General features: G+C 47.3%; 1 protein-coding gene across 2 annotated transcripts; it reads right to left on the bottom strand.

The window, feature by feature from the left end:
* Nucleotides 1-2,381: 2,381 nt before the first annotated feature.
* CCT8 (chaperonin containing TCP1 subunit 8) lies at nucleotides 2,382-28,500 on the bottom strand. Of its 2 annotated transcripts, XM_040423171.1 has the most exons (16): nucleotides 28,333-28,500; nucleotides 26,668-26,758; nucleotides 26,501-26,580; nucleotides 21,738-21,887; nucleotides 21,407-21,587; nucleotides 21,268-21,329; nucleotides 20,683-20,820; nucleotides 17,623-17,801; nucleotides 17,470-17,536; nucleotides 10,074-10,161; nucleotides 9,829-9,944; nucleotides 9,207-9,278; nucleotides 8,947-9,111; nucleotides 8,701-8,820; nucleotides 4,801-4,915; nucleotides 2,386-2,588 (listed from the first exon to the last, which is right to left on the bottom strand). In XM_040423171.1, exons 1-15 carry the CDS (start codon nucleotides 28,390-28,392, stop codon nucleotides 4,823-4,825), a joined length of 1,662 nt encoding a protein of 553 aa, XP_040279105.1. In that variant the 5' UTR covers nucleotides 28,393-28,500; the 3' UTR covers nucleotides 2,386-2,588; nucleotides 4,801-4,822. The 2 variants fall into 2 exon arrangements, with proteins under 2 accessions (XP_040279106.1, XP_040279105.1); XM_040423172.1 differs by lacking the exon at nucleotides 4,801-4,915 and having other exon boundaries at nucleotides 2,382-2,588; nucleotides 28,333-28,499.
* Nucleotides 28,501-72,089: the final 43,589 nt, after the last annotated feature.

A 72,089-nucleotide genomic window follows, 5' to 3' on the forward strand; every position in this document is an offset into this window, starting at 1 on the left:
TCCGGACAATTCCCCATCGGATTTGCGCTCCCTGCGAGGGGGAGAGTCAACCGGGCATGCCTCAAGGCGAGGGGGAGAAGCGGAGTCATCCGAGGAGGAATGCTGCCGCTCACGCTGCCTTTTAGAAGTCAGACGCCCTCTGTGAGAGTCGCTGAGAGGGGATGGAGTGGTGGATGCCACTGGAGTAGTAGCCGCCATGCGCTCCATGAAGGACATGGCTGCCTTGGCAACTAAGGCCAGATCAGCTGCCGCATTAGACATGGCGGAGGCCCAGGCGGGTACCGCTGGATCCGCAGGGGCAGAGGGAGGACCGGGCTGAGCAAGAGAAGGAGGCTGATCCTGTCCGGGAGCAGGGCATGAGTCACAGGAACCAGTGACAGAAAAAGGCCTAAGGCATATTTTACATGACTCCAGTGGAGCCTGAGAGGAAGCCTTGGAAGGCTTAGGGGCCCCAGGTTTAGGCATGATGGTATTCCAAAAAAGATTTCCTACCAGGTTGCTGCAATTCCTACCACCCAGGCAACAGCAGAAGTCTCCGGTCACCGAGAACTGAGGAGCTGCACGGCCGCAATCCAGCAGAGTCTCCGGCGTAGGGAGAGACAGAGCTGGACGCCGAGGCTCCGCCCCCTTGGACGCGTCATTGCGGCGCGAAATAAGCGCGCGAAATAAGCGCGCGCGCGCGCGCGCACTTCAAATACACCCCTTCGCCAGAAACGGCGCAGCGGGGGTTAATATCGGGAGGAGCAGGCCGGCGGGAGCTGCAGAGAGCGCAGCGGCCATAAGATAAAATACACTCCTTCAGTGCCAAGATTGCCGCCGGTGCGGCCATAGTCTGAGCTGCAGGCAGGTATCAGTGGAATCACCAGCCCTCCCCAGAAGGGCCCCCTCCCAACGGGAAAAAATGCCCCCAGCCGGTCCTTCTCTAGCTCACCTCAGGTCACAGAGCGCCAGACAGACGACATGAAGGGGTGGGGGGAGGGGGGGGAAAGGAGGGAGATTGAAGCAGGCAATACTTATCTGCACAGCATGCTCCCTCGATGTCCAGACCAGCAGGGATTCACCTCTTCAGACGTCTGACTCCAATCAAGGAGAGCAGTGCTCTGGTGGAGGGTAGGCAGCAGGTGTCCCAGCAGCTGGTGGGATGCCAGAGCTAACATGTCGAGCCTGGATCCACTTTTCTTCTGTGGGGGAATGGGAGGTAGCCAGGAACCTTCAGAAGACCGTGGCAGACCCTCCACAGGGGCCAGGAAAGCGCAATGCTGACCTGCGTCCCCATCTGAAACCAGAAAAAAATAACAAACAGGAGAAGAATAAATGTCAACCTCCTTGAACGGACACTAAGCAAAGACTGGAGTTCTCCTGGAGGTGCCTGGGGGTATAGCCTGAGGAGGAGGAGCTTCTTTTTTTGCATAGTGTCCCTCCTAGTAATATCTCTAAGCTATACCATGGTCTGTGTCCCCCAATGGAATGAACGAGAAACACCTTTAACTGTTGTGACCACAGACCTTAATTCATATGGGCCCTGAACAAGCACAGGGCAAGGAGGCTCCATACATGATGCCAGAAGATGGCTCCCAGTACTTGGACATAAATGTGCATAAAGGATCTACATTAGGCTAGTTTCACACTAGCGGCAAGGAACTCCGGCAGGCTGTTCAGGTGGGTGAACAGCCTGTCGGATCCGCGCTGCCGTTAGTGCACGCGTGCCCCGGACTATCGCTCCGGCCCCATTGATTATAATAGAGGCGGGCTGGAGTTCCAGGGCCAGCACGTCAAACATGCCGAGAGGCGGCCGGAATAAAACCACGACGTCGTAGTTTTATTACGGCCGCCTCTCGGCATGCTTGCCGTGCTCCCGCCGGAACTCTGGCCCGCCCCATTATAATCAATGGGGCTGGAGCGGTAGTCCGGGGGCACGCGTGCACCAATGGCGGCACGGATCCGACAGGCTGTTCACCCGCCGGAACAGCCTGCCGGAGTTCCTTGCCGCTAGTGTGAAACTAGCCTTAAACTGGTAAAGAGGAACCCTTGTGGCGGGAGCAGACTAAGGTTGCTTTCACACTGGCGTTAGGATTGTCCGGCAGGGGAATATCCTACTGAATCCGTACTAACGCTTGCACTCATGTGCTGCTGGAAGTCTGGCCTGGCCCACTATAATGGGGATGGGCGGGAGATGTGGCCCAACAAATACCGCAGCATACGCCTCTGACAGCAAACAGGATTTCTACAGATGCCGTTGTACAGCTCCATACAATATGGAGCCATAAAATGAACGAGGCCTAATGATTCAGGTGGCCGGACACTCCTTCAGGCTGGAACTACACATAACATGGACTGGAAAATGAGAAGTTTTTTTGGGAACACAAAAGTTCTACGAAACGTCTATTACGAACATGGGATTTTATTTTACAGTATCTTTAACTTAAGTGAACAAAAATCTGAAGCGGCGACTGAGGCCGTACATGACCTAGGACAGTCCATAGTGGAAAAGTACAGATAAATAGCGCAAGTGCTCAGTCTTGGTCTTCATCCCAGTCCTTTTTGGCTGTCGGTGCCTTGGGGCCACCCGCTGGTTTTGCCATAATTATCTGAGGAGGGGATAAGAGAGGACGTTAATTCCAGACCGTTTTCAGCATGCGACACTTCATAGAACTTACCTTCACAGATACCGCAGCACCTGCTATATGTATGATATGTAACCCCAGGAGAACCTACCTGTGTTATAAGGAAGCCAACAACAAGGCTGATGGTAGCTGTTTCTGGCTTCCAGGGTCCCGGCGGCCTTCACCACCCACGCCATAACTATACTATGGTGCAGGCTTTAGCAGGTTGGCCCGCCTGCCGTGTATATAGATAAAGGAGTATTACAGTTCCAACAAATTGTCCCCTATCAACTGGATAGGCAAACAACTGTTAGACTGGTGCTGGTCTGACTGCTGGGGCCCCGACAGATCACAAGAACGGAGACCCTGTGCCCCCTCCCTCAATGTATCGCTATAGGACTGCCAAAGACAGAGTGCAATGCTTCGCTATCTCTGGCAGACTCATACGTTAGTGAGCATGTCTGACCACCACTCCATTGCAACGGTGGACATGGGAGCCTGTTCTTGTGATCCATGGGGGTCCCAGCTGTCTGACCCCCTCCAAATGTAACCAGAATACCTCTTTAAGCAGAGATCAATCTTTAAAGGGGTTGTCTCACCTTGGAACTTGGGGGAATATTGCTAGGATATGGCTCCTATCCTTATAATGGAGGCCACAAAGTGACGGAGGGCGCACAGCTGGCTCGGCTATTTCTGTCAGCCCCATAGAAGTTAATGGAGCGGTGGCTGCGCTTGTGCGGCGCGCTTCCCATTCATTTCAATGGGACTTCCGAAAATAGCCGAGAGTGCCACTTGGCCATTTCCGAAACTCCCACAGAAATGAATGGAGGGCAGCAGCGCATGCGCCCTCCGTCACTTTTGTGAGTTTCGTTCTAAGGATAGCTGCTGGTCCCAGAGGTGGGACCCGCTCCTATCGGACATTGAAGCCATATCCTGGCGATAGGCCCCCAATGTTCAAGAGGGGAGAACCCCCTTTAAAGGGGTTTTGTCGCTGAATGACACAGTACGAAGTACTTTGTGAAATATAAAAGTCACTGTCCAGGTTGAGGGATGATGAGCTGTATTATGCTATGGCGGAAAAAAGCGTAACATACAGAAGAGTCTCTTTCATGCAGTGTACGAGACATAAGTGTCCAGCTTTCGTTGCACTACAACTCCCAGCATAAGGCACATGGAGTGGATAGATAGGAGTGAACTTAAAGAGGACCTTTCATGGGTCCAGACATTATGAAATAAGTAGGGGGTTGTGTTGGGCATAGTGCAGGGATGTAAGATCCCTTCTAGCTTATCTGTCTGGCGCTCCGTTCCCCCGCTGTGCCCCCCTTTTACTTTTCCCGCCTGGTATGTAAATGAATATCATCTGTACAGGGGGGAGGAGACTGCCCCGTTTCTCAATGGGCGTCTCCTTCTCCCTGGCTGTAGCGCGGTCCAATCACAGCCAGGGAGAAGGAGACGCCCATTGAGAAACGGGGCCGTCTCCTCCCCCCTGTACCAATGATATTCATTTACATACCAGGCGGGAAAAGTAAAAAGGGGGTTACAGCGGGGGAACAGAGCGCCAGACAGATAAGCTAGAAGGGATCTTACATTCCTGCACTATGCCCAACACAAACCCCTACTTATTTCATAATGTCTGGACCCATGAAAGGTCCTCTTTAAAGAGGTTGAAAAACAACTGTTTTCTTCCAGAAACAGCGCCACCTTATCCATAGGGTCATGTGTGGCACTGCGGTTTATCCACATTCAAGTGAAAAGGACTGAGCTGCAATACCAGACACAACCTGTGGACAATAGTGGCGCTGATTCTGGAAGAAACCAGCCTTATTTTTTTCCATACAACCTCTTTAGAAAGACTTTCAGGTTTGTAGATCTTGATGACCTCTCCTCAGATCTGTGGGGGTGTGACACCTGGCACCACCACCACTCAGCAGTTTTCGACAGCCGCTGGTGCCAGAAACAAAACAGTTCATGGAGCCAGAAGCAGTGGCCCTGCCGGCGTACTGCGATCAAATGAACGGGAGCAGAGCTGCAGTACGCTGGCACAGTCATCTATATCTAAAGACCGGAAAACCCCTTTAACATCCTAAAGTTCTTACTGGTTTGGTTATTTAACATCAAGACATTAGAAGGCACACCAGGCGGTTAGTAATGTGACGTCATGCAGTGTGTAGTCCGTGCAATGCACACAATAAGGCACCTGCTCTTTAACAAGAGACATATCAATTCTCGGGCTCATCCTGCCAGTCATCTTTATCCCAGTGTCCTTGCTGCTTTGGGGCTCTTGGTCCACCGGCTGCTTTGGCCATAATAATCTATAAGGTTTTACACAGTTCAGTGTGAAAAACATGAAACGGCGCTACTCTTTAGTGTGAACCCTCTTCTACGAAGCAAGTCATGAGCGGTAGAGATCTCGGCAACTTGGCACACGAGAAGGTGATAGGACACAGATTCCCATCTTATAAAGTGAAGGAATATCACAAGGAAGTCATCACTTTATGATCATTGTATGTCTGTGAGAATGAAGGGGCCGCAGCATTGATTCAGGACAGCGGTCTATTCACTGTTGGGCCCCACTCGCCCCCTGCGGTGCAGCCACATTGAAGAGAATGGGGTGGACTGCAGTTTCCAGTACGGCTGGTGGATTGGGGTGCTGCATCTCTCAATCAATGCTGTGGCCCCTTTATTCTCAGGATCATTCGGGTTCTGGAAGTCGGAATAGATCATAATGTTGTGCTTTTTCATAAGTGTAAAAAACATTTATCTAAATATCATAATTATGGTGGATTTGATTATATATACCTATAAGAGGCCATATTGCTATATGTATGTATTTTTAAGATGGCCGAGAGAGGGTCATGGGAAGGTCGCTATTAATAAGATTTCTTCTCATGGATGTACCAGTCTGAAAAGAGGCCTTCTTGTCTCCTTATCGATTTATGGCTGAGATAAGGATATTCTCCAGACGCAGCTGGTGCTAATTACCTCTACAGTTTGGCATTTATTAATGAAGCAGAAAATCTGTGATATCTATACACGCTTATAATCAACCTTAAGTTTTGTATAAGAAAGTCAATTAGACATATGTATCGTTTTATATTGTTACATATTCCTAAGGACATTTATGTATCTGTCATATATATTCCTATTATATGATGAACCGTTTAAAGGTACTTTCACACTATTGTTTTTCTTTTCCGGCACTGAGTTCCGTCCTAGGGGCTCAATACTGGAAAATAACTGATCAGTTTTATCCCCGTGTATTCTGAATGGAGAGAAATCCATTCAGGAGGCCTCAGGATGTCTTCAGTTCAGTCACTGAAAGGTGTTTTGGACGGAGGAAAATACTGCAGCATGCTGCGGGTATTATTTCTGTCCAAAATTCCGGATCAGTTGCCGGATCCGGCATTAATTTACATTGCAATGCCAGATCCGTCCTTCCGTTCTGCGCATGCGCAGACCTTTAAAAATGTTTAAATTTTTTTTTTTTAAAACTGATCCGTTTGTCCGTATGACAAACAGACGGATCCGTTCTTGCAATGCATTTGTGAGACGGATCCGCATCCAGATCAGTCTACAAATGCTGTCAGTTTGCATGCAGATTGCCGGATCACTCTGCCGCAAGTCTGAAAGTAGCCTACGTATGGACTTTGTTAATGAGTATCTGTAAAGAGGTGGTATTTTAACTAACCATCAATCACCCGTTGGTGTAGCAGGGGAGGCACAGATATCTCTGTGAGAAAACAAGGCTCATCATTTTGTTATCAGTCCCATAAATTAACAATGTGGGAAACATTCAAATGGTGCCTAAAAGTCTGTGCTTGATTGGTAGAAGTGTCAGAATTAAAGGGGTTCTCCGGGCTTTGCCAGCACTGCCTCCTCTTCACTGCTTACCTTCTTGCCTTTGCAGCGGTGAGCAGGTGTAATTACACCTAACTGTATTATTCATTTTAATGGTGGGACGGATCGTTCCCATACACTTGTATAGGAGTGATCCATCCCATTGAAATGAATGGGACAGCTTGGGTGTAATTACACCTGCTCACCGCTGCAAAGGCAAGAAGGTAAGCAGTGAAGAAGAGGCAGTGCTGGCACGGCGCGCCGCTCCTCTTCAAACAGCTGATCGGCGGGGGTGCTGGGTGTCGGACCCCCGCCGATCTGATATTGATGACCTATCCCCGGAGAACCCCTTTAATTCTGACACTTCTACCAATCAAAGAGACTTTTAGGCACCATTTGAATGTTTCCCACATTGTTAATTTATGGGACCCATGACAAAATCCCTCTAGCTTTGATTTAGGTTCCAGAGATCATGTGTATAAAATGTGAGATAAAGTCATACTTGGATACTTAACCCTTAATAGAATGATACTAATAGCTTAGGTAATAGTGTCACCTAGGGGAAAATGAGTAACATTACACCAACAGCAGAAGTAATACAATGACATCACAGTTCTTATCATATGTGACAAAAAAAAACAAAAAACAGAAGATCCTAATGACCAGATCGTACCTTTGAGCTGACTACCCTTAGTCTCTGCACATCCTCTGCATTCTCGGTAATGTAGAACTTTATTTTGTGTAGTATTAATATAAATGAATCAGCCTGATATTCAGCAAACTCCCCGCTGTTGGCGGATGTATAGTTGTTAAAAGTGCTACATCAATATTGTCACTATTCAGTAACGATGCACATTACTGAATAAAAGACCTAAATATTGATTTCAGAGGTAACTCTCTGATTGGAAGAATTTCATTCCGTAGTCAATACCAGGCTTGATAATTTATATTGCTACCCCATTATCAGAGATTTGTCATAGTTTGTGCAGAGCAAGGATTCGTATCTTTTATTAATGTTATTGAGTTTTTATATCTCAAAAGAGTGGTCGGGGCGTTATACTTCATCTCATGTCCGAGAGGTACTATGTATACCCTGGTAATTGTGTTGGTGCCATCTAGTGGCGAATTTTGGGTACTGCATATCACTGTGTATCAGATTATTGAGTTTCACATTGATTACATTTTAAATTATTGCATAATAAATCATTTATATTTTTGCATAGACACTTGTACTTTGTTTTACTGATTGCACAATATAATTAAATAACCGATCAAACTCTTTTTGAGGTGTTATATATGTCCACTTCAAGGATCAATAATGTTTTGAAATCTTTTCTTTCATCCTTTCTTTTATATAAAGCCTTTTGATTTATATGCCAGATAGTAAAATGATGGCATAACCTGGCAACCACTTTAATTACACAATAAAAAAAAAAAAAAACTACTATAGATCGATAATGGTTCTAGCATTGCTAATTTCTTATGTTAGCCTGCTGGCCAAAATAAGAATTGCAGCTCCAATACCCTGGGTCTCTTCAGAGAGACCCAGCGTATTTAAACCAATTACCGGCATCCTCATTGGCTGCAGAGGATACCGGTAAGAAGCCCATGTTTTTTAACTTTTGGATGCTGTGATCACACTTGTTCACGGCATCTAAAAAGGCTTTAATAACCGCTATCGGCATTATTGCCGGTCGCGATCATGAAACAGCAGAGACCTGCGCGGCCATAGCGCCCGTACAAGTGGTCGCCATGTTTACCCATTACTCCAGCGCCATACATATACGGTGCTGGTAGTGAAAGGGTTAAAGGGGTCATGCAGCAAAATATACTGATGACCTATACTAAAGGATAGATTATCAATATCTGATCAGTCGACATCCGACACCCCTGCCGATCAGCAGTTTGAAGTGGAGGTGGTGCTCCACGTGAGGCCCGCTTCCTCTTCATTACGCTGCACGTTGTCGCGGAAGAGCCGTGTAATGACTAATACTCGCTCCTTTACATGAATGGAGTGAGTACTTTTAATTACACTATGCCACAGCTCCACAGGAGAGACACCACGTAATGAAGAGGAAGCAGCGCACACATGGAACGCTGTCTCCTATTCAAACAGCTGATCGACGGGGGTGTCGGATCTTGGCCGATCTTATATTGATGACCTATCCTGACGATAGGTCATCAATATACATTTAACCTCAAAGAATCCTATTGACCAGAACTTTTCTAGAGCTCATTACGCAATCCTTAGACTACTTACCTGATCTACTCGCAGGACAGTGATGGCAGCATTTGTGGCCAGCTTGATCCCCCAGTGTTTCACAAGGTAGGTATCCAAGACTTTACTCTCCAGCATGTCTTTCACTGCGGCGCTTTCAGCCTGGAGGTAATGATGCTAATCAGTAAAAGCCTCGTTTTACAAATATATGACCTGGCCCATCGTTGTTGTGGTGCACACAACTAGCACGAGACAGATCCAATCATTACCGGACGCCTGCACGCTTACCTCTATGTCAAAGCCCACATTCTTGTTTCCCTCTTGATGCATTGCATACAACTTAGAGATCACTTCATTCGCCTTTACTCCGGAATTTTCTGCAAGAGCTCTTGGAATAGCCTCGAAAGCTTCGGCAAACTTCTTGATCGCGTACTGGTCAAGCCCTGGACAAGTCTGGAACCGAAGAACGATAGTCAGTCAACGTGTATTCAGATGCAAAGACTGCAAGTCACGTCCAACAGAACTGCTTAATAGGAGCAGAAGCTTACCTCTCCATAGGAAGTAATTTGCTTTGCCAATTCAATTTCAGTGGCTCCGCCACCGGGGACAAGACGCTTATCCTTTAAGAGAGGAGAACACACTTAAGTGATGAGGAAATGTCGGGACTTCACAGATCTGGCCGTCCCTAGTTATTACAGCGCTGCTCCCAGTCACGTAACGAATCCTAATCATTGCACATTGGACTGAGCTGTGTAGTTCTGGTGGCTGGTTCCGGCACTGGAGCTCCTGCAAACAGCCGTTCAGTAGTGGTGCCAGGAGACGGACCCCGCTATGGACAGGTCACTGTTCTTTATAAATCAGAAATACAGGCGAGAAACTCTGTAATGGATCTTCTCAAAGAAAAATGGGTCCCCTCCAAACTAATATTATCTGCTGTCTGTCTTGAGACAAGACGGCTGTCAGCTCACTAAGGGAGCCAATTAATGCTGCCTAGAAAAAATCTATGGAGAGGGAGAGGAAACGTGCATGTCCACAACTCCACTCAACTAAATGGGACAGCCCGCCGTTCTCGCGATCAGAGGTGGGACACATCTCACGGAACAGAAATGGGATAACCCCTTTAAGACCTCAGCGTGCTTCTTTCTCCTAGTCTACGTGGCTTCTACCTACCCTTGTAAGACATTTGAAGGTGTTGACGGCATCGTCCACAGCACGCTCCACATCATCCATTAGATTGTCTGTGGATCCTCGTATGACTATGGTTGCAATGGCCCCATCATCATTCTCTACAAAAAATAAAATAGAAAAAATAGAAATTGACAATCCAATTACTACCTAAAATACAGATCAGTCTGGTTTTCAGGACTACAACTTTAAATAGGTGGAAACACAGGAACTCATGATGCAATACATACCGTGTTTAAAAACAACCACTTGTGTGTCCCCAACCTCAGACAGGTACACGCTGTTACAATGTCCCATTTCTTCTGGTGTGGGTGGGGTCTACGGGAGGGAAGAACATAGTAAGTCTCCTACACTTTCCCATAGAGACACCCATTAAAACCATGTACTGCACAGGACATGCACCGAGCTCTGCTAGAGACTGAGCTCTCATCTCGCTATAACTTAGGTCCAGCTCTGGCAGTCAGTGCTGAGGGCTCGGGGCAGTGATCAGAGACCGCCACAAGCCGTCTCTGATCACCGAAAATGCTGGCAGTTGAAAATAATTGGATTTTTTGTACTCACCGTAAAATCCTTTTCTCGTAGTAGGCATTGGGGGACACAGCACCATGGGTATATGTCCAACTACCACTAGGAGGCGACACTAGACATAAAAAAGTGTTGGCTCCTCCCCGTTGGGCTATACCCTCTCCACAGACACTAGGCAGCTCAGTTTGTACCAAAAGCAGTAGGAGAGAGAAGAAAGGCAAGGAACCAACAACTCCCGTACCGGGAAAGATCAAGAGACCAGCCCGGAGAAGCTGAAGTAAAACAACATAGGGAGGGATCTGTGTCCCCCAATGCCTACTACGAGAAAAGGATTTTACGGTGAGTACAAAAAATCCAATTTTCTCGTGCATGGCATTGGGGGACACAGCACCATGGGACGTCCCAAAGCAGTCCCCGAGGGTGGGAAGAACAACCATGCCACCTGTGGGCATACAGGTGCGGGAGAACCATGTGACCCAACAGGAGAAAAGCACGGAATAGGCAGGAAGCCTCATAACAAGGGAGAAACTCCAAGGAGGCCACAGTGACGACTGCCAGCACCCCAGGACAAATGCCTGGGAGAAGGTCCCAAATGCAAGAAGGCGGCAAAGGAACACCCAGCTCAGCAGAAGGCTGGAGGGAAAGTAGGACAGCATCGCGTATCGGATCTACCCAACATCCCAATTGTCTCAGTCGAAAGCACAAACACCCTGAGGTCAACCCCTGAAGGGCCAGGGGAGCAAGGGAAATTGGAATCACTGAAGGCCAAACGAGAGAGTGAAGCTATAGCAAGGCTCACATGTGAGTGGAGCAGGTCTCCTCTCACCGCAAAGCAGGTGAAAAAGTTAAGCGCCCTATTGAAAGGAAAAGATCCTAAAAGGCGCTAAGGGAAACCGCCAACCCCTGGAAGGGGAGGGGGTTGTAGGTAAAAACCAGGAAAAGAGAAAAGACAAGACCTGCATCCCCAACCAGGAGACGAGGAACGAGCCTCTGAAAACAAAATATCGCTGAGAAGCGCAAGACCGGAGAAACTCTAGCGAAACTAATTATCAGGGAAGAAGGGAACCAGATGCAAGCCCAGGAAATCTCAGCAGGGGCACACTGGGGAGAGGGAAGCCATAGCAAGGCTCACAAATGAAGGGAGCAGGACTCCCCCCACCGCGAAGCAGGTGATGAAGATAAACGTCCTATTGGAAAGAGAAAACTCCCAAAGGCGCTAAGGAAAACCGCCAACCCTTGGAAAGGGAGGGGGTAGGAAGTAAAGGCCAGGTAAAAAGAAAAAAATAAGAGAAGACCTGCATCCCAAAAGCAGGAGACGAGGAACGAGCCCCTGAAAATAAAATAATCGCTGAGAAGCGCAAGACCGGAGAAACTCCGGCCAAATGAAGTATCAGGGAGATGCAGGGCAAGGAAATCTCAGCAGGGATACACTGGACTGAGAGACATGGGAGGAGAAGGAGAGTATTCCCAAAAGTCTAAGGAGGAAGGCTCTACAAACAGGAGGGGTCCCTCCCGAAGGATACCATAAGGTGGAAATGCAAACCGTAGCACTAAACCACTCAACACCAGGTACTTGAAGTGGGAGGATGGGAAGACAGACATGAATCCCATGAGGTCCAAAAGGCTATTGGAACCCGCAAGGGGAACAATCAACCCAGGTCCCTTCCCAAACAACGATAATCCTACAGAATCTGTATGGTCAAATGAACGGTGACAGGGACTCCAGAAAGGAGAACCCGCAATGGGCTCACAAGGAACCAGGAACTGAACCACCAGAGGACAACAAAAACCAGAATATCCAAGAAAAAATGAAAAGAACCACCCTATGGGAAGGAATTGTCCATGGACAACTAGCCATTCAAAGAATAGTGGCTAGCAATCAGCATACATTGTCCCGGGGAGGGCAAATACAGCGGCTTGGGTTGTACCACTAAAACAGACGCCCATATGCATAAGGAATGGTGAAGTCGCTATAAAAGAAGCGGGAGTGACTACACGAAATGTAGAAACCAGCTGCGACCGACATACAGAAGGCTCCCAGGGGGAGAGAGTACCGGATGGGCGCAGACAATAGCAAGGTCCCGATGGACTGCCCTCTGATAGATAGTACAACTAAGCATAGAAATAAGGGAACACCCGGACCCAGAAGGAACTACGGAACCCTGTCCTATGTCAGAGCAATCAGCAGAAAATTCACCTACCAGGCAGGTGTGTGACGCTCAGTGGTTCTGTCCCTGACTCATCAGGGAGGACGTCCAGCGAGGAAAAGTCGCTGACCCCAGGAGGATTCCGTGTGGCGGAGGACATCAAGTGATGGCCGAAAAACTACCGCAGCGGCCGGAGCTCAGCAAGCTACGTATCCCAACAAGGAGAAGATCCAGTGGAGATCACTGTACTCCACCAGGAATGGTCCGCCCTGTAATAGGAAACGCGGATACTCCTTTATAATATGTGGAACGCGGAGTGCAGCCGAAAGTAGAATTTGATAAGGATGGCAATAGCAACCCTAGCACAAAAACCAACAACCACCAGGCCATGGTGTAGGGAGCGTGGTTGTATGTGGACCACCCACTAGATCAGAACAGATCAGTCATGTACTGGGTACACCAGAAGTAGAAATAGACCGACAAGGAGGAGGTTGGGCAGGCCCACCCCTGCCAGATATGGCTACCATATTCGAGCTGAACCAGGATGCCGTAAAGGGAAGTAACCAACATCCGCAGCACAGATTAGTGCCCGGGGAAGGAAGCACCCAGTAATACAGAAGCCGTATGGGCCACAGATTGCACCATAGGGCCCAGCACGTGGGTTGAACGGTGACAGGGACACTAAAAATACACGCCGAAAACCGAGGTAAAGTGGCTGCATGTTGCACACTAAGGAGAGTGGAAACATAGCCACAGCATCCAGGAATGCAACCGCATTTGGAGGGTACAGGTCCTCAACCTGTAAGGTAGAAATGAGGCTGTGTAGTGTAGAGATACGACCAGACCGGTGCAATGGGTAAAGCATCTGGAGATGGCCGAGGTACTAGGTCTAAGATTAGAGCGATAAGTCCACATGGAGCACCCTAGGACCAGAGAAGTGCAACGGCTGCCACGTTAGCTATGGCACCTATATTTCGCTCGGGAAGGGAAAAATAGGGCCACACGGTACCACAAGGAACGACAGGTGCACACCACAACAAGGTAAGTGCAATGGCAACTGAAGAATGCCCTCTATTTCACCTAAATAGAGGGAAATAGGGCCGCATGGCACACCATAGAGCCCGACAGGTGTAACGGCTGCAGCATCAGAGACGGTGCAGAAACTCACCTAAAAAGGGAGTAAGATGGCTGTTTGGTGCACTCTAGATGAGGTTGCAGTGGCAACGGCACTACAAAGTGGCCTCAATATCTCGTCCAGTAAGGGAGAAATAGTGCCGCAAGGTACACCATAAGGCCAAACAGAAGCAACGGCTACAGCTCCTGGAGATAGAGAGGTTAAATAAAAAAAGAAGGGCACAAGGTGGTAGCCTGGTGCCCACTAGAACCAAACAGAGGCAATTGCACAGCAATTCAGAGTAGCCTCTATATCTCGCCGGAAAGGGAGAAATAGTGCCGCACGGAACAATAGAGCCCGCCAGGGATACTGGATACAGCATCAGGAGATGGTGTAGGGACTCTACCCATGAAGGGAGCAAGGTGGCTGGAAACAGACAGGTGCAATTGCTACAGCAATTGAAGGCGGCCTGTGTATCTCGCCCGGTAGGGGGAAATAGTGCCGCAAGGGACACCTAACCAGTCAGCAGGAACTCTACCTATGAAAGTAACAAGGCAGCTGGAAACAGACAGATGTAATCGCCACGGCATAAAGGCCGGCCTGTATTCTCTGGTACAGGCACTACAAAAGAACCCTTAGAGGCCGAGAAGGGGAGCCAACCCTACAAGTGGCGTTTGCCTGAACTATCAGCTTGCCTAGAACATAGCCCCTGGATAGGGGCCAGGAAGGTCTGTCGTGCACAGCCTACGAGGGCGTACATACCAGAGACACCGCGTAGGTGTCCCAGCTGCTAAGCACGGTGACGGCTGCCTTACCTGTGCGGTAATTACCTGTGCAGGCAGGAGGGCGCCATCTGAAAGTCCACTAGAGGGGCACCAAACCTGGTAGGGTAGGAACCACCATGCACGTTTGACTTGACCACGCAGAGGATTCTGCATGGTGGAAGACCGCCTGATGCTCTGTTCCGAGGGAATCGGTGCAGAGGTGTCCCCAGAGGCAACTGACAGAGAAGGCTTCGTCACCAGCCTCCGGCCTGTCCTGGGGGACCCGAGGATGCCGGGGAGGGGTGGAAGCTAGTTGAGACCACCCAAGGGTGGACCATGGGCTACTCTTTGCGGGACCCTGTATCTTAGCGTGCGCGTGGCACAGGGGGGGAAGGAGACCGCAATTTGTAGGTAGCGCTCCAGCGAATCCGCCAGGGACTGAAGAATCGCCATGGAGGGAGCCCATTCGCGCGGGAGGGGGCCCTACCACGTGGAAACCTCCGTAGACAACGGACGCACGAAAATCGTGGCGATCCGATACGGAGGCCGGGAGAGGAGGGCCCCATAGAGCAGCAGGGCTGACCTATCTAACCCCGGAAACAACATTTCCCAAGAGGTGCTGCAGCAGCTATATAGTAGGCAGGAAACCTCATTCAGGTGGCAGGGCTGCAGGAGAATGCAGCAATAGAGAGGGGAGAGAGGGAAGGGGCCTGTGGAGCAATCAGCCAGAGGCTGCCTACCGGACCCCAGGAGTTGTGCAGCGCACCGAGCGCAGAAGATGGCGACCGCAGAAAGAAGGAGCCGACAGCCGGAGAAAGAACCGCCTCTCAGAGAGAGAGCAGAGAACCTGGGGCCGGCTTGGCAGGCAGAAGAGGCCCCTCCCAGGCTCCCCCCACGGAGGGGAGGAGACGTGAGAAAGCCCGGGAAGAGAAAAAGTGGGCGGGGAGTTGCGGCCTAGTAGGCCCGAAAAGCCGGGGACTAAAGTAATGGAGCGCGGCCGGGAGCGAACGGCCGCGACCGCGATAGTGCCCCAGAATTGCCGCAACGAACGGGGGCCAGGTGGGGGAGAGAGCTGAGGAAGAGACCCCCAGGGAGAGAAAAAACGGAAGGCCAGGGGCTTCAGGGGCCAGGATACAGCTGAGAGAAAAAACCCACAAGCTATGTAGCAGAGACAAGGCAGCTTATCAGAGGCAAGTCATTGTCCCACACAGCAATAAAGCTGTATCATGTATCCGGGAAGGGAACATGAGGGGGGAATGCGTCCAGGCGTGGGAAGGAGGGTGGGATCCCTAATCTAACATACTCACCCTCAGACGTCTTCAGGCGCAGCAGTAACCACCCCCTCGGCGGACTCAACACGGGAACCGTGGGACTGCCGGAATTCCACTGCGGAAGCAGGTTTGGGGACTGGGTGGCTGCCAGGTACCTGAGTACGCGCCCGCAGGGGGGCAACTAAAGTGGAACACGATGGAGCCACCCCTGCCGCAGGCCGAAACCTGCAGAGAAAGAAAAAATGATTAAAGAAAAAATAAAATAAAAAAGTAGCAGGATGACCTGCACAAAAAAGCAGGTCAGGTCTGCCTCCTATGGACACTAGAACAAAACTGAGCTGCCTAGTGTCTGTGGAGAGGGTATAGCCCAACGGGGAGGAGCCAACACTTTTTTATGTCTAGTGTCGCCTCCTAGTGGTAGTTGGACATATACCCATGGTGCTGTGTCCCCCAATGCCATGCACGAGAAAGACCAATTTTTAAAAATTTTCATAGATTTACAGTTTTTAAATAAAGATACGCATATTTTATCGGTAAAATTTTACCACTTAAGTAGAATATGCGACGAGAAAACAATGTCAGAATTACTTTGATGTGCAAAACCTTTACAAAGTTATTCTCTGCTAAAGTGACACGTCAGATTTCCAAAATCTGGCTTGGTCATTAGGGCCCAAACAGGCTTGGTCACTAAGGGGTTGTCCGGGTTCAGAGCTGAACCTGGACATAACCCCATTTTCACACCACCGGCCCCTCTAAATAGTGGGCGGGCTGTAGCGTTGCCCTAGCCGTTTTACAGGCCCGCCCATTAGCGCAGGTGACGTCACTGGGCTCACTGCTGGGTGGAAGCCTCCGCCTAGGTTACCTAAGGAGAGCCCGGTACGTCACCGGATCTCCATAAAAAGCCTTTGCCCTGCGCAATTCAGTGCAGGGCAAAGGAGAGCATTATGTCAGGGGGGGGGGGGGGGGGGGGGGGGGGGGGGGGGGCGGAGAGGTGAAAATAAGGATATGTCCGGAACCAGCTCTGAACCGGGACAACCTCTTTAAGGGGGTGGTGTCCTCTCATACAATGTGGGCAGATCGCTAGGATATGCCCACAATGTCTGATAGGTGCAGGTCCTGCACCTATCTTTAGGATGGAGCCTGCAAAGTGAAGTAGGGCGCACTGCGCCTACCATTTGTACAGGAGTGTCGAAAATAGCTGAGCAGTGCGCTCGTCCCATTGAAATGAATGGGATGCGCCCCGGGCAAGCACGCCCACCGCTTCATTCACTTCTATAGGGCTGAAGGAAATAGCCAAGCTAATAGTTGGCTATTTTCGACAGTCCTAAAGAAATGAATGTAGGGAGGCCTTGCATGCGCCCTCCTTCAACTTTGTGGGCTTCGTTCTAAAGATAGGTGCGGGACCCAGTGATTAATGAAGACCGCACTGTATATGGCTGTGCGGCACCTTCAATACTCTGCGGCCATTAACACTGCAGCTTGGCTACCCAGTGCCATCTTCATCAGTTAAATCAGGCATCCTCAAACTGCGGCCCTCCAGCTGTTGTAAAACTACAACTCCCACAATGCCCTGCTGTAGGCTGTTTGGGCATGCTGGGAGTTGTAGTTTTGCAACAGCTAAAGGTCCGCAGCTGGCCGCTCCCCGAACAGCTCAGGACCACTCCCGTGTGGTCGTACCCTAATGTTTCTCTGAACTCGTGTCCGGCATCTCCTCACTCACACCCTACACTATTCATGATGCAGTGTATATGATTTTTGCAGGAGTGCTTCTTTAAGTCATTATACAGCGAGGGAGAAGATCTCACCATTCTCGGCAGAGCTGTCGCACAGAGGGTTTTACACAGTCTCCTCAGATCCCACTTGGAGTTCAACCTAAAAAACACAGAGAAACAAGTTCCTAAACCCCATGGAGTGGAATGAGGACTACATCTATGGTCTTCTGATTTCACAGGCCTCACCTGACCACCATGAGGTTGTATTTGTTAGCATAATGCAGGGCCATATCTGCAACCTTGCCTGCCGAGACTATAATGTTGGCCCCAGCGTCAGCGATGGCCTTGACCTGCGCTTCCATGAGAGTCTCTTCCCCTTGGCTGAAGTTCATCAGCTCCTTTGCACTGTTTATGAGAACTGTACCCTGTGGAAGGACAAAGATGTATTATAATACATAATAAGCACCATCTTTAAAGGGTTTCTGTCACCTGAAAAATGGGTATTAAAGGTTAACGGTCATTTTTTTTATTTGCTAGTTTATTAGAGCTAGGCCTGTATACCTGAGTTAGTCTGTCAATGATCGCTAAAAGATCTGTAATTACCTTATAATAACAGCTTTCATTAATGTCCTCTGTCCCTTTCCACTGCTCCCATAAAAGACGGTTGCTATGGCTCATCTGTCTCCGGCTAAGAAGACAGACGGGCGGTCCTTCACACTGCACGCCTGCATTAGGCTTCAGAGTGAGGAGGCGTGTCTCTCAGTAATCCAATCTGATTGGCTTGCAGCAAGCTGCTGGCTACAGTAAGTTTGTATGTGACCTGAGGGAATGCAGTTTTGGCCTCAGAGAACTGGCAGAGGAGCCATCTTGAGAAGACCCTCACAATGTAGGATTCAAAACAGACATAACTAAGGGGAAAACTCGAGGAAAACAGCGGTAAGTGAAGAAACTAAAGATTGCTTTATGCATAATGCTGCTGAAGCGGTAACATGTGCTAAAATTGATTTTTTTGATGAAAATATGACAGTTATCCTTTAAGCTGGCTGACATTAGCGATGTGCTAATGTCAGCTGCACCTAACTCTGCTATTCTAATGATTATCTGTGCCCTCGTTACTGTAGAATTCTTACTTTTATAACATGTAAATGAGCCTCTAGGAGCGGGGGAGGCATTGCTCCTGCACCTAGAGGCTCCCCGTCTCCCACCTTAAGTCACGCCTTCCAAGTGTTGATTGACAGGGCCAGGCATCGTTCGCATTCTTCTGCCTGCCCTGTGGAAATCTCGCGCCGTTCAGTATTCTGCGCAGGCGTGGTGAGGGAAGGACGCTCGCAGGCTGCCAGCTTCCTCACCGCGCCTGCGCAGAATACTGAACGGGCTAAGATTTCCACAGGGTAAGGCCTCATGCGCACGACAGTTTTTTGTGTCCGCAAATTGTGCGTCCGCCCCAAAAAAACGGATGCGGCATCTGTTTTTTTCCACAGATCCCTTGTAATAAATGCCTATCCTTGTCCGCAAACGTGAAAAAAGTAGGACATGCACTATTTTTTTTGCTGAAGGGAAACACGGACAACGGACGCGTTTTTTGCTGACCCATTGAAATGAATGGGTCCACATCCTATCCGCAAAAAAACAAAAACGGAACGGAGGCCGAGAAAAACAACTGTCGTGTGCATGAGACCTAAGGCAGAAGGATGCGAACGATGCCTGGCCCTGTCAATCAACACTTGGAAGGCGTGACTTGAGGTGGGAGACGGGAGCCTCTAGGTGCAGTAGTAACGCCCCCCACCGCTCCTAGAGGCTCATTTACATATTATAATACTAAGAATTCTACAGTAACGGGGGCCGGATAATCATTGGAATAGCAGAGTTAGGTGCAGCTGACATTAGCACCTCGCTAATGTCAGCCAGCTTAATACTGAAAATTCTAGTGACAGAAACCCTTTAAAGACCAGATATCCAACGTACATGTACGGCAAATGTCATCTAGGGGTTAAAGGCTATGGACACCTTTGCTCTTAATTTTTTTTATTGTTCATTTGCTTCCTGGATGCAAAATTAAATAACTTTCTAAAATAGTCCAGTTAACAAAAAAACGCTACCAGTCTCCTGCCGTAGTGTCCGAGTAGCCCCTTCAGCTAGCTGTCAGGACTGCCGTTTCTGACTTAAAGGTTGACATATTTTGGGCTAAAAACAGTCTGACTGGAGCCAGGCTCCCGCTGAAATGGAAATGTATTGTAAGAGTATTTGAGAGTATTAAGTACTGATTGTTTGTCCCCTTTAATTGTTATATCACCTCCTATATTCTTTGTAATGATTTTCCTTGTAATGTAACGAGTTAAACTACTTTCACACTCGCGTTTTGTGCGGATCCGTCTTGTATCTGCACAGAGGGATCCGCATGTATAATGCAAACGCTTGTATCCGTTAATAACGGATCCGTTTGCATTATTCATAAAAAAGAAAAAGAAATTCTAAGTCAAAACGGATACGTCTTGACTTACATTGAAAGTCAACGGTGGACGGATCAGTTTTCAATTGCACCATATTGTGTCAGTGAAAAACGGATCCGTCGCCATTGACTTACATTGTAAGTCTAGACGGATCCGTTAGGCTCCGAATAGTCAGACGGTCACAAAAACGCTGCAAGCTGCGTTTTAGGGACAGTCTAAAAAAACGCAACGGAGACCAAACTGATGCATTCTGAACGGATCCTTATCCATTCAGAATGCATTGGGGCTAAACTGATCCGTTTTGGGCCGCTTGTGAGAGCCCTGAAATGGATCTCACAAGCGGACCCAGAAACGCCAGTGTGAAAGTAGCCTTAGGGATAGTCAGATAGCCCCCATTGTGCTGAAAAGGCTGCATTCCTGAGTGATTATCTCAGACATGGGTGCTCCACAGTGGACGTCCTTAGGAGGGGCTGTAAGGAATAACGCTTTTTGCATAATGGCAGATAACTGCAACTCCGGAGAAAATCACCCAGGTAGGAGGTTGTAAAGCCACTCTCTCATTTCACCACGGGGTGGCAGCCATATGCTACGACATGGCAAAAGGAGTCCCCCCCCCACTGCGTTGCAGGCCAGTGATTATTTTTACTATTCTGTATGCGATTGGTCTGTTTTATATTTTTTTATTATCACAGTTAGTAAATACCGGTATATTTATTCACTTAACCTGCTTAAGCCTATTTATTCTCAAATTGTCGAATTCATTCACATCAAAAACAGGCAATAACTCAGATCTCGTTCATTTACCTCCTCTAAGAACTGAATGAGCGGACTGAAAGCCTACATAAGCACAACATACCTTTGTTTCAGTGATCATGCCGTCAAAAGCACAGGAATAGACTGCAATTTTAGCATCTTTCACAGAGGTGACGTCACCCTCTGTTTCCTTCTTGAACACCATACCATGCAGGACTGACGAAGCATTGATACCAGATCCCTGGAAAGGAAGTGTCCAGCTTATCACACACAGTATATAGACTCCTTCCTGGGGCTCGTCGTATGTGCCTTAAAGGGCTTCTGTCACCCCCAAAACACATTTTTCATTTTTGGCCTTGTTCAATAAGGATTTTAACGACTATTCCCTATATAGGGCTCTTACCTTGGTCTGTGGCTTCGTTTCATTAAAAATCGATCTTTTAAAATATGCAAATGACTTCACTACTAGCAAGTAGGGCGTCTACTTGCTGGTAGTGAAGTCATTTGCATATTTTAAAAGATCGATTTTTAATGAAACGAAGCCACAGACCAAGGTAAGAGCCCTATATAGGGATTAGTCGTTCAATAAGGATTTTAACAAGCCCAAAAATGAAAAATGTGTTTTGGGGGTGACAGAAGCCCTTTAAGACACTAAGCTACAATGGGGGAAATAAAGTGATGGACTCACCAGGATTTTGCAGACTCTGATGTTGTCAACATTGAAATGTCCAGACTCAGGGAGGATGGAAACTAGATAACAGAATCCGAAATGAATGACTTTTACAGAGAAGAACAGCTCAAGACATTGAGGTGGTGCTATGTCTTACCACAGGCCTCGGCTATCAGTTTGGACAGGAAGGCCTCGTTGCCATATTGCTTGCTCATGATGGCCGTCTGTAGGATGGAGGCGGCTTGGTCGACGTCACGGAGGTTCTTGGCGGAGCTGCACACCAGGTCGGGAAGGATCTCCAGAGCTTTCTTACAGGCCTTTTCATAGCCTTCAATAACCTAGATGCACACAAGGTGACTGCAATAAAACCACTTGAGCACACGTGTAGATTCAGTCCATCTCAAAGCTCAATCAAGGAAATAGAAGGCCAACGAGATGGCTTTCACCATTCGCCCACATGCACACAACTCAAGCGAGTGAAGCCGAACCTCAGACACCGACAGCCCCATCCTCAGCAGGTCCTCCGCCACCTCCAGAAGACCACCAGCAAACATCAGCACAAAATTAGTCCCGTCTCCGATTTCCTGCTCCTGCATGTGTGACGCCATCACAATCATCTTTGCAGCCGGGTGCTGTACCTAGTATAATGAAATTTAAAAAAAGTTTACATTTCTTTTGCACGAAAGCAGATGCAGGGGGACCCCAGAAGGTGCAGAACTAAAATAACCTATCATCTCTCCACCTTAAAGGGGCTGACCGGCCATATATATTGATTACCTATTGTCATGATAAGTCATCAATATCTGATCAGCTGTTTGAAGAGGAGGCAGAGCTCCATGCGAGTGCCGCTTCCTCTTCATCACACTGCAGTGTAATACAAGTGCTTGTAATCACACTGCGCCACCGCTACAGACGAGACGACACGTAGTGTAATGACGCGGAAGTGGCGATCACATGGAGCGGTGCCTCCTCTTCAAACAGCTGATCTGCGGGGGTGCAGGGTGGCAGACCCCCGCTCATCTTATATTGATGACCTATCCTGACGACAGGTCATCAATATATATATAAATATATTAGGGGTGGGCGAAATAGACGATATAGGCGATATGCGATATAAATTTGTGCCACGATATGGATTTTGAGCATATCGCCTATATCGTCGGACCGCGATATGATCGCGCTCTCTGCGCGCACCATCTTCTCCTGAGCCGGCACAGTGGAGAAGGAGAGAGTCCCTCCCTCCCCACTGTGCGCGGCTGCCGCTGACCACTAATGACAAAAGGGGAGGAGGGGAGGGACTGACAGTAAATCATTGAGTTTTCACGATCTCAGTGAGCGCGTGAAAACTCAAATCCGATGGTATATTCTAACCCCCAGGCGTTCCCATGGTGACAGGGACGCTTGCCTGGGGGTTAGAATATACAGGGCCACGCCGCTGACCGTAGAACATTTAAAAACTAATCAGTAACTTTAACTTTATTCATTGGTGATCTCTTTACTGTATACCTTACTAGGTCTTAGCTCCGGTAACAGCAGGCAGTGCGGGCGGGCGGCGCTCACTTACTGACGTCACGCGCCTGCTCCTCCCACTAGGCGGCGCAGGCGCGTGACGTCAGTGAGTGAGCGCCGCCCGCCCGCACTGCCTGCTGTTACCGGAGCTAAGACCTAGTAAGGTATCCAGTAAAGAGATCACCAATGAATAAAGTTAAAGTTACTGATTAGTTTTTAAATGTATTCCTGTGAGCGTGGGGTGGGGAGGGAATCTGTGTATGGCACCGTTTAGAGGGGGGGGGGGGAGAATCTGTGGATGGCACCGTTTAGGGGGGGGGGGATCTGTGGATGGCACCGTTTAGGGGAGGGGGGGGATCTGTGGATGGCACCGTTTAGGGGAGGGGGGGGGGGATCTGTGGATGGCACTGTTTAGGGGAGGGGGGGGGGATCTGGGGATGGCACCGTTTAGGGGAGGGGGGGATCTGGGGATGGCACCGTTTAGGGGAGGGGGGGATCTGGGGATGGCACCGTTTAGGGGAGGGGGGGATCTGGGGATGGCACCATTTAGGGGAGGGGGATCAGCTCCCTGCTGCTGTGTGCACAGGGCAGGAGGGAGAGTGTAAAGTCCTATTCACCCTAATAGAGCTCTATTAGGGTGAATATGGCAAGGGTTCTACGTTCTAGCCCTCAAGGAGACTAATAGTTATTAAATAAAAAGTAAAAAAAGTTTAAACACGCCCCCCCAAATATAGAAAACAATATATCGCAATATATATCGCATATGCTTAAAATTATATCGCAATATAGATTTTAGGCCATATCGCCCACCCCTAATATATATATATTAGGGCTGTCGAATATAATCGATGCAGCGATGCATCGCGATTCGACCCCCGGCGATTCTGCATCGATGCGGTTGCTTTAAATAATCGATGCATGTTGATGACGTCAGCGTCGCGTCCCCCGTGCAGAGCCGAGTCGGAAAAAAAAGTTTTTTGGCGCCTTCTTTCCCGCTGACGTGACGACAGTGACACCCCCCTCCCCCTGTGTCGCACGCGTGAGTCGACTCGTGAGGAGGACTGGAGAGGAGACGGACGTGCATGCAGCAGCACTGAGCACAGCGGACCCGTCCTCGTACCCCCAAGAGCGCTCAGAACTTTCTCCTCGGTCGGCTAACTGTGCTGTGCACAAAAGAAAAAAAACAGGCTGTCTTGCGGGGGGACAGAGGAGGAGGAGACCGCAGGACTGGAGTGAAGGAGACGAGTGAGACCCGAGCTAGGCCGCAGCCACCGCCTGACAGTGCCACACACTCAGACACAGTGAGCAGCAGTGGCAGGCAGCACATGCCACATGGGAGCACAAACTGGCTGTCTGAGAGCCGAGGAGACCTTACCTGGCTCACAAGACTGGAGTGGGCTCACTGGGCTGGAGACTTATATAATATATATTATATGGTAAAACTATTGTAAAACTTATAAACTAACTGCACCAGCCAGGCCAGCACAACAGTTTAATGTTACAGAGACACTGACAGTACTGTTTTAAATAAATACTGTTGTCTGCTGCACTGTTTTGTTCATTCAGACTTTGCTATATGATATGCAGGGAACTTGGGATGATTTGTTTAAATAGCAGATACAAATAAATATTTTTGTGCAATTTCTGACTGATTGAATTAATTTTTTGATGTAAAATTGAAAAACAAGGGGACTTGGGTAATAATCTTGATGCATCGCCGAATCGAATCGTGGACTTGATAATCGTAATCGCATCGAATCGTGAGACGAGTGAAGATGCGCAGCCCTAATATATATATGGCCTGACTACCCCTGAAAACGACCGTGATTGGCCCAGGAAAAAAGGTCTGTGTGTTGGACACATCTCCTGGGCTGACCGCTGCTTCCTAGACCTGAACCGACTGTATAATAATAACTTATGATACAGTCAGTTCATATCTGATCGAGGGACGATTGCAGTGTACCTCAGGACTGGTCATCAATATCAGATCTGTGGGGGCCTAACGTCAGACACCCTGCTCATCAGCTGTTTAACCCCTTCATGTATTATTACGTACAAGTATAAAAATGCAAACACGAAAATGGGTTTCTTCTTGAAGCGGATGAGGAAGGCCACAGCACTTTGGTGAGCAGTGCGGTCTTCTCACAGCTCACCAAGATCAGCGCCGTTCATTGTATAGTGGCTGTACTTGGTATCGCAGCCCAAGCCAATTCACTTAAAGGGGTTCTCCGGGAATTAAGAAAAGGAAAATACTTAAACATTACTTTACCATAAATATATTCCTAAATACCTTACATTAGTTATGATGGCCGCTGTTCTATTAGTACACACAAAACCTGTCCTAATCACACAGCAGGACAAGTTACTTCAAAGCACTGAGCTAAAGAGCTGCCTCATCCTCCTCTCTGCTCGTCAAGGATTATGATCCTGAATACAGGTGATAAGATCTTCAGCTGAAGATCTGTAGGAATGGAGTCCATGAGGAGACATGGAGTACAGAGAGGAGGGTGGAGATGTGGCTGATGAGCAGCAGCACTTGTATGCAGTCTCCATTACCACTGCCTGTCCTGTCCGTCCTCTCTGTACTTCATGTCTCCTCATGGACTCCATTCCTACAGAGATTCAGCTGAAGATCCAATCTGTATTCAGGATAATAATCCCCGACGAGCAGAGAGGAGGATGAGGCAGCTCTTTAGCACAGTGTTGTGAAGTAACTTGTCCTCCTGTGTGATCAGGACAGGTTGTGTGTGAACTAATGGGGCAGCAGCCATTTTATTTCTCCTAATGATTGCTCCCCAGACAAAACAAGCCATTATATCTAATGAAAGATATTTGGAAATATATTTATAATAAAGTAATATTTAGGCATTTTCAATAATTTTATTTTCTTAATTCCAGGAAAACCCCCTTTAAATGGGGCTGAGCTGCGTCTGATCCATGTAACGTCACATGGCCTAGGAAGAGGCTTAAGAGGTCATTGAACACCGCGGCCTCTTTATACAGCTGACCGCCGGGGGTGCCGGAAGTCAGAGGATAGGTCATTCATATCAAAATCTCGGAAAACACCTTTAAGTAGGAGGACAGACCCTCGGGTTAAAGGGGTTTTCTTGGCATTACGGTAAGTATTGATTACTTATCCTAAGGATAGGTCACCAATATCAGATGGGTGGGGGTCTGACTCCTGGCTCCACAGTTGGTCAGGTGCGGTGCTTGGATGAGGCCTGCTCATGGATCACGATGCACAGTATCATACATTGCATGGCGGCTGTGTTCACTTGAATGGGGCTGAGCTGCACAAAGGCCACGTGACAGATGGACATGATATCAAAGGCCGAGGAAAGGGCTGCAACGCTCCTTCCAAGAGCCGGAAGTCAGATCTCCACCAGATATTGATGACCTATCCTTGGGATAGATCATCAATATTTAAATTCCTGGAAGAAAATCTTTAATGTAACTGGGCTCCTGTGGAACATTGTGGTCATTAAGGGGTTATAGACTTTTTATTTCAGCTTTTTTGCTGGGAAATGGCTGCTCGCCCTAGTGGGAAGTGCTCTCCTAGCAGAGCTCCACAATGGTTAGTCAAGGAAGGGGCTGAACAGAGAACGCCCCCTATAATGTCCCTAGGCACTATAGAACATGGGGTGGTCTATCCCTTTAAATAATTACGATCACAAGTCACTAAGGGATCAAAATCTCCCCCAAAATTATAAATGATTGATACTGGAGCCCCCTTATTACCCACCTCCAGCTCTCGGATGATGGTGGCCGCGTCATTCGTAACGAAGAGTTTTTCCAGGTGATTAACGACCATCTTGTTCATCCCTGTGACCAGGAGGAGAATAAGAAATGGATTAATAGTCAATAGGCAAACTAACATGGAGGATGGAGGAGGGGGGGAGGATTGTGTACCATTGGGTCCGTAGGCGGTGCGGGTCGTCTGGGCAAGTTCTTTACAGGCATTGATGTTCCTGTACACGGCTTCTTCTAAGCCAGAATAATGCTGCAAAGAACAAAAGACATCCAGATAGTGTAGAAAGGAGAGGAGATCCATCACCCCAGAATACCCCAACCCAAAATTTACAATGGTAAATAAAAATACCCCCCCCCCCCACCCCCGCTGGGACCTGCACCAATATCGAGAACGGAGCCCTGCAAAGTGGTGGCGAGAGGACTCCCCATAGAAGTGAATGGAAGTGCACAGCGCATGACCGACCACCGCTCCCATTCTATGGGGCCAACGGAAATAGCCAAGCCAGTGCTGCGCATGCGCCCTCCACGACTTTCAGGGCTCAATTCTCGAAATAGGTGCGGGTCCCAGCGGTGTGACCGGCACCTATCAGACAATAGAGTCATAGCCTAGCGATATATACCCCCATTGTCTGAGATGAGAATAACCCTTTAAAGGGGTTTTCCATGAGAAATCGGTGGGGGTCTGACTCCCTGCACCCCCCATGATCAGCTAGCTGTTTGACGAGGCCATGGTGGACGCTGCGGTCTCCTCACAGTGCCCTACATCGCATAGACGCCATACTTGGCTTTACAGCTCAGCCCCATTCACTTGAATGAGGCTGAGCTGCTCCTAGGTCATGTGAACAGGACATCACTGGTAGTGTAGATGGAGCATCACTATGCTCGGCACATCGCCGAACACTGCATGTGCTCGAGTCCGTGTATTTAAATGTAATTTAGCATCTATTTCTGAAAAGTTTCTGCCGGGATTTGAACTCCCAACCCCTTCTACATTAGAGGCAAGGAACTTATCCCCTCAGCTATAAAGCTGAATGCTAAACTGTGCTATTTTATATCTCTGTGCAGGTTCACCTGTAGCTCTATAGTGTAGTGGTTAAGGTCCTTGCCTCTAATGTACAAGGTTGGGAGTTTGAATCCTGGCAGAAACTTTTCAGAAATTAGATTTAAATACACTGGGGTGTCCCCAAGCACTGACTCGTATGAATATAGCTATATATGGAGTCAGAGCAGGGACTCCTAAGCCGAACTAGAGTCCCGACACCCTCCCCTCTCCCATTGTGCTCCATCGCGAAGTGTTCTACTGGAGCACACCAACACTAATCACTGGCTCAGGAGCTGTGGCCTCTTCAAGTGTACGACACACTGATCCTTAAGACAGATCATCGATATTGGAAAACTGGACAACCCCTTTAATAGGGTGACCTAATAAGTATGGGATGGTGGGGGACCACTGGGAACAAGTCTTCCCTGTCATATCTACTGTCGTAAAAAGGTGCTCCATTTTGAACAGGATGCACCCTTTAATTAAAGGGGATGTCCATCAGCACTGACATTCTATTGATTACTTATGTCTGGCCTGAGGAGCACGCGCAGACCCCTCTAACCAGGCATGACTAATCAATAAGCCATCAGACTGGTAATAATAATCGGCAGCAGGAGATCATAAGAGCCTCAAGTATCCATGTACGGGCAGCTGAGTCCAGGGTGGGGTGTACGGATGGGATCGGTCCGCCCCCCCGGTAACGTGCCTGTCATCCCCCGGCCTGTTCTGGAAGCTTCCATGTGCCGCACATGTCTGCCCTCCTCCCTATGGACTCTCATTACCTTGGCTCCATCTTTCAGCATCTGGGCAAAGCCCGGGGCCTTAGGTACGTGCAGCGCCATGTGTGCGGCTCCGGTGTCCGGGGAGAGAGAGACGAGGGACGCGCACACAACCGGCAAGAAGACAGGAGGGGGAGGAGTCGAGAGAGAGAGGCGGCTACCCACAACGCCCCGCGGCTCAGACTTCAGCAGCTGCTGCGCCGAGCGATGGATGAGAGCGGGAGCGGTGGAGGGAATGGACGGTTTCCAGGCAGCGCGCTGATCGATGTGATCAGGGTGCCGCTGTGTGTCCTGGCCACTGGCTCAGACAGGCGGCATGGTCAGGGCGTGGGCGCCGCACAAAGAGTCGGACGGGGAGGCGCAGGACTCAGCGAATATTACTGCGACATTTTATTACTACGTGCAATAAATATTTTTCTAAAGTGCTGTTAGGATACATCTAAGATAAAAGTGTGTGCGGTGTAGTAGAGAATACACTACAATAGTGTTTTATTTGTACTCCAAGCAGCCCCACCCCGTAATGACCTCGAGTACCCCCAAAACAGTGGGGTTTAAAAGGCTCTGTTCAGATTATACGGAAAGAATAGCGCAGTGTGCAGCACAAATCTTTGGCCACGTTTCGACCCTTGACGGATGACCTTAGGCGTGCGCAGCCTATTGCATTAGGGTGTGCACCGTAAAGCACAAACACACACGCCGTGTGCGTGTATATATATACATACACACACACACACAAATATCCACAGATCCTCCCCAACAGTGTGTCAATTTTGATTGTACTAACCTAATACTTAAAAGACAAGCTTTCAAGAGTTTTCCTTTCTTCCTCTGTACGCTTGAGTATTCAGAAACAATCTATTCCTAAGGGTGGGTTCACATCTGCGTTATCCCATTGCGTTATAGGTTCCATTTCAAACGGAATATAACGGAATGGCAAGATGGAATGCAAAACGGAAACCTTTAAAGGGAACCTGTCACCTGCAAAACGCATATTAAACCGACCACAGTACCTTACAGTATCCCCCAGTGTGTTGCTAATCATATTTTTCTTTGCTCTTTGCATTTCTTCATACTTGTTAAAAACGTTGTTTTAATGTCGGTTGGCGCTGTCTCCGAGTCAGGCTCGAAGTCAAGGGGGCAACGGCCTCCTTGCTTCAAGTAAAGCTAAGCCCGCCCCTTACCCCTTCTCTACAATTAGATGGACATGCTGCCGGGATCGCGCTCTTCTAGCGCATGCGCGGTACGCTGTCTGTTACAACGCGATCCTCACTCACCCGCCTACATTTTGCTGACTGCGGATGCTCCGGACAGTTTGATTGCGCGTGCGCCCAGCCGTCACGCTATAACAGGCAGCGTACCGCGCATGCGCTAGAAGAGCGCGATCCCGGCAGCATGTCCATCTAATTGTAGAGGAGAGGTAAGGGGCGGGCTTAGCTTTACTTTAAGCAAGGAGGCCGCTGCCCACTTCACTTCGAGCCTGACTCGGAGACAGCGCAAACCGACATTAGGGTTGTTATGGGGGCACCTGTGGATGACGCACTGTTATGGGGGCATCGTGGATGACACACTGTTATGGGGGCATCGTGGATGACACACTATTATGGGGGACCTGTGGATGACACACTGTTATGGGGGCATCTGTGGATGACGCACTGTTATTAACAGTGCGTCATCCACAGATCCCCCCCATAACAGTATCATCCACATATCCCCCTCATAACAGTGTAATTCACAGATCCCCCATAAAAGGTGACATATTCCACACAGATATCCCCTTAACAGTCTATTAAGGGGATATCTGTGGGTGGCACTGTTATGGGGGCATCTGTGTGGAATCTGTGGATGACACTGTTATGGGGGGCCAGGGGGGATCTGTGGATGACACATATATAGCAGCATCTTGTTCAATATATGTGTCATCATCCACAGATCCCCCCCATAACAGTCTCCCTGACAGTGACCCCCCAACAGGGGGTGGAGGCTGGCAACTATTGTAAGACCCTGCTGCGTTCCTTATGTAAAGTGTTGTTAAACTTGTGCCAAATTGTACTACTAGTACTATTTAATCTATTACTAACTTACTTGGACAGGACTCCAGCTGGTATTCAGTTTTTCTTTTTGACACAATCACCATATTTACTGGGCATGGGCACTGGGCGGGCAGGCAGGCTCTTCAAATATTCAAACTAGGCCGGCGGCAGCGTAACGTGACGTCACTCACTCCGTCACGCCGCACGCGCCTGCTCCTCCCACTTTATTAATGAAGCAGGCGGAGCAGGCGCGTGACGTCGGAGTGAGTGAAGTTACGCGGCCGGCCGCCGGGAGACGGAGCGCAGCAGCAGTGAGCAGTCGTATAAGCAGATGTATGTCATTGAAGCTGTCCAGGGCTGGCAGCCGGGGCTCAAGTGGCAGGCGGCAGTACAGGAGGCGGAGCACAGGGGTGTGATTAGGGTGTGCCCAGGCACACCCGGCACACCCCGTGCGCACGCCTATGCGGATGACGATTGCACCACCCGACACACAGGAGACTGCAGCACCACAGCTATTACATCCAGTGACGTTTATACTAACGCTCCGTCTGGCCCAGACCACCATGACGACTCCTTCCAGCCACATCTCGTCTCTGCAGAGTTTGCCACACAGATATTTTACATTCATCACTTTTCCATCGTCCTACCCACCTTCTCAGCACAAACTCCCCATCCTGCTGCCCCCCTCCCCCACTGCAGAAATAATCCCCCCCCTTACTGCGGGTACTGTTACTAGTGAGAGCATTCTGAGTGTCAATTATCACTGTTAGTCAGACTTTTCAGGTCATTATTACTGTGGGGGCGCCCTGGCACAATAATTTCTTGGGGAAACGAGCCGTGTATAATGTGATAGAAAAAGGAATCCAGCCGGCAAAGGAGGCAACATGGACGATCACAATACATTAGTAAGTGGCTTGTTTTAACATTCTCTACATCAGGGGTCCTCAAACTAGGCCCGCGTGCCACATGCAGCCCGCCGAGGACATTTATCCGGCCCGCCGGGTGTTTTTGCCGCCACTGCCTGTCCGTTACTTTTTTTTTCCAACATAAGAGACGGACGGTCCGGCAGCCAGCCTATCATTGGTGGAAGAGGGAAGGGGGCATGATGTGGGAGGGGCCGGCTGGATGTGATCTGCGCTGTAACTTGTGGGCAGTGAATGTTGGGCGCTGGCTCGTGGGAGAGAGAGGGAGACGTGACAGATGTGCAAGCAGCGTTCAGGTGTCCGCTCACTGAGCGGAGCGGAGGCTGAGCGCTGGCAGGCGGATGCATTCTCAGTGGATCCGCGTCCACTGAGAATGCATTGGGGCCAGACGGATGCGTTCGGGGCCGCTCGTGAGCCCCTTCAAACGGTGCGCACGAGCGGACACCCGAACGCTAGTGTGAAAGTAGCCTTACTTCCACAGATTAAAAACAAAAACAAAGAAGTACCAGAGCTCAATGATGCAGAATGGAAAATGGATACAATTTACCAAATGGAACTGGCTGAACTGCAGAATTGTGACGCATTCAAGTCAAGCAGCCTTCCTAATTTCTATGCATCTCTCCCCTCTGAGACATATCCTAATCTCAGGAATAGTGTCGAGCGAACGTGTGTTTTAAGTTCGGCGTCTAAAGTTCGGCTTCCGGTTAGCGAAGAATCCCGATATGGATTCCGAATTCCGTTGTGGTCCGTGGTAGCGGAATCAATAATGGCCGATTATTGATTCCGCTACCACGGACCACAACGGTATTCGGAATCCATATCGGGATTCTTCGCTAACCGGAAGCCGAACTTTAGACGCCGAACTTAAAACAGACGTTCGCTCAACACTACTCAGGAACCATGCACTCATAATGGCAACCATCTTTGGCAGCACTTATGTCTGTGAACAGACTTTTTCCAGAATGAAACATCTGAAATCTCCAACCAGATCTCGACTGACTGATGCACACTTACGACTAGCAGTAACAAATATGGAACTGGACATTGACCATCTCATTAGCCAAAAGCAGGCCCATGGTTCCCATTGAAATACTGGTAAGTTTGTTGATTTAACTTTACTTGTTCTTCATTTTAAATATTGTATTTGTTCCCGTTTTGTTTTGTTTTTTCACTTCAAAATAAGATATGTGCAGTGTGCCTAGGAATTTGTTCATATTTTTTTTTTTGTAAGCTATAGTCCGGCCCTCCAACAGTCTGAGGGACAGTGAACTGACCCCCTGTTTAAAAAGTTTGAGGACCCCTGCTCTACATGATAAATGCCACTAGCTGAAGTGAGAGAACTCCTTTAATTGTAACTTTCTTCATTTTTTCATCATCGTCTTCCAAGAGCTATAACTGTTTTTTAATTTCCCCCCTCTATGTAGCTGTATGAGGGCTTGTTTTGGCAGGACAAGTTGTAGTTTTTTAATGGCGCCATTTTGGGGTACACATAACTTACTGATTAACTTTTATTAACTCTTTCTAGGATTTTAAATAAATATATAAATTTTAAGGCATTCATTTTTTGGCATAATTAACATCATAACTTTATTCTCTGGGTCAGCGATACTAAATATATGCTTTTTTTTTTTTGCAAAGTATAACGTTTTTTTGAAAAATGAAAATGTTTCATCCTTTGGCTGGGTTCACACCTGAGCGTTTTACAGCGCGTTCCTACGCTGATAAACAGAAGGCTGTAATGTACCAAAATATGAAAAAAGTCAAGGGGGGTGAATAGTTTTGCAAGGCACTGGGTAGATATATATATATATATATATATATATATTCATACACTGCCTGTCCAAACAAAAAAGGTCACACACTCTAATATTTCGTTGGACCGCCTTTAGCTTTGATTACGGCATACGTTCGCTGTGGCATTGTTTCGATAAGCTTCTGCAATGTCACAAGATTTATTTCCATCCAGTGTTGCATTAATTTTTCACCAAGATCTTGCATTGATGATAGTAGAGTCTGATCGCTGCGCAAAGCCTTCTCCAGCACATCCCAAAGATTCTCAATGGGGTTAAGGTCTGGACTCTGTGGTGGCCAATCCATGTGTGAAAATGATGTCTCATGCTCCCTCAACCACTCTTTCACAATTTGAGCTTCATGAATCCTGGCATTGTCATCGATTCCATTGATGGAATAACCTTGTCATTCAGTATGTTCAGGTAGTCAGCTCACCTCATTCTTGGAGCACATACTGTTGGTGAACCTAGACCTGACCAACTGCAGCAACCCCAGATCATAGCACTGCCCCCACAGGCTGGTACAGTAGGCACTAGGCATGATGGGTGCATCACTTCATCTGCCTCTCTTCTTACCCTGATGCGCCCATCACTCTGGAAGAGGGTAAATCTGGACTCATCAGACCACATCACCTTCTTCCATTGCTCCAGAGTCCAATCTTTATGCTCCCTAGCCAATTGAAACCTTTTTTTCTGGTTTTCCTCACTGATTAGTGGTTTTCTTACGGCTACACAGCTGTTCAGTCCCAATCCCTTGAGTTCCCTTCGCATTGTGCGTGTGGAAATGCTCTTACTTTCACTATTAAACATAGCCCTGAGTTCTACTGTTGTTTTTCTTCGATTTGATTTCACCAAACGTTTAAGTGATCGCCGATCACGATCATTCAGGATTTTTTTCCCGCCACATTTCTTCCTCGAATACGATGGGTCCCCACTATCCTTCCAGTTTTTAATAATACGCTGGACAGTTCTTAACCCAATTTTAGTAGTTTCTGCAATCTCCTTAGATGTTTTCTCTGCTTGACGCATGCCAATGATTTGACCCTTCTCAAACAGACTAACATCTTTTCCACGACCACGAGATGTGTCTTTCGACATGGTTGTTTAAGAAATGAGAAGCAACTCATTGCACCAGTTGGGGTTAAATAACTTGTCGCCAGCTGAAAGATAATCGCCCATGCAGTAATTATCCAATAGGAGGCTCATAACTATTTGCTTAGTTAAATCCAGGTGGCGACTTTTTTTTTTTGGGACAGATATATATATATATTTTTTTTTATTGGAATTTTTTTTATTTAATAAAACTTTTTTTAACCACTTAATAGTCCCACATGGGGCAGTCTTGATCGCTTTTACATTACATTGCACTGTTCATGCAGTGCCATGTATTTTACCGTCAGTGCTATACTGACATCCACCAGCAGGCTGTGCAAGAGAGGCACAGCCTGCTCGGAAATGCTGGAGGCAGGCCTGGGGCCTGAATTAGGCCGCAGCCTGCATGCACAGACAACGGCACCCTACAATCCCATTCGTGGGGTGCCAATTAGAGGTAGAGGGAGCTCCCACCCTCCTAAACCACCTTGACTATAGACCGCAGGTGAAAGCCCAGCACCCGCTCTCTGCTGCACGGGAGAACCATGCAGTGCTTAGACTGGGCTGCCCTTAAAATTTGGCCCAGCCTAAGGCCTCTTAGGAACTGACCACATGCATAGTGCCCTACTTTTTATCTTTTCAAGTCCCACGACCCACCGATTCCCAGGCTCCTCTTCGGCCATCCAAGATGGCCGCACGACTTTTCAAACCACCTGATGCATACTGTGCATCGATGGTCCAAAACACTTCCTGCTTTTCCAGCCCCTGCTCTTGGATCCAAGGGCAGCAGAAAGTGTCTTGGGCTACCAAATACACAGTGTCCATCAGGTAGTCTGAAAAGTAGTGCGTCCATCTTGGATGGCAGAAGAGGAGCCTGGGAATCAATAGATCAGCAGCTGAAAAGATGAGAAGGAGGGCACCATGTAGGTGGTCTGTTTGTTCCCCAATCAATGTGATTTTTTCCCCCCTTGAGCTGGAATGTCAATTTGTTCCAAGTTCCAGGATAAGGGTTAACTATCTGAGCGATGGTGGGTTTGACTGCTGGGAACCCCACCAATGTAATGTGTCATCAGAAAGTGACCTATTATTTCAATCATGTTTTTTTTATGTTAAACATATTTTTAAAGAATTCTTGGTGATGTTATTTTTAATTGTCCATGCCAATATCTGTATTGAAACAAAACCTATAAAATCCTGCATTTTTTGCACGTGCCACTAAGCCTAATAATGGGCGCCACTTTTCGGTCTGTACAGATGATTTTACTGCAGTTATCTCCTTATCATTACAGGCAGGATTACAATGACAGATAGATAACACATCTGTACAGATAACACAGGATCCACTATTGACCATAGATGATATCAAAGCTTATCTATTCCAGTGCTTTTATCCAAAAAATCAACAGGAAAATATATATAATTATAATAAAAAAAAAGATCATAGTAATGAGCCAGCACCACATACCTGTTACATCCAGTGACATCTCCTGTCATGTAGATCTTCTCTTTCCTCTTCTCCTCCGTTTGACCCAGAACGCCATGACAAATTATTTCAGCCGCATCTATGTTAGATTTTTAAATTTTTCCATCAACCCCCCCCCCCCCCCCCCCCCATCCTGGTGTCCCAACAATGTCATCCTTCTGCCATTCCCAATACTGTGCCCGGTATAGTGACCCCACTAGAAATAATGTCCCTATAGTGTCTACAGCAATTATAAATGCCATGTAGAGTGCCCCCAGTAATAATAATAAATCCTTAGATTAATTCCCCCCCACACTGCCCTCACGTAGTAATTTTCTCCCACACTGCCCCCATATAGTAATTTCCCCACACATAGTAATTACTCCCCCACTGCCCCCACAGTAAAAATATGCTCCACAGTAGTGATTTCCCCCCATATTGTCCTCTAGTGCCCCCCTTATGGCTAGTAATGTCTCCCAGTGCCCCCCTTATGGCCAGTAATGTCCCCCCAGTGCCCCCTTATGGCTAGTAATGTCTCCCAGTGCCCCCCTTATGGCCAGTAATGTCCCCCCAGTGCCCCCCTTATGGCTAGTAATGTCTCCCCAGTGCCCCCTTATGGCTAGTAATGTCTCCCAGTGCCCCCCTTATGGCCAGTAATGTCCCCCCAGTGCCCCCCTTATGGCCAGTAATGTCCCCCCAGTGCCCCCTTATGGCTAGTAATGTCTCCCAGTGCCACCCTTATGGCCAGTAATGTCCCCCCCAGTGCCCCCCTTATGGCCAGTAATGTCCCCCCAGTGCCCCCTTATGGCTAGTAATGTCTCCCAGTGCCCCCCTTATGGCCAGTAATGTCCCCCCAGTGCCCCCCTTATGGCTAGTAATGTCTCCCAGTGCCCCCCTTATGTCCAGTAATGTCCCCCCCAGTGCCCCCCTTATGGCCAGTAATGTCCTCCCAGTGCCCCTCTTATGGCCAGTAATGTCCCCCCAGTGCCCCTCTTATGGCCAGTAATGTTGGCACTTAAAAAAAAAAAAAAAAAGCTAAAATCTTATACTCACCTGTGTCCTTTCGCTGGCACTCACTCGCTGCTGGTACGTCCAGGGATGGTGCGACGCAGACGCGCACACCTCACTGCTGTGTGTCCCGGCACAGGCGGGCGTGATGATGTCATCACGCCCGCCTGCGCTGGGATTTCATTACCAAATAGACCTCAGGCCTGTAGCGTAGGTGATCGGCGGCAGGGCAAGGAATTATTGTCTCCCATGCCCCGCCGCAATATTCAGCTACAGCGCGGCAGCCCTGTCGCAAATGGCGACAAGGCTAAAAAGTCTTGTCGCCATCTGCAAATTTTAAGGCGCATAGGCGACCATTTTGTTCGCCATCTGGAGCGCTGCATTCCCTCCTGACCTCTGCACAGGTGCCCTCCTGTCCATTGTGTCTATGGCCCATGGGGCTGCCGTAAAGCAATTCTTTAAATGCTTTCTCAATGCTGTTAAGGCTACTTTCACATTAGCGTTTTTGCTGAATCCAGCAGGGTTCAGCAAAAACGTTTCCGTTAAATACAGCCATCTGCATCTGTTATTATCTGTAACATTCCCAAGACGGATCCATCATGAACACCACTGAAAGTAAATGGCTGACGGATCCGTTTTCTATTGTGTCAGATTATGTCAGAGAAAACGGATCCGTCCCCATTGACTTGCATTGTGGGTCTTGCTCCGCATCCCAGGACGGAAAGCAAACCGCAGCACGCTGCTCTCCGGTGTGAGAACGGAATGTAAGGCATTTTGGAGCGTTCCCTTCTGTTCAGCTATGTTTTGTCCCCATTGACAATGAATGGGGAAAAATCGGAAGAGTTTTTTTCCGGTATTGAGATCCTATGACGGATCTCAATACTGGAAAATATTAACGCTAGTGTGAAAGTAGCCTAAGAACAGCTCATACAAGATGGCCGCCCCCATAATCATATATAGGAAATAGAACTGAAAAAATCTGTAAAGAGAAAATAAAAACAGATTAGAACAATAAGAATATGTGCTGCTATCTGGTTTTAACTGGCAGAAAAAATGTTGGCGACACATTTCCTTTAAATGGGACTCCCATGCCCCCATCTCAATGAAACGGCAGGATGAGCATGCGCTGCCAATCCATTCTCTGTCTCTGTAGGACTGCCAGAGTCGGCGCCACCCATTTAAACATTAAAAGTGGGTTTTCAACCACTAAGGGCAGGTTCACATATGCGTTCACAATTTTACGAAATTTAGGGACGGAATGCAAAATAGAACCCTTTAAGAGGCATTTTGTTTTGCTCCGTCCTAATACATTTTTTATGGGCCCAAATAATGGTTCCGCTTTGTTTCATCATACATAGCAGAAGAAAAGAGAACTGTTATTTGTGCCCATAGAAATGTATTAGGACGGAGCAAAACAGAATGCCTCTTAAAGTGTCCTATTTTGCATTCCATCCTTAACCACTTACCGCTAAGCTAACGCCGAAAGGCGTCATCTCTGCGGCGCTCCCAGGCTACGCTAACGCCGATTGGCGTCATCTCGCGTGAGCCGAGATTTCCTGTGAACGCGCGCACACAGGCGCGCGCGCTCACAGGAACGGAAGGTAAGAGAGTGGATCTCCAGCCTGCCAGCGGCGATCGTTCGCTGGCAGGCTGGAGATGCGATTTTTTTTAACCCCTAACAGGTATATTAGACGCTGTTTTGATAACAGCGTCTAATATACCTGCTACCTGGTCCTCTGGTGGTCCCCTTTGTTTGGATCGACCACCAGAGGACACAGGTAGCTCAGTAATATGTTGCACCAAGCACCACTACACTACACTACACCCCCCCCCTGTCACTTATTAACCCCTTATTCACCCTTGATCACCCTTGATCACCCCATATAGACTCCCTGATCACCCCCCTGTCATTGATTACCCCCCTGTCATTGATTACCCCCCTGTCATTGATCACCCCCCTGTAAAGCTCCATTCAGATGTCCGCATGATTTTTACGGATCCACTGATAGATGGATCGGATCCGCAAAACGCATACGGACGTCTGAATGGAGCCTTACAGGGGCGTGATCAATGACTGTGGTGATCACCCCATATAGACTCCCTGATCACCCCCCTGTCATTGATTACCCCCCTGTCATTGATCACCCCCCTGTAAAGCTCCATTCAGACGTCCGCATGATTTTTACGGATCCACTGATAGATGGATCGGATCTGCAAAACACATACAGGCGTCTCCCTGGAGCCTTCCAGGGGGGTTGATCACCCCATATAGACTCCCTGATCACCCCACTGTCATTGATCACCCCCCCCTGTCATTGATCACCCCCCCTGTCAGGCTGCATTCAGATGTCCGTATGATTTTTACGGATCCACGGATACATGGATCGGATCCGCAAATTACATACGGACATCTGAATGGAGCCTTATAGGGGGGTGATCACCCCATATAGACTCCCTGATCACCCCCCTGTCATTGATCACCCCCCTGTCATTGATCACCCCTCTGTAAGGCTCCATTCAGACATTTTTTTGGCCCAAGTTAGCGGAAATTATTTTTTTTTTCTTACAAAGTCTCATATTCCACTAACTTGTGTCAAAAAATAAAATCTCAAATGAAGTCACCCTACCCCTCACGGAATCCAAATGCGTAAAATTTTTTAGACATTTATATTCCAGACTTCTTCTCACGCTTTAGGGCCCCTAGAATGCCAGGGCAGTATAAATACCCCACATGTGACCCCATTTCGGAAAGAAGACACCCCAAGGTATTCCGTGAGGGGCATATTGAGTCCATGAAAGATTGAAATTTTTGTCCCAAGTTAGCGGAAAGGGAGACTTTGTGATAAAAAAATAAATAAAATCAATTTCCGCTAACTTGTGCCAAAAAAAAAAAAATTCTATGAACTCGCCATGCCCCTCATTGAATACCTTGGGTGTCTTCTTTCCAAAATGGGGTCACATGTGGGGTATTTATACTGCCCTGGCATTTTAGGGGCCCTAAAGCGTGAGAAGAAGTCTGGGATCCAAATGTCTAAAAATGCCCTCATAAAAGGAATGTGGGCCCCTTTGCGCATCTAGGCTGCAAAAAAGTGTCACACATCTGGTATCGCCATACTCAGGAGAAGTTGGGCAATGTGTTTTGGGGTGTCATTTTACATATACCCATGCTGGGTGAGATAAATATCTTGGTCAAATGCCAACTTTGTATAAAAAAATGGGAAAAGTTGTCTTTTGCCGAGATATTTCTCTCACCCAGCATGAGTATATGTAAAAAGACACCCCAAAACACATTGCCCAATTTCTCCTGAATACGGCGATACCACATGTGTGACACTTTTTTGCAGCCTAGGTGGGCAAAGGGGCCCACATTCTAAAGAGCACCTTTAGGATTTCACAGGTCATTTACCTACTTACCACACATTAGGGCCCCTGGAAAATGCCAGGGCAGTATAACTACCCCACAAGTGACCCCATTTTGGAAAGAAGACACCCCAAGGTATTCCGTGAGGGGCATGGCGAGTCCCTAGAATTTTATATTTTTTGTCACAAGTTAGCGGAAAATTATGATTTATTTTTTATTTATTTTTTTCCTTACAAAGTCTCATATTCCACTAACTTGTGACAAAAAATAAAAACTTCCATGAACTCACTGTGCCCATCACGAAATACCTTGGGGTGTCTTCTTTCCAAAATGGGGTCACTTGTGGGGTAGTTATACTGCCCTGGAATTTTAGGGGCCGAATGCGTGAGAAGTGGTTTGAAATCAAAATCTGTAAAAAATGGCCGGTGAAATCCGAAAGGTGCTCTTTGGAATGTGGGCCCCTTTGCGCACCTAGGCTGCAAAAAAGTGTCACACATGTGGTATCTCCATACTCAGGAGAAGTTGGGGAATGTGTTTTGGGGTGTCATTTTACATATACCCATGCTGGGTGAGAGAAATATCTTGGCAAAAGACAACTTTTCTCATTTTTTTATACAAAGTTGGCATTTGACCAAGATATTTATCTCACCCAGCATGGGTATATGTAAAATGACACAACAAAACACATTCCCCAACTTCTCCTGAGTACGGTGATACCCCATGTGTGGCACTTTTTTGCAGCCTAGGTGGGCAAAGGGGCCCACATTCCAAAGAGCACCTTTCGGATTTCACCGGTCATTTTTTACACATTTTGATTTCAAACTACTTACCACACATTTGGGCCCCTAGAATGCCAGGGCAGTATAACTACCCCACAAGTGATCCCATTTTGGAAAGAAGACACCCCAAGGTATTCGCTGATGGGCATAGTTAGTTCATAGAAGTTTTTATTTTTTGTCACAAGTTAGTGGAATATGAGACTTTGTAAGAAAAAAAAAATCAAAAAAAAAAAATCATCATTTTCCACTAACTTGTGACAAAAATGAAAAAGTTCTATGAACTCACTATGCCCATCAGCGAACACCTTAGGGTGTCTACTTTCCGAAATGGGGTCATTTGTGGGGTGTTTGTACTGTCTGGGCATTGTAGAACCTCAGGAAACATGACAGGTGCTCAGAAAGTCAGAGCTGCTTCAAAAAGCGGAAATTCACATTTTTGTACCATAGTTTGTAAACGCTATAACTTTTACCGAAACCATTTTTTTTTACCCAAACATTTTTTTTAAATCAAAGACATGTAGAACAATAAATTTAGAGCAAAATTTATATATGGATGTCGTTTTTTTTGCAAAATTTTACAACTGAAAGTGAAAAATGTCATTTTTTTGCAAAAAAATCGTTAAATTTCGATTAATAACAAAAAAAGTAAAAATGTCAGCAGCAATGAAATACCACCAATTGAAAGCTCTATTAGTGAGAAGAAAAGGAGGTAAAATTCATTTGGGTGGTAAGTTGCATGACCGAGCAATAAACCGCTAAAGTTGTGGAGTGCCGATTTGTAAAAAAGGGCCTGGTCTTTAGGGGGGTATAAACCTGTGGTCCTTAAGTGGTTAAATTCCATTATATTCCGTTATAACCATGCTATAACGGAACAGTATAACGGAATTGCGGACGCATATGTGATCCCACCCTAACATTGATGGCACATTGACTACATGCTAAGAACAGGAGATGCAGTCCTTCATAAAGCCACCCAGATCCATACCAGGTATGGTGAACAAAACTTCTCCTCCGTTGTCATGTGAATGCGCTATAAGTGCTACCGATCATGTCACAGTCGCGTTTGCCAATATTCTTTGAGTTGGTTCCATTGTGATCTATAGCTTGTGTTCTAGTGTTTGTCTTTATTCCTTAGTTATATTTATTTATATTTAGAGATGAGCGAATTTCGGTTCGATCCAAATTTATTTGTGGCGAATCGCGTTAAAAAATGGCTATTTCCTGGCTGGAGAGAGCCTTTATAGTGGTGTAGAACACTGTGCCTTGCAGTAACACGCATAGGGAGTCTGCTGTGAAACAATATTGTGAGTCAGTATGACAAGCAGATGACAGGCGTCACTCTTAGAATCACTGCACACTTCACTTATTTGGGCAGTCATGGGGCCAAAACTGACCAAATAACTTGAGTGTGAACTCAGCCTTACAGGTCAATGTTAGCGCCAAGAATAAGCGCACTCCTTTTACACCGTCGGCAGCTGATTCCACATAGATGTCTACAGAACCTGTTCTATTAAACTCTTATACAAGTAGAGCCCCCCCCCCCCGACAGAGGGGAGAGGGTGTCAGCAGTAAGTTTGTGTTGACGTCACTGATTATTTTGGCCTTCCTCTGATCCGTCAGAACAATAACCCCCAAAAAACGGATCCTTTCTGTGGAGCATCCGCCTTCACTCGGTCAGCATTTGGTCAGTAATTCATCAGTACTGCTAAAGCCAAAAAATACAGGAGTAGATCCAAAACAGAGATGACACGTGAATGGAATATTTACATGTCTTCTGTGTTTTGTACCCACTCCACTTTTGGCTACCAAATAATAAGCCAATTCTGATGCAAAATAGGGACCATGTCATGCAGGCCTTACAGCTGTTACATAGACAAGATCTGTTGTGCGTCTCATTTTTCCTTCCTTCTGACAGATCAGAAGTAGGGTCAAATAAATGATGATGTCAGCCAGGCCAAAAGACAAAATAGTGGCCCAGTCATGAAGTGGGGAGGGTGGGAACAGCATGATAAGTACACAGAGTGGCCCTATGACATAGTGGTGAGGTGGAAGCAGCATGAGGAGGCCACAGAGTGGCAAGGTGACATAGTGTGGAGGTGACAGCAGCATCAGGAGACCACAGAGTGGCAAGGTGACATAGTGTGGAGGTGTTAGCAGCATCAGGAGACCACAGAATGGCAAGGTGACATAGTGTGGAGGTGTCAGCAGCATCAGGAGACCACAAAGTGCCAAGGTGACATAGTGTGGAGGTGGCAGCCGCATCAGGAGACCACAGAGTAGCAAGGTGACATAGTGTGGAGGTGGCAGCAGCATCAGGAGACCACAGAGTGACCCAGGGACAGAGTGGGGAGGTGGGTGGCAATACCAGTACCAGCTGAAGATGGTGGGTGTAAGAAGGAGCACTTGGCATCAGATGTGTGGCATCATGCGGGTGGTAGCATCAGAATAGTAGCTGAAGCAGGTAGCCAGAAGAAACCGGTCTCTTTTGTCAAAGTGTTGGTGTGGCACCATGGATGATCTAGTCTGATGCATCAGGCATTGGTGGGTGGAAATCCAGGCTGATCCACGCCTGATTCATCTTGACAAATGTCAGTCTCTCTGCATTTAGGGTGAAAAGAGTTCTTGGGGTAGCTATGGCCCCTGCCGCACTAAGCACCCGCTCTGATGCCACACTACTGGCCACGCAGGACAGCTTTTCCAGGGCAAACTCTGCCAGTCATGTCCACAAATCCATTTTGGCTGCCCAGTAGTCCAGCGAATATTCAATGTGGGGTGGCAGGGTGCTGTCCAAGTATGCCACCACCTGCTGGTTCAGGTCCTGCTCCAGGTCTAGCTGCTGCTGCTGGTGAGTAGTTTCTTCACTAGCCAGGTGAAGAAAGCTGTTTATCAACGACTCTAGAAGTTGCTGCTGATAGAGCTGGAACTGCTCCTACCCCCTCACCCTGCCACAGCAGCCATGACAGAGGAACGTGAGCACAGAGGGCCCTCCGGTCAGACCTACAAGAGGATGGACGATTCCGCAGATAGGCAGCGGCCAACTGACTACATAGGATGTCTCTATAGTAGTTCAGTTTGTCCTCCCTCTCAGCGGGTGTAAAAAAGGCCCCCATTTTGGACTGGTAGAGAGGATCCAACAAGGTGGAGAGACAGAAGTCATCCCTCTGCCGAATGGTGACAATTCAGCTGTCACTACTCAAGCAAGTGAGCATGCATCGGGCCATTTGTGCAAGTGACTCGGAGGGACTACCTGCCTCCATCTCCACTGCATACTGCGACAGTGTGTCTGGGTCCTCTGCCTCTTCTTTATCACCCTGTAGCTCCTCTGGCTGCTCCTGCTCCTCCTCTCCTGTCACCTTTGTAGAAAAAAACACCCATTTTGCTACACATTGCTTGTGCTCCAATGTCTTCTTCCTCCTCCTCCAGTTCAACCCCCACAGGGCTCATGTGGCCTTGAGATCTAGGCACCACGTCTCCAGTCCCCTGACCAGCCAGATTTACCAGCATCTGTTCCTGGACATGAAGCAGTGGAATTACGTTGTTCATCCCGTAGTCCTGGCGACTGAGCAAACGGCAGGTGTCATACATGAGCTGCCACTGGCTGACATCGAAGTTACACAGGGGAGTACTCCTGTCCGCTTGGATCATCAAGAAATAGTTTATGGCCTTTCTCTGTTCGTATAGTTGGACCAACATATGAAGGGTGGAATTCCAACGGGTAGAAACAGCGCATATCAGCCTATGTTGGGGGATGCCATTCTGCCACTGCAGCTCGAGGAGGGTGTGCTTTATGGTGTACGAGTGGCTGAAGTGCATGCAAAGTTTCCTGGCCATTTTTAGGATGTCTTGCAGATGGGTGGAAGACTTCAGGAACAGCTTGACAACCAGATTGAACACGTGTGCCATCCAGGGCGCATGGCTCAGCCCTCATTGACGCATGTTCTTCCCGTTGTCGGTCACCATGGTTCCGATTTTGAGTTGTCGCGGACAAAGCCACGATTCGATTTCTTGATGAAGGACACGGAGCAGTTCTTCCCCTCTGTGACTCTGTTCGCCCAGGCAAGCGAGGTGCAGAACAGCGTGACACCGCCGTGCCCTGCACATGTGGTATGCTGGAGGGGCACTGTGAATTGTCCCTGCAGTGGAGGCTGAGGAGGCAGAGGCGGACATTGTCGCAGGACCAACGGCGTGAGAATGTGGAGGCGGAAGCGGCGTCACCTGGCCAAGTTGCTGGTGTGGCTGTGCAGGAACTACATTCACCCAGTGGGCCGTAAAGGACATGTATTTTCCCTGACCGTAGTTACAGCTCCACACGTCGACGCTGCCGTGCACTTTGGCAGACACCGACAGGCTCAAGGACTGGCCCACCTTCTGTTCTACATACGTGTGCAGGGCTGGTTCTGCCTTTTTGGCAAAGAAATGACGGCTTGGGACTCTCCACCTCGGTTCGGCACAAGCCATCAGTTCTCTGAAAGGTGCAGAGTCCACCACTTGGAAAGGGAGGGACTGCAGCACCAGCAACTTGGCCAGGAGCACGTTCAGCTTCTGCTCTGTTGGATGACTGCACGCATACTGTTGTCTCTTGGCAATCGCTTCGGTGATTGATTGCTGACGGAATGACTGACTAGAAGGAGGAGCAGGAGCATCAGGACCAGCAGATGATGGGAAGGACAGACAGCTCCCTTCGGCTGAGGTGGTAAAGCCTTGACTGCCTGAAATCGGGTGGGTGTGTGCCGGCAGGCTAGACCACCACATCGGAGCCACGGTTCTCCCAGGCCACATTATGGTGACGCTGCATATGTTGACGCAGGGCCGTGGTGGCAACATTGGCACCCTGGCCACGCTTCACCTTCTGCCCACAGATTTTACAAATGGCCATGTTCACCTCCTCCAGTGGCTTAACAGAAAACTGCCACACCGCCGAGTAGGTGATTTTACCCCCAACACTCCCCACTGACTGACTACTACCGCCGCTGCTTCCGTGAACCCCTGCACCACTACTTTCTGTGCAGGTAGGCTCCTGCGAAGTGGGTGGTCTACCCTAGGCATGTTTGGCTCCTGACCTCCCACTGCTGCCACCCTGCTTACTACCAGCCACGCTAGCGACTTTCTGGCTCCGCCGCTGCCTCACTAGCAAGCTGCCATCCTATTCTTCTTCTGATGATGAAGCTCCTTCGTCACCCGGCTCCCAAGTGCGATCAGCTACATCATCATCATCATCGAGTACTGTCTGCACGTCACTGATGTCCTCCTCAACGGTCTCTAGGTCAGGAGCCTGACCGCTTGCAACACCAGCTCCCACGCCACTCTCCTTATCACTACTTGCCCGCCTACCAGGAAAAGCGGCGGATATCTCCTCCAGATCTTGGCAGTAGCTCGTAGCTCGTCCTACCTGTATAGTGGAGCTAAGCCCACAGCATATAATACTTCTCTGGCTGAGGGAACAGAAAAAGACAGAGACAGGTTGAGGACTGGTGAGGGCATAGGGCCTGCTCCCGGGCCATGCCAACTAAGGTTTGTGTCTGACCAACCCACCGACTCTTGGCTGGGGGTGTCTAATGTCACTTGGGTTGAAGTGGATGACCGAGTCAACCATTCAAGAACCGCTGGGTTGCTGGTCAAGACACTATGGCTAGATGACATCGGGAGCTCAGGCCTCTCGCTGCGACTCCTGCTGCCACGGCCCCCTTACTCTGCTGTGACCTGTACCTGCTCCAGAAACATTTAGGCCTCTGCCTCTCCCCTGTGCAGGGCCTGGCACTTCTTTGTCTGACATACAGTTAGATCAAATAAATAAATAAAAAGGAAATTAAAACACCCCAAAAAAGTCTGTAATTTTCTCACTTCACCAGACAACGGCTAATAAGCCCTCCCCCCCCCCACTAATACACGCCAAAAAGGGCTTTAGAACATATAACTGCACCGCTGAACAGCAAATAATATATATTTTTTGCCACTAACACACACCAAAAAGGGCTTTAGAACATATAACTGCACCGCTGAACGGCAAATAATATATTTTCTTTTGCCACTAATAAACGCCAAAAAGGGCTGTAATTTTAGCACTACACCACACATCATCTAATAAGCCTTTTTTCCCCACTAATACAAGCCAAAAAATGCTTTAGAACAGGGATGGCCAACCTGAGGCTCTCCTGCTGTTGCAAAACTACAACTCCCAGCATGCCCAGACTGCCTATAGCTATCAGCCTACAGCAGGGGCTGGTGGAAGTTGTAGTCTTACAACAGTTGGAGAGCCGCAGGTTGGCCATGCCTGCTTTAGAACATATAACTGCACCGCACAAGGGCAAATAAGACGTAGAAATATTTCCTTGTAATGAACCCTGTTAATGGCTGTATCAAACAGCACTTGCACCCCAATAACAAGAACGGTTCCTCCCTATCCTTTCCCTGAACTTCTATACAGCAAAATAAAAGTTTTAAAGTCATGCATAGCACTGTCCCTAGCGCCTGCTGACGTCTCTCCCTGCACTAAGTACAGTGGAAAATGGCTGAATCCAAGATGGCTGAGGCTATTTATAGGGCTGTGACATCACAGGGCTGGCTGGCTGCTGATTGGCTGCATGCATGGCATTGTGGGTGATCCCTCGCTCCCAGAGTTCCTTGCTCCATGTTCTAACACGTGCAGCAGCCGTTGCGATTCGTTTTGGTGAGAATCAAATTTTTCCTGAAGTTCGGATCGAATTCCACTTCGTCAACTTCGATTCGATCATCTCTAGTTATATTCAGTGGTGATGATGTCACATTAGTGTTTGTAGTGTCCCTTAGCTATCTATATCCCTTTGTGATGATGTCACAATACAGTCATTTTCCTCATTCTTCCTAGCCCGTGTTCTCTTGTGATCTCACAGTAGTGTTTTTTATCTGTTCTGTGGCTTTAATTTATTTTGATGATGTCACAATAAGTCCTTGGTGATGTCTCATTTTAGTCAGTCTTCGTAGCCTGAGGTTTATGGTGATGATGATGGTGTTTTTCTTGTATTTAGTAGAGTCTCTTTGTACTGATATCACAATCGTGGTTTTCTTTATTCCTTAGTTGTGTCTGATGACATCATAACAATAGGGGGCACTTCCCTCATGTAGCACCTCGGCTATCTAGTAATTGCCCCCATGATAGTGAGCCTGAAGGCGTTATACACTCCCGAGCACCGGACACCGGATAAAAGTATATTCCTCTTAGGCTATAGTCACACAACCGTATGTATTTTGCGGTCCGCAAAAAATACGAATGAGGTCCATGTGACATCCATGTTGCAACCGTTTTTTTTTTGCGGATCCATTGTAACAATGCCTATCCTAGTCCGCGAAAGACTAGGACATGCTCTAGATTTTTTGTGGGGCTACGGAACGGACATAGGGATGCAGACAGCACACGGTGTGCTGTCCGCATTTTTTGCGGACCCACTGAAATGAATGGATCCTCATCCAATCCGCAAAACAAAAAACTGAACCGACACGGAAACAAAATACGTTCGGTTGAATGTAGCCTTAGGGTCCAACTGTCTTTTTTACATATTTTGCAGATCGGATGAGGACCCATTCCTGTCAGTGGGGCTGCAAAAGATGCGGACAGCACACCGCATGCTGTCCGCGTCCATATGTCCGATTCTCGGCCCCGCAAGATAGAAAGATAGAACATGTCCTATTTTTGCAGACTGCAAAATGGATACGGTCGTGTGAATGGGCCCTTGGGTAGAGGGAGACCAGGCTGCCGCACCTTCACTGGAGGCCGGAAACATAGTAGAGTCGAAAGACAGAGAAGAATCAGGATAAAAATCGCCCTGCTCAGGAAACCTCTTCATAAAATATTTGTTAAAAAATACATTAAACAACAAGCTACGCGTTTCAGCGGCGGTCTGCCGCCTTCCTCAGGCTTAAGGGTATTGAAAAGAGTTGGTTCCGTACATACCCCATGACCCGGAAATAAAAGGTAAGTGGACGAGTGAGCATAATATGAATAAACAAAAATCTAATAGCGATCTGAAATTATGAAATTATTGAGTAAATAGCGCCCTCTAGTGGCTATTGCAGGGTAATATTGTTTTTTTTTTGTTAGCATTTACTGCAATATTCTTACGTTATGATATTTTGTCAGGTTCCTCTAAGCTATCTGGGTAAAAACTCAGTTTGGATCAGTAAATATTTTATGAAGAAGCTTCCAGTTCAACTAGGTGCGTAGCTATAGGGGAAGCAAAGAAAGCGGCTGCTTTGGGGCCCGAACTCAGAAGGGGCCCATCCGGAAGGAGGACAGGTATTTTTTTTAGGGCCCCTCAAGAGTATTATACAATTACATTTACATTATATACAGTGACACTGTAGGAAACGGACGGAGCGGCTGCCGGGCCTGGTCTGAGAGAGCGATCTTGACTAGCCACAGGAGTGAAGGTTGTATGGGAGGAGGGGGCTGTGAAGAAGTTGCTTGGGGGGGAAGGGGGGGTTTAAAAAAATTGCTGTGGGGCCAAGTCATTTCTAGTTATGTCATCAGGATAAACAGTGCAGTGCTGTGTTTATCTCGATTCTTCTCTTTCTCCCAACTCTAGTTTTCATGAATAGTTTGTGTTCTTTTATGATGATGTCACACTAGCATTTATATTTATTAGCTGTGTTTTAGTTTGATGACATCACAATCACTATCACATCACGTCATCACACCATGTACAGTGTATTCATAAGTTGGTGTGATGTCACGATAGAGTTAGTTTTTTTATTCCTTGGCTTTGTTCTATTGTGGTGACATCACAATACCGTTTCTCTTCATTGTTTGGCTGTATTTTATGGTGTGCTCTTTTGTGGTGATGTCATACTAGTGTTTTCATTTTTCCTTATCTTAGTTCCATCACGGTAAAGTCCTATATTCATTTGTAAGTTGTTTTATTGTGATGTCATTAGTGTTTGCCTTTATTGTTTAGTTGTGTTATATTGTGATGATGTCACAGTAGTGTTTTTTAATATTCCTTAGTTGTGCTCCCATGTGATGATGCATCAGGGAACTTCAGGTAAGTAAAAATGTATTAAAAAACAAATCACAATAAAAACAGGCTATGTGTTTCAGTGGCGATCTGCCACCTTCAAGTCCAGAAGAAGGTTGCGGATCGCCACCAAAACGCGTAGCCTGTTTTTATTGTGATTTATTTTTTCTTTTTAAATACATTTGTACTTACCTGAAGTTCCCCGGTGCAGTACACTGTTTCTTTCTGCCTCTGGTAGAGTGTTTCTGCTTCGTCTTCTCTGGCCTTCTGCAGTGTCTGGCTTTCAGCGCATCAGCCTGGTCCTTCCCCCAGCGTGGGGTAGAACTTCGTTCATTCCTAGTATTGTGCCTAACTCTGCACAAGATCAATGGGTAAGGTACCTCCAACGGTGGCCTTGTCTGCATCCTTCTGAGGATATCACACAGGGGACTTAGAAATTGGGCTTAGAAATTGGTCTAAATCTACACCAGCATAGATTTAGACAAGTGTAAGTTATGAAGAAGCCGGCTCCTCTACGTAACTTAGGCAGATGAACCGCCAGCGCAGCAGGGGCGAAGACCGGCGTCTTAATCGCTGGTCTTCATAAATGTCCCCCATAGTTTTGATACTTTGGAAAGACACTCAGGGAGGTCCTGTACTATTTTCCGCAGACTGAGAAATTATTTAGTAGCTGTAAACGAGGACTGTGCCTACCTCTACAAGTACATGTATATGCCAACTAAAAAGTTTTTAGTAAAGAACTGATTATTTGTTTCACCAGGCTGGCCTTATCATTGCCCGTCTACATCTCCTTGCACCCCACAACATCAAGGATGCCCGCCTACCTTCGGGCAGGAGATCTCTCAGGGTGTGCCCCGCAGGGAAGAAAGGGTGCATCCCTCTCTTCTCTGTGCTCAGCCCAGGGAGCGCTGAGGCAGGATTGTAGCCACCGTGAGTACTACTACAACCATCCTCTTTGCTCTTCCATCGCTCCTGTCCTCCCACCACTAGCCACTACATACAGTCGTGGCCAAAAGTTTTGAGAATTACATAAATATTGGAAATGGGAAAAGTTGCTGCTTAAGTTTTTATAATAGCAATTTGCATATACTCCAGAATGTTATGAAGAGTGATCAGATGAATTGCATATTCCTTCTTTGCCATGAAAATGAACTTAATCCCAAAAAAACCTTTCCACTGCATTTCATTGCTGTCATTAAAGGACCTGCTGAGATCATTTCAGTAATCGTCTTGTTAACTCAGGTGAGAATGTTGACGAGCACAAGGCTGGAGATCATTATGTCAGGCTGATTGGGTTAAAATAGAAGACTTGACATGTTAAGAGGGTGATGCTTGAAATCATTGTTCTTCCATTGTTAACCATGGTGACCTGCAAAGAAACGCGTGCAGCCATCATTGCGTTGCATAAAAATGGCTTCACAGGCAAGGATATTGTGGCTACTAAGATTGCACCTCAATCAACAATTTATAGGATCATCAAGAACTTCAAGGAAAGAGGTTCAATTCTTGTTCAGGGCTTCAGGGCGTCCAAGAAAGTCCAGCAAGCGCCAGGATCGCCTCCTAAAGAGGATTCAGCTGCGGGATCGGAGTGCCACCAGTGCAGAGCTTGCTCAGGAATGGCAGCAGGCAGGTGTGAGCGCATCTGCACGCACAGTGAGGCGAAGACTTTTGGAAGATGGCCTGGTGTTAAGAAGGGCAGCAAAGAAGCCACTTCTCTCAAAAAAAAACACATCAGGGACAGATTGATCCTCTGCAGAAAGAATGGTGAATGGACTGCTGAGGACTGGGGCAAAGTCATATTCTCCGATGAAGCCTCTTTCCGATTGTTTGGGGCATCTGGAAAAAGGCTTGTCCGGAGAAGAAAAGGTGAGCGCTACCATCAGTCCTGTGTCATGCCAACAGTAAACATCCTGAGACCATTCATGTGTGGGGTTGCTTCTCATCCAAGTGAGTGGGCTCACTTACAATTTTGCCCAAAAACAGAGCCATGAATAAAGAATGGTACCAAAACACCCTCCAACAGCAACTTCTTCCAACAATCCAACAACAGTTTGGTGAAGAACAATGCATTTTCCAGCACGATGGAGCACCGTGCCATAAGGCAAAAGTGATAACTAAATGGCTCGGAGACTAAAACGTCAACATTTTGGGTCCATGGGCTGAAAACTCCCCAGATCTTAATCCCATTGAGAACTTGTGGTCAATCCTCAAGAGGCGGGTGGACAAACAAAAACCCACTAATTCTGACAAACTCCAAGAAGTGATTATGAAAGAATGGGTTGCTATCAGTCAGGAATTGGCCCAGAAGTTGATTGAGAGCATGCGCAGTCGAATTGCAGAGGTCCTGAAAAAGAAGGGCCAACACTGCAAATACTGACTCTTTGCATAAATGTCATGTAATTGTCGATAAAAGCCTTTGAAACGTATGAAGTGCGTGTAATTATATTTCACTACATCACAGAAACAACTGAAACAAAGATCTAAAAGCAGTTTAGCAGCAAACTTTGTGAAAACTAATATTTGTGTCATTCTCAAAACTTTTGGCCACAGCTGTACATCTAATATAAAAAGCTGAGTGTATGTGTGTATGACCGCTAAAGGAATCCGCACTGTCACACTTACAATCACGAAATTTTGCACAGTCACCTCCTGTGACTCGGGGAACGTCATAGACTATGTTTTGAGTGGAAAATTTAATCCTGCGCTTTCCAATTATTTGCCAACAAATAGGCTTAGTAACCTAACAGCCAAACTCCAGGAGCCATTGTCTGTTGGCTGTTCTGAACCCGGACATACCTCCATTTTCACCCCGGCAGCCCCCCTGACTTGAGCATCGGAGCAGTTCATGTTCCGATGCTCTCCTTTACCCTGCACTAAATCGCGCAGGGCAAAGGCATTTTCAAGAGTTCTGGTGACGTACCGGCTCTCCATGGGGCTGCCAGGAAGCCCGGTGACGTCACTGGCACTGATGGGCGGGCTTTAGCGCTGCCCTAGCCAGTAAAACGGCTAGGGCAGCGCTAAAGCACGCACATCTGAGTCGTGACATCACCGAACACACTGCCAGACGGAAGCTTCCTCCCGGTGTGCTATTGTAAACAAAAGAGCCCTTGCCCTGCACGATGGAGGGCAATGGAGCGCATCGGAGCATGAGATGCTTCGATGCCATCATCAGGGGTGCTGCCTGGGTGAAAATAAGGGTATGTCCGGGTTCAGCTCTGAACCCGGACAACCCTTTTAAGACAGTGGGGTACTATGGAAGTCACTGTTAAAGGGGCAGGTGCTGTGGAGGTTACTGTTAAGGGGGTGGGCCGCTGTAGAGGTCACTGTTAAAGCAGTGAGGTACTGTGGAAGTCACTGTTAAAGGGGCGGGCACTGTGGAGGTTACTGTTAAGGGGGCAGAGCACTGTGGAGGTCACTGTTAAGGGGACAGGTGCTGTAAAGGTCACCATTAAAGGGTCAGGGAGGTGTGAGGGGTTCACTGTTAAGGGGGTAGGCCGCTGTGGAGGTCACAGTTAAGAGCGTGGGGTGCTGTGGAGGTCACTGTTAAGGGGTAGATCGCTTTGGAGGGTCACTGTTAAGGGGGCAGGTGGCTGTGGAGGTCTTTGTTAGGGGGACAGGTGGGGTGTTGTGGAGGTCACTGTTAAAGGGGTGGGCTGCTATGGAGGTTACTGTTCAGGGGGCAGGGCACTGTGGAGGTTACTGTTAAGGGGGCGGGCCGCTGTAGAGGTCACTGTTAAAGCAGTGGGGTACTGTGGAAGTCACTGTTAAAGGGTGGGCACTGTGGAGGTTACTGTTAAGGGGGCAGGGCACTGTGGAGGTCACTGTTAAGGGGATGGGTGCTGTAAAGGTCACCATTAAAGGGTCAGGGAGGTATGAGGGGTTCACTGTTAAGAGGGTAGGCCGCTGTGGAGGTCACAGTTAAGAGGGTGGGGTGCTGTGGAGGTCACTGTTAAGAGGAAGATCGCTTTGGAGGGTCACTGTTAAGGGGGCACGTCGCTGTGGAGGTCTTTGTTAGGGGGACAGGTGGGGTGTTGTGGAGGTCACTGTTAAAGGGGCGGGCTGCTGTGAAGGTTAAAGTTAAAGGGGGTGAGATGCTGTGGTGGTCACATCTTAAGAAGGCGAGTGTCATGGAGGGGAGTGGGGGAAACCCCCCACCGTGCGGTGTCAAAGGGTAAAAGGGGATCAGCCTGGCCAAAAGGAGTAAGAAGGGAGCAGGTGACCTCCTACCGCGTCCCTAATACTCTCCCTAACTCCTCAACGTATGAGCGGACCCCGATGGTGGGACGGCTCATACACTGGAATACCTAATATCCTGAGTCGCCCTGGAAATCCCTCACTTAGGAGCAGGGGAGAGACGACCTGTTCATCCCAGTCATGGAGGAACAGGAGTCTCTATCTGAGGCCAGGCTGCAAGGAGAGGGGAACACATACAGCTATACAGGGAGTGCAGAATTATTAGGCAAGTTGTATTTTTGAGAATTAATTTTATTATTGAACAACAACCATGTTCTCAATGAACCCAAAAAACTCATTAATATCAAAGCTGAATATTTTTGGAAGTAGTTTTTAGTTTGTTTTTAGTTTTAGCTATTTTAGGGGGATATCTGTGTGTGCAGGTGACTATTACTGTGCATAATTATTAGGCAACTTAACAAAAAACAAATATATACCCATTTCAATTATTTATTTTTACCAGTGAAACCAATATAACATCTCAACATTCACAAATATACATTTCTGACATTCAAAAACAAAACAAAAACAAATCAGTGACCAATATAGCCACCTTTCTTTGCAAGGACACTCAAAAGCCTGCCATCCATGGATTCTGTCAGTGTTTTGATCTGTTCACCATCAACATTGCGTGCAGCAGCAACCACAGCCTCCCAGACACTGTTCAGAGAGGTGTACTGTTTTCCCTCCTTGTAAATCTCACATTTGATGATGGACCACAGGTTCTCAATGGGGTTCAGATCAGGTGAACAAGGAGGCCATGTCATTAGATTTTCTTCTTTTATACCCTTTCTTGCCAGCCACGCTGTGGAGTACTTGGACGCATGTGATGGAGCATTGTCCTGCATGAAAATCATGTTTTTCTTGAAGGATGCAGACTTCTTCCTGTACCACTGCTTGAAGAAGGTGTCTTCCAGAAACTGGCAGTAGGACTGGGAGTTGAGCTTGACTCCATCCTCAACCCGAAAAGGCCCCACAAGCTCATCTTTGATGATACCAGCCCAAACCAGTACTCCACCTCCACCTTGCTGGCGTCTGAGTCGGACTGGAGCTCTCTGCCCTTTACCAATCCAGCCACGGGCCCATCCATCTGGCCCATCAAGACTCACTCTCATTTCATCAGTCCATAAAACCTTAGAAAAATCAGTCTTGAGATATTTCTTGGCCCAGTCTTGACGTTTCAGCTTGTGTGTCTTGTTCAGTGGTGGTCGTCTTTCAGCCTTTCTTACCTTGGCCATGTCTCTGAGTATTGCACACCTTGTGCTTTTGGGCACTCCAGTGATGTTGCAGCTCTGAAATATGGCCAAACTGGTGGCAAGTGGCATCTTGGCAGCTGCACGCTTGACTTTTCTCAGTTCATGGGCAGTTATTTTGCGCCTTGGTTTTTCCACACGCTTCTTGCGACCCTGTTGACTATTTTGAATTAAACGCTTGATTGTTCGATGATCACGCTTCAGATGCTTTGCAATTTTAAGAGTGCTGCATCCCTCTGCAAGATATCTCACTATTTTTGACTTTTTTGAGCCTGTCAAGTCCTTCTTTTGACCCATTTTGCCAAAGGAAAGGAAGTTGCCTAATAATTATGCACACCTGATATAGGGTGTTTATGTCATTAGACCACACCCCTTCTCATTACAGAGATGCACATCACCTAATATGCTTAATTGGTAGTAGGCTTTCGAGCCTATACAGCTTGGAGTAAGACAACATGCATAAAGAGGATGATGTGGTCAAAATACTCATTTGCCTAATAATTCTGCACTCCCTGTAGAGATGGCAGGTAAGTGAAACCTATAACACACTTACCTGCCACAGACACACTGAATAGAACCCGTGCACAAGTACTGGTGTCCACACTAACATTAGAGGACACAGAACACACCACAAACCACACAGGGACCCAGGACACCATAGCTGCAATAAACATGACAGGGGAATGTCTAGTAAACATGCACCCAACACCACCAGACATGTGTAGTGTACGGGGACTGTAATACCCGTCACTACCAAAGTGTCACTTGGTGTGCTGTCGTCCCTCCTTAATTATGGGGAAGTTGTTATATGTCAGTTTTATAAAATGTCATGTAATGTATGTATTTTCCTGTTACTGAAACTTGCATGTACAGGCCTGCTAGGGGTGTCATTCCAGCTTCTAGTCAATAGAGGGAGCTAGGGAGCCCTAGTTTATATAAGGCCCAGTCAGGGAAGTGCAAGGCAGACGGAGTCTAGAGTCTGTAATCTACAGTTGGAGATTAGACAATGTCTGAGACAAGTCCAGGCCTGAAGCCTGCTGTCCAGGAGAAGATTCCCTCCTGAATTCCCATATGCAGAAACAGGAATATGTTAGCTCAAGAGCCTGAGGAAGTTTCCAGAAGCTGAGAGAGACAGAGGCAAAGATCAGGAAAGCAAGAGGTACTCAGAAAGACAGAGGAGGTACTGATTAAAGCTATAGCCAAGGATATAAAGCCAGAACTAGGTTAATGGGCCTTGGTGAAGATATGCTATATTCCAGGATCAGGCAGAATTAGAGTGCAAGCTCCTGTACTGCAAGTCCTGTGTTCAACACTCTGTAATCACCTTGCTGTAACTGAATTGCCTGCATCGACCGAATTGCAAAATCGACTGTATGCCAAGGAACTGCGATTCCAATGTTGTCTCTGCTTGAAAACTACTAAAGTTGGAGTTCTGTTTTAATACTACGTTTCCTCAATTTATTCCTGCATCCGCAAACGGCGTGCCACCGTTTACTTGGCACTGGCGTCACGAACTATTTCTACCTATACCTGCCCTTGCAGAGAGTCAGCTGTACCAGGTTAGTGTATATTGCACTACATCACCCAGAAACACCTATTGCACACAACTTGAGTACGCTGCACCTCTCTTTTGGCGTCACGAACAGGATACGCACGCTTTCTAGTGCAAGAAGCGTGAACTTTGTGCCTTATACAGTTGCCCTGTGACCAAAGTGACAATTTGCCTGTTTTATTCAAGTGGACTTTGTGGACTGAAAATCATACCCAAAGTGTACCAGAAACCTCTAGAAAGCGCTGTGCAGTGTTGCGCTACACAGAGGAAGAAAACCGCCGCATTGGAATGTAGTTTTGTGGACTTTTTACAATCCTGCTTGCTGTCAGTGAATAGACAGCGTTTATACCCAAAGATGGCTGCCGGGCTTGTTGAATTTACTGCTGCGTCACCTTCATCCCGAAAAGGCGGGAAAAATTGGCGCCTTTCTGAGGAAAAAGCGGGAAGAAGGTCAAGGTCAGGCGCCACGGCTTATCTGGATATTTGCATGTCTGCCAGCCTGGACACTGCCTTCCATATACTGGAATACCTGGGGGGCGGCCTCCCAGTGCAATGGGAGGAGCTGGCTGCTCTAATTGACGCGACCCTATCGCTCTCCTCAGAAGGATCGAGCATGTTGGAAAGTGAGCAGAGTGTTACTGCAGCGTCCGCACCTGAAATTGCAAAGATGACTGACATCGGTGTAGAGCCAGAAGAGGCTCCACCGGCCTACTCTCCGGGACCGGAGCAACCCGCCTGCCGCCCAAGGGAGAAAGAACCCGAGCCCTACTATGGCTCGTGGAGGGACTTTTTCCAACCATCTTTCAAATGGTCCTCCCTGATGGCGGAGATCCGAGAGGCCGCTATAAAGCGGAATACAAAGACTAAAATCATCTATGAAGAACTAACTAAGACAATACATGAGAAGCATACGCACACCCAACCCCGCCTGGAAAGGAGAAAGGGAGTGGTGCTGTCATTTGACAAATCCCGTGGCTACGGGTTCATACAGGACTATCTAACTGGCAGAGACCTCTATGTGAATCGAAGGTCTGTCAAAAGAGACTACCTCCCTTCGTACCAGCACAGCCTCCGCGAGGGAGAGGAAGTGGAGTACACCCCTGCCGAGAGCCTACGAGGCCCTTATGCGACTGCTGTGACCCGTCCCAAGCGTGCATCTGAGGACTGGGAGGCAGAAGAAGGAGAAGACTACTCTGGCTGCGAGCGGGAACCGGAACGCTCTCCAGAGCCGGCCCATCACGCCTTCCAGGAGCGGAGCTCCTTCATTGGGCCTAATGTCTTCTGGCAGCCAACCGTGTTGGAGAAATGGGTGAGCCCCTATCCTTCCCCCGAGCTGCCTCGTCGGGAGAGGACCATATCAGAGCTGGAACAGTTAAAAGGACTTAGTGCTACCTTTGAAAACATCCGGAGGGGTCGGAGACCAGACGCATCGCCAGAACCTGCAGAGGCCGAGTCCGCACCATCGGTGACTGTACCTGCGCCGGCGGCGCCAGCAGAGGACAGCGACTCCGACACAGAGAGCATCGGTGAGCAGATCGTCCGGCTGGAGGAGAAGTTGCGGGAGTTACGCAAGATACACACCGCCAGGATCCGGACGCCGCCAGGGAAGGATGAGGTAAGGGTGCCTGTCACCACTCGTAGACCACCTTCTGTTGCCACCGCTCCGTCAGTGCCCCAGACCGGACCCGCGATTGCCGTAAACTGCTGCACCCAGAGCACCGGACCGCTTGCTGCGGCGGTGCCAAGCACATTGCACCCTGCAGTGATCATGCAAGGACCGGCACGGTCCACCAGAGGGTTCACCCCTAGGCCTAATGGGCCAATACCTATTAGGGGCCCCTTTACCCTACAGCTGCCCCCTGACACAGTTATGTGGGCACACCCTCTTGTAGAAGAATACTATAGACGATACCTGCCAGCGGAGCCAAGTGGATATGATATGCCACTGTAATCAGCCTGCTAGGCCTTTGATTTATTTCACTGCAGAAGTTTGATGTTAACCCTTCCTTTGTTGCGGCTGCCAGTTTGTCCACGGCTCAGTGGTAGGTGTTGACCACTGAAATCACAAAGTCAGCAAGGCCACGTTTGTTTCCAGGATCTCCTGCCTGCTTTTGTACCCCACACCAAGTTGTGCCTGTTCCTTTAGTTGCACCTTTTACCCTTCACCCCCTTTTCAGGTTGATCAGGGGTATTACAGCACTTGTCTTTGCTGTCCTTTTATTGTGCAACTTCATACTAAGGAACCGTGCCCGGAGACAGACTCAAAAGTACCTGAGCCTCTGAGATTCTTATTCTTTTAAAAGTAATGTGCCCAGAGATGGACTCCACCGCATGAGAGCCTCTGTGATTAATAAGAAATAACCTGGGTACGGACTCATGTTTGTTCTTTGAGCCTCCAAGAACTTTTATACTGTTTTATCCATTTTGCTGTTCTATCATGGACTTATTCATTGTCATGGACTATCCTGGTTATAATGTTACGCTGTGCCAGGTCAGCGCCCCCGTTCCATTCATTATCCTGAGAGAAGAGAACGACGCCCCTTGTCACTACCCTTCACCTTTGCCAATTGGACCTGATGTAAATGTAAATGCAGATGAATTACATGTATGTATGCCTGCATGTCTCTATTTTCTATTTCAGGTAGAGATTCCAGTTGGGCGAGCCCTGATGGAGTACGAGGTCGTACTCAGCTTAAAGCAGTGGGGTATGTAGTGTACGGGGACTGTAATACCCGTCACTACCAAAGTGTCACTTGGTGTGCTGTCGTCCCTCCTTAATTATGGGGAAGTTGTTATATGTCAGTTTTATAAAATGTCATGTAATGTATGTATTTTCCTGTTACTGAAACTTGCATGTACAGGCCTGCTAGGGGTGTCATTCCAGCTTCTAGTCACTAGAGGGAGCTAGGGAGCCCTAGTTTATATAAGGCCCAGTCAGGGAAGTGCAAGGCAGACGGAGTCTAGTGTCTGTAATCTACAGTTGGAGATTAGACAATGTCAGAGACAAGTCCAGGCCTGAAGCCTGCTGTCCAGGAGAAGATTCCCTCCTGAATTCCCATATGCAGAAACAGGAATATGTTAGCTCAAGAGCCTGAGGAAGTTTCCAGAAGCTGAGAGAGACAGAGGCAAAGATCAGGAAAGCAAGAGGTACTCAGAAAGACAGAGGAGGTACTTATTAAAGCTATAGCCAAGGATATAAAGCCAGAACTAGGTTATTGGGCCTTGGTGAAGATATGCTATATTCCAGGATCAGACAGAATTAGAGTGCAAGCTCCTGTGCTGCAAGTCCTGTGTTCAACACTCTGTAATCACCTTGCTGTAACTGAATTGCCTGCATCGACCGAATTGCAAAATCGACTGTATGCCAAGGAACTGCGATTCCAATGTTGTCTCTGCTTGAAAACTACTAAAGTTGGAGTTCTGTTATAATACTACGTTTCCTCAATTTATTCCTGCATCCGCAAACGGCGTGCCACCGTTTACTTGGCACTGGCGTCACGAACTATTTCTACCTATACCTGCCCTTGCAGAGAGTCAGCTGTACCAGGTTAGTGTATATTGCACTACATCACCCAGAAACACCTATTGCACACAACTTGAGTACGCTGCACATGTAACACCAACTAGACATACAAACACCCTGAACATAACCCACTCCATACACATAGGGACTGGGAAGGAGGGAAGGAGACACCTGGATGACATAATCACAACAGCCCAGGAGCAGAGCTCCACACCAAGCTAACAACAAAATACAAACTGACCTCAGGCTCCACCACGCCAACATATAAGGAGGCCTGAGGTCACACCCACCACACCTACCAGACACACCTTAAGGGTCCATTCACACGTCCATTTTTTCTTTCCTGATCTGTTCCGTTTTTTGCGGAACAGATCTGGACCAGTTCTGTACCCATTCATTTTCAATGGGTCCTGGAAAAAAACGGACAGCACAATGTGTGCTGTCCGTTTCCGTTGTTCCGTTCCGCATGTCCGTTTAAATATAAAACATGTCCTATTCTTTTCCGCAAAATTCGGATCCTGGTACAATACAAAGTCAATGGATCCGCAAAAAACGGAAGACATTCGGATGTCATTACGTATGTCATCCGTTTTATGCGGATTCCGTTCTTGGAAATTAAATTTTTATTTTAGAAACTTTTATTCACTTTTTTTTTTTCAATTTTTTTTCAAAGAAATCCAAACAACTTTATTTGCTTATTGAAATTTATACATGTTTCCGTTTTTTGCGGATCCGCAAAAAACGGATGACATACGGATGACATACGGAAACATTTTCAGGAACAACGGATCCGCAAAAAACGGACCGAAAATCAGGATATAGAAAAATACTGACGTGTGAATGTAGCCTAACCCCGTGCACACCAAAGCAGGGAAAACACCATAACAAATACACGTTGCCGGAGGCAACAACATGCAAGGCAACCATGTCACGGCACACACCACAAAGGCCGTGACACTGCCCCCGCATGCAGACACAGCAACACGTGGCCGCAGGCAACAGCAAGCGTGGCTAAGTGTCACAGCGCACACCAAAGGCCGTGACAGCGGGGCACTGTGGGGGTGTCAGTGTTAAGGGGTGGGTTGCTGTGGAGGTCACTATTAAGGGGGCAGGGTGCTGTAGATGTCACTGTTATGGGGGATACTGTCGATATCTTTTAATAACTTCTGCTAGTATGTATACTGTATATATTTCAGAGCCGTAGCTAGTGGAGGGAGGGGGACAGCGGCCGCGTGCTAGCTGGCATGGTGAGGCCCACCACCTAGTAAGTCTATCACACTGTTACAGTTGAAGTCTATGGTAGAGCAGGGTGGCACAGTGTAATTACAAGTAAATGAAGCAAGTACCTGTAATTCCACGGTGCCTAGACTCCCACAGGTCTGATATTGATCAACTATCCTGAGGATAGGTCATCAATATGTACTGGCTGCACAACCCCTTTAAGACCCTGCTGAAACATACAGTATATAGATAGGAGAACAGCGCTCGGCCATTCTCGGGCAGCCCCATAGAAATGGAATGGGGCAGTCGTGTGTGTGCTCGACTGCCATTCCAATCTTAGGAGGGGCACGGTGACTCATGATCATTGTGGGGGTCCTAGTGGCAGGACTCCATTGTTTTAGCAGCTATCTCTTACTATTATTACCAGAATACCCCTTTAAGACAACTTGTGAACAGGAATCAGTTCCTCGGAGGTCTTCACTTCCACCTGGGTGGTTTCTCCTTTACCTCTGCAGAGAGGCTGAATTGAGCAGATATATCGCGTTTATTTGCTCTTGCATAGGAAATACAGCAGCACTTTTGCATCACTTCCATATTTCCTATAGAGCAGGGATCAGCAACCTTCGTCACTCCACCTGCTGTAAAACTACAATTCCTACCATGCTCCATTCATTTCCATGGGAGTTCGGAGAAGAGCAGAGTAAGCATGCCTGCTGGGAGTTGTAGTTTCACAACAGCTGGAGGTTGCCTACCTCTGCTATAGAGCCTCTTTGCATCTTAGTGGCTGCAAAACAACAACTCAGAGCGGACTTTGACAATCACATGTTGGGAGTTATAGTTTCCTAACTGTTGTAGAGTCAGATTGCTGTAAACTCCAAGAAAGTCACCTAAAAGCAGACAGTTTGCATGAAGTCCACTAGGTGGCGCTCTCGCACTGTGACTGTTTTTTCTTTTTACTTTACTTTTTGTGTTTTACCTTATTGAGGAAAATCTCTTTAAACTCCTTAATAAACAGCGGAAATAAAAAGCACAAATCAGAACGGTTGATTTCTCCATAAAGTTATTCTAAGAACTAGAGATGCCTGCTGAAAAGATGCAGCCAAAATACCTTCCAGATTTACAGTGTGTGCCCTCGAAGCTACCTTTCTCCGATCCTCGTTACTACTGCCGTCTTTTCTCCTAATAACATCGGTAACCTGCCCATATAAAACCACCGCTGAGAAATCACTCCATCCTTATCCTGCTTATGTCCATATTTCTTACGTAGAGAGCAGTACTATCATGGGCTTAAAGGGCTTGTACAGGATTAGAAAAACATTACTCCTTTCTTCTACAGAATAGCGCCACACCAGTCCACAGGTTGTCCTTAGTATTGCAGCTCAGTTCCATTCAACTTCCGGTAATTCAAAAAGGAAGCAGCCCCTTTAAAAGGGTTCTCTTGGGTTTTAATATTCATAGTCCATCAATGTTTGATCGATAGGAGTGCTAGGTTTGGTATCCTGTAGATTAGCACACTGAAGTGGAGTTTTTTTTACACAGGATCAGCATCTCCACCATATTCAGCCCGATTCAAGCTTCCAATGGTGTAAGAGTGTATTCACACCATATCTGCAGTGTACCTTGGAGGAATACGTCATCAGGATTTCCTGATATTTCCTCCTTAAAAAAGGAAGAAAGAAAAAGGACACTCTTTTTGGTCTTTGTCTGGTGAATGGGATCCAGGCCCGGTGCTACCATAAGGCAGACCAAGCGGCTGCCTTAGGGCGCACCCGGCGCAGAGAAGGGGTGGGCGGAAAAAAATGTTTTTTTGTTTTTTTTTAATAAATCAATTCACTTCACCACAGTGCCGCTGTGTGCGGCCCCATGAGTGAGCACGGCCGGTCACGGGGTCAGGGGGTGTGAGTGGCATGGTTGTGGCGGCGGGCAGCAGCAGGGACTGGAGGGAGCTGGTGGTGACTCATCCTGTGAGTCACACACAGCCAGACTGCCGACTGGAGTCGTAGGTGAGCGCCAGTGGCAGTGCCATTGAGGGGGAGAAATGTGTCATGGGGATGGCTGGTGTGCCATGGAAGGGGGGGGGGGGGGGGGGGGGGAGAAGTGTGACACAGTAGGGGTCATGGGGGTGATGTAAAAAGGAGGGGGTGATGTGCCATGAGAGGGGAGAAATATGACATGGAGGGGGAGAAATGTGACACGGAGGGCTGATGTGACATAGGGGGGTGATTTGACATGGAGGGGGAGAAAAGTGACATGGGAGGCATGATGGCTGACATGGGGGTATGATGGATGGGGGCTAATGGCTGACATGGGGGCATGATGGCTGACATGGGGGGCTAATGGCTGACATGGGGACATGATGGCTGACATGGAGGCATGATGGCTGACATGGGGGGCTGATGGCTGACGTGGGGGGCTGATCTGAGGCATTGGGGGTCTGATCTGAGGTCTGATTAACATTGGGGGTCTGATTGCTGGTCTGACCTGAGGTGTAATGGAAAATATTTTTTCTCATTATCCTCCTCTAAAACCTAGGTGCGTCTTATGGGCCGGTGCGTCTTATAGGGCGAAAAATACAGTCCTCAAACCAGCGATTGTCTGAAGCAGAGAGAAGATACCAGGACCACACAGAGGAGAAACCAGCTGCTGCAGATGGGACCAGGGGCTGATGGCTGACATGGGGGGCTGATGGCTGACATGGGGGGCATGATGGCTGACATGGGGGGCATGATGGCTGACATGGGGGGCATGATGGCTGACATGGGGGGCATGATGGCTGACAGGGGGGCATGATGGATGGGGGCTAATGGCTGACATGGGGGCATGATGGCTGACATGGGGGGCATGATGGCTGACAGGGGGGCATGATGGATGGGGGCTAATGGCTGACATGGGGGCATGATGGCTGACATGGGGGGCTGATGGATCGGGGCTGATGGCTGACATGGGGGGCTGATCTGAGGCATTGGGGGTCTGATCTGAGGTCTGATTAACATTGGGGGTCTGATTGGTGGTCTGACCTAAGGTGTAATGGAAAATTTTTTTTTCTCATTATCCTCCTCTAAAACCTAGGTGCGTCTTATGGGCCAGTGCATCTTATAGGGCGAAAAATACTGTCCTCAAACCAGCGATTGTCTGAAGCAGAGAGAAGATACCAGGACCACATAGAGGAGAAGCCAGTTGCTGCAGATGGGACCAGGGCCAGGTGAGCTGCGGGGGGGAGGAGGGCACCAAAATGTAGCTTCGCTTGTGTAGGCAAAAATCCTTGCACCGACCCTGTTTGGATCCTAAGGGTGGGTTTGCACTGGAAATCTTTCTCGGTGTAGGGTGTCCCCCAGTGATCAACTCTAATCATTTTTTTTTTTTACAGCTCCAGCACAGCAGAAGGGCATCATTATGGTGCTTTGATACTTCGTTTTTTAGTGGCTTTTTTGTAGTTTTGTGGAATTTTTGTGCCATTTGTTTGCTGCAAAACTTCCAATTACAGATGTTAGCTGAAGGTCTATGGGAAATATGAAAGGCGGGCAAGGTTTTTATTTTTATGCCGTTGGTGTTTTTGTTTATTAATATATTTTCCGCTTTATAAGAAGCACCTGATGATAAGCTGCACCTAGGTTTTAGAAGAGGAAAATAAGAAAAAAGTATTTTTCATCAGACCTCAGATCAGACCCACATATCAGACCTTAGATCAGACCCCCATATCAGACCTCATATCAGACCCCCATATCAGACCTCAAATCAGATCTTCAGATCAGATCCCTGTGTCAGACCTCAGATCACACCCCCTTATGACCTCAGATCAGACCCCTGTATCCGACCTCAGATCAGACCCCCATATCAGACCTCAAATCATATCGCCATATCAGACCTCAGGTCAGACCCCTATATCAGACCTCAGGTCAGACCCCCATATCTAACCTCAGATCAGACCCCCATATCTGACCTCAGATCAGACCCCCATATCAGACCTCAAATCAGATCCCCATATCAGACCCCCATATCAGACCTCAGGTCAGACCCCCATATCAGACCTCAGATCATACCCCCTTATAAGACCTCAGATCATACCCCCTTATAAGACCTCAGATCAGACCCCCATATCATACCTCAGATCAGACTTCCAAACCAGACCTCAGATCAGACCCACTTTAGACCTCCATAACAGACCCCCATATCAGATGTCAGATCAGACCCCCATATCAGATGTCAGATCAGACCCCCATTAGAGCTAAAATAAATAAATTAACTTACCTTTTGTAAACTATGGGGCACATTTATTAAGACCAGTATTTTGGACGCCGGTCTTAATAACCTATATAGCTGGCGGTGGATCTGCCGAAGTTATGAAGAGGTGCCGGCCTCTCCATAACTTCAGCACATCCACCGCCAATTCTGAAAGTATGACAGCTTCTGAGCGGTCTTACATTTAGACCTTTTTCTACGCCTAAAATATGCGTAGAAAATGGTGACTGAGATGGCATGCCGGCCCATCCCCTTCCCCCTAACAATTTTAGCCATGGTGTGAGCGGGGCAAAGTCGCAGATAGTTGCGCCGCTATCTGCACCTGAAATACACCTAATTTAGGCATATTCAGCATAGTAAATGACCCCCTATGTGTTTGTGACTTTTTAAACATCACTTAACTAAACACGGGCTGCCTCGTCATAAATGGGGTGCATCCTCTGGGAGCTCAGAGAATATCAAGAATGGCACAGAAGGCACTGGTCTTGATAAATCTCCCCAAAAGTGGAGAAAATGGCACTAAAAAACTAAGTGTGAAATTACCCTTACACAGTCCCTTTTAAGATCAATGCCCTGGACATGTAATGAGTGGATATGCTGAGTCCTCCAAACAGAGTAATACTCTTTGTAACTGCTCTGACTAATAGTCGGGGGCCCTGAATGGGGCTCATTCCCTAAAGGGTTTTTCAGAAACAGACCGCCTGCTTTTATACCTATATTCTGTCTGACATAACTTTTTGATTTGTACTTTTTCTGTATGTAGCTATACTGTATGTAAACTAATTTTTTTTACAAGAAGAATTTTAGGCTTGTGGTAGAGGAGGGATTTTGGAGAGAGTCAAAGGGATAATCTCATGTCCTTCTCCATGCATCCCCATCAATCAGAAGTAAGCTGTGAGAGCTGTTTTAATTTTTCTGCAGTGCCCCCACAGGGGAAATGAAGCATTACACCGTGCCCATTGAAACTAGTTGGGTTGTCTGTATTATACATGAATGTGCTGGGTCCTCCAGAGCAAAAGTTGCTCTTTGCAGCCATTGTCGCCATATTAATGTATGGTTGCCACTTTTCCCAACAAAAAATAACGGCCGTGTTGAGCCACACCCCAAAGGGCTTCACACAGGTTTTAAGTTGCTATGTCATAATGTGGCTCCCAGTATTCATAATGCCCGCATTAGTGTCCCCAGAATATTAATGCCTCCATTAATGCCCCCAGAATTGATAATGCCCCCCATTAGTGCCCCAAAGTAATAGTAATGCCTCCATTAGTGCCCATGGAATTAATAATACCCCCATTAGTGCCACCCAGTAATAGTAATGCCCCCAGAATTATTAATGTCCCCCATTAGTGCCCCCCAGAATTAATAGTGCCCCTTTATTGCCTCCAGTAATATTAGTGCCCCCCAGAATTATTAATGTCTCCATTAGAGCCTGCAGTAATATTAATGCCCCCATTGGTCCCCCCAGTCATAGTAATGCCCTCAATAGTGCACCCCGGTAATAGTAATGCCCCCATTAGTGCCCATTAAAATTAATAATGCCCCCATTAGCGCCCCCAGAATTAATAGTGTCCCCATTAGTGCGCCCAGTAATAGTAATGCTCCATTAGTGCCTCCCAGAATTACTAATGCCATTATTAGTGCCCCCCAAAATTAATAATGCCCCCTTCTCTGCTCGTGCAAAAAAAATAAATAAAAAGAACTCACCTCCATTGGATCGCGCCGCTGTGAACACTCGCTGCTCACTGGAAGTTCAGGACAGGACCTACGAAACATCATCACACTGGAGCGCAGGTGCATTTTTTTCCTTAACACAGGTGGGAAGGGGCGGGAGAAAGGTTGTACTAACGAGCACTCTACAGTGGAAGCGCTCATTAGTAACAGTCCTTATAGCAAAATACCGGCAATTATTATTGCCGGTAGAAAAAAATTACCGGAACCAGCAGGGCCACTAAAATACCAGCTTGGCCGGTGAGTTACTGGCCGGGTGGCAACCCTATTGTAATGCCCCTTTTTACACATAACCCTGGTGTTTCCACCTCCCACCATCTGCACTGATTGCTGTGGTACTTACTGCTAATGCCTTCCATTTGGCTGTCTGCTACCAGTATTCCTGTCATTCAGGAAAATGTGAATGTAAGCAGATTTTATTTGCTGCCACATATAGTATAATATGACTCAGTGAAGCAGTGTAAATTTGGCAGGAGGAGAGGACAGCACTAAATTAGTTGTCAGAAGTGAAGTCATTGATTTTATAATGATGCCATTCACAGGAGATTGAGGTTACAGTTCCAAGGGGAGCGCTATAATATGGTCAAAAAATGAATTTCTCGATTACGTTGCCTGTAAATGGCGCGGTCCCAAAGTGAAGTGGGTTTATTTCACACAGTTAGTCAATTAGTCTTAGTATAGGACCGCACTGCTCCAACTATCCAGAAGGTATCCCTCATAAGATGAAGCCAAAAAAACGCATTCAGATATAGGCAAACATCGATGGCCCACAGGAATCCCCTTGTTTTCAAATCAATCCTTCTATGGAAGCCAAAGTTGCGCAAATAGTGAAGAACCACCAACGAAAGTAAAATAAAGAAATCATTTATGATACTTACAACAGTAGCAAAGTATTAGGCATATCATAAAGCTGTATCAGCCCTTGTGTCTCTGCCCGACCTAGGTTTTCGCTTTCGCTTCATCAGGGGCGCCCTTGATGAAGCAAAATTATTTATTTTACTTTCGTTGGTGGTTCTTCACTATTTGTGCAACTTTGGCTTCCATAGAAGGATTGATTTGAAAACAAGGGGATTCCTGTGGGCCATCGATGTTTGCCTATATCTGAATGCGTTTTTTTGGCTTCATCTTATGAGGGATACCTTCTGGATATTTGGAGCAGTGCGGTCCTATACTAAGACTAATTGAGCGTTATAATATGAGTGACTGTATATAGGAGTATATGTGTGTAATTGCTTTGCGAGGTGCTCAGAACTTTAGATGTTACTTACATGTCTGAAGTTCTTTTTTCATGTTCCCTTTTTCTGGAACAATTATATTCAAACATCATAACTATCATAACAATCATAACATAACAAATCTATGTACAGTACAGACCAAAAGTTTGGACACACCTTCGCATTCAAAGAGTTTTCTTTATTTTCATGACTATGAAGGCATCAAAACTATGAATTAACACATGTGGAATTATATACATAACAAACAAGTGTGAAACAACTGAAAATATGTCATATTCTAGGTTCTTCAAAGTAGCCACCTTTTGTTTTGATTACTGCTTTGCACACTCTTGGCATTCTCTTGATGAGCTTCAAGAGGTAGTCCCCTGAAATGGTCTTCCAACAGTCTTGAATAGGTTCCCAGAGATGCTTAGCACTTGTTGGCCCTTTTGCCTTCACTCTGCGGTCCAGCTCACCCCAAACCATCTCGATTGGGTTCAGGTCCGGTGATTGTGGAGGCCAGGTCATCTGGCGCAGCACCCCATCACTCTCCTTCATGGTCAAATAGCCCTTACTTTCAAAGTTTTCCCAATTTTTCGGCTGACTGACTGACCTTCATTTCTTAAAGTAATGATGGCCACTCGTTTTCCTTTACTTAGCTGCTTTTTTCTTGCCATAATACAAATTCTAACAGTCTATTCAGTAGGACTATCAGCTGTGTATCCACCTGACTTCTCCTCAAAGCAACTGATGGTCCCAACCCCATTTATAAGGCAAGAAATCCCACTTATTAAACCTGACAGGGCACACCTGTGAAGTGAAAACCATTTCAGGGGACTACCTCTTGAAGCTCATCAAGAGAATGCCAAGAGTGTGCAAAGCAGTAATCAAAGCAAAAGGTGGCTACTTTGAAGAACCTAGAATATGACATATTTTACGTTGTTTCACACTTGTTTGTTATGTATATAATTCCACATGTGTTAATTCATAGTTTTGATGCCTTCAGTGTGAATCTACAATTTTCATAGTCATGAAAATAAAGAAAATTCTTTGAATGAGAAGGTTTGTCCAAACTTTTGGTCTGTACTGTATATCAAGGAAAGTTTCAAATTTATTTATAGGGAGGGGTTTAAAATTTGCGCCCACTAAACAGTTAAAAAAATTTGAGCCTTTCCTTGATATACATAGATTTGTGAAAAAACTGAACATTGCGAAATATTGCATGAGCAATCAGAGTGCCCCGTTGAAAAATGCAGCAAATACACCATTGGGTGCGTCTGCAAAAGACGCAACTAATGAAAAGGGGATAATTCACACCCAGTTTCGGGAAAAATCAAAATTTTTCCCGAAAAAACACCAGCAATGAGTGTATAGAAGCCTTTAAGAGAGGACTTTTGAATGAGTTAGATAAGATAGAGAGTAAAAAGAAATACAAAAACCTTTCGTTTAATGAGAAAAAAGCCTTACAAGATCTGGAAGCTAACCCCCTGATTGCGGATAAAGGGGGGGGGGGGGTAGTTGTAATGGATAAGGATAAGTATGAGATGGAAATGCATAGATTGTTAGCAGATGAGACCACATATAGGAAATTAAAGAGGAAATTGGATGTATTATTAAAAGATGGCCTAAGGGATGACATCTTAAATAAGAAAGAATTTGAGTACCTAACTATAAAATATCCAGTAACCCCGGTGATTTACCACCTACCAAAAATACATAAGTGTCTTTCTGAACCCCCCGGCAGGCCGATTGTTTCGGGCATTAACTCCCTCACAAGCAGGAACACAGAATATATAGATTTTCACCTACAAAAGTATGTCACACAAATTCCTTCATATTTGAAGGATACGGGCAGCGTATTAGATCTGATACAAAAATTAGACATGCATCAAGAGGATGTATGGCTGGCGACAGTCGATGTGACATCATTATATACTGTGATCCCGAAGGACTTAGGACTGAAAGCTATAGAGAACCAGTTGTTAAAAGACCCATTAATGACAGACACACAAGGTACATTCATTTTGAGGTGTGTGGATTATTGCCTAGACCACAATTACTTCTGGTTTGATGATGCACCGGAACTGCGATGGGGGCGAAATTCGCCCCCAGTTTCGCAAATATTTTTATGGGGGCATGGGAGGAGGAAAACATCAACCCGATACTAGAAAAGAAAATTTATGGAGGTCAATTGCGGTTATGGAGGAGATTCATCGACGACTGCCTTCTAATCTGGGTGGGAGAGAAAGGGGGGCTGGAAGCACTCATCCAAAATTTGAATGAGAACAGCTGGAATTTGTACTTTACCAGTAGTAAAAGCAATGTGGAGGTTAATTTCCTAGACCTATGTATTTCCTTGGAAAATGGAAACTTGACCACGAGAACTTACTTTAAAGAAACAGACGTGAATGCATATATTGATAGGACCAGTTGCCATCATGATGTATGGCTAAATAACATCCCAAAAGGGCAGTTTAAAAGAATAGCACGCAACTGTACAAAAGTAGAAGACTATAGAAAGCAGAGTAAAGTGATTAAAGAAAGGTTTGTGGAAAAAGGGTATGAGGAGAAGGAGTTGGAAGAGTGTCGAAAAAATTTGGAAGTTTGCAAAATAGAGGATGGATGTGGAAAAAGGAACAAGAAAGATAGGGATTTCCGTTTCATGTTCATGACACAATATAATGCCAATGTAGGGTTTTTGGAAAATGCGATCAAAAGAAATTTGGCAACGCTGAAGAATGACCCCATCCTGGGGAAAGGGATACCTAGGAGGCCAGAGATTATATATAAGAAGGCTCCTAATCTAAATACACGTCTAGTACATAGTGCAATTTCGATTGTCCCCAAAAAGAGTGAAATGCAGAAATTCACATGGTGCGGCTTTTGTATAGGCTGCAAAAATAGAATGTTGAAAGAGAGAACGCAACATGTGGGGGTAGTAAAATCCACAGTAAGTGGACAAGAGTTTAAAGTGAAGGGGGGCTTGTCCTGTAAGAATGAGGGGGTGATATACGTACTGGAGTGCCCTTGTGGCCTCCAGTACGTGGGAAGAACCCTCAGGAAACTGGAAGTTAGAATACAGGAGCATATCCGGAATATCAAAAAAGGTTTAACTACACATAGTGTCTCTATGCACTTTAAGGAGCACCATGAAAAGAATCCGAAGGGTTTAAAATTCATGGGAGTGGAATTAATTAAGCCTCACTGGCGGGGTGGGGATCCAGCTATGCAAATAAATAGAAGAGAGATCGAATGGATATATAAACTAAGCACCCTTCAACCTAAAGGGATGAACCTTGAATTCGATCTCAAGCCCTGTTTAGTTTGAATTTATTTTAATTATTGGCATTGTAGTGCGCCGGAGC

This window comes from Bufo bufo, chromosome 3, assembly GCF_905171765.1.
Source record: "Bufo bufo chromosome 3, aBufBuf1.1, whole genome shotgun sequence".
Lineage (NCBI taxonomy): Eukaryota > Metazoa > Chordata > Amphibia > Anura > Bufonidae > Bufo > Bufo bufo.

Excerpts from the sequence above, each read along its gene's own strand:
- CCT8 (XM_040423171.1), bottom strand. The coding sequence starts at position 28,392 with ATGGCGCTGCACGTACCTAAGGCCCCGGGCTTTGCCCAGATGCTGAAA. Across the intron at positions 21,588-21,737 it reads TGGGGCTGTCGGTGTCTGAG|GTTATTGAAGGCTATGAAAA; the intron begins GTTCGGCTTCAC and ends GTGTGCATCTAG. Across the intron at positions 21,330-21,406 it reads ACTGATAGCCGAGGCCTGTG|TTTCCATCCTCCCTGAGTCT; the intron begins GTAAGACATAGC and ends TCTGTTATCTAG.